The sequence below is a fragment of the Schistocerca piceifrons genome, chromosome 1 (genome assembly GCF_021461385.2).
Source record: "Schistocerca piceifrons isolate TAMUIC-IGC-003096 chromosome 1, iqSchPice1.1, whole genome shotgun sequence".
Classification (NCBI taxonomy): Eukaryota; Metazoa; Arthropoda; class Insecta; order Orthoptera; family Acrididae; genus Schistocerca; species Schistocerca piceifrons.
This window is the reverse complement of record NC_060138.1, coordinates 436,360,109-436,432,197: the sequence shown is the minus strand read 5'-3', so window position 1 is coordinate 436,432,197 and position 72,089 is coordinate 436,360,109.

Below are 72,089 nucleotides of genomic sequence, written 5' to 3'. Positions count from 1 at the left end.
GTCATAGGTTTGTATGCGAGATTTCCACTCTCCTAAATATCCCTAGGTCCGCTGTAGGGCACGAAAGCAAACAGGCCGACCTCGTCTGTTTACTGACAGAGACCACCGAGAGTTGAAGTGGGTCGTAATTAGGCGGGAGGTGAGAAAACTTGGATTACATGGTCGAGCGGCTGCTCATGAGCCACAAATCACGACCGTAAATGCCAAACGACGCCTCGGTAGGTGTAAGGAGCGTAAATATTGGACGACTGATCAGTGGAGCAACTTGTGTGGAGTGACGAATCACGGTACACAATATAACAATCCGATGGCAGGGTGAAGGTATGGCGAATGCCTGGTGAAAGTCATCTGACAACGTTTGTAGTGCCAACAGTAAAATTCGGAGGTGGTGGTGTTATGGTGTGGTCGTTTTTCTTCATGGAGACAGCTTGCACTCCTTGTTGTTTTGCGTGACACTAGGACAGCATAGGCCTACACTGATATTTGAAGCACCTTCTTGCTTCCCACTGTTGAAGAGCAGTTCAGGGATGGCGTTTCCATGTCTCAATACGATCGAGCACCTGTTCATAATGCACGGCCTGTGGCGGATAGGTTACACTACAGTAACACCCCTGTAATGTACTGTCCTACACAGAGTGCTGACATGAGTCCTATAGAGGACTTTGGGATGTTCTGGGAAGCCGACTTCGTGCCAGGCCTCACTGACCGACATTGATACCTCTCCTCACTGCAGCACTCCGTGAAGAATGGGCTGCCATTCCCCAAGAAACCTTTCAGCACCTGATTGAACATATGCCTGCAAGAGTTGAAGCTGTCATCATGGCTAAGGGTGGGCCAGCGCCATATTGAATTCCAGCATTAAAGCTGGAGGGCGCCAAGACCTTGTAAGTCATTTTCAGCCAGGGGTTTGGATACTTTCGATCACACAGTGTATCTGTAAGTGCAAGTAAAACATATCTGGGATAATAAAGTGTAGAGAACCCCAGCATGACACAAAATCTACAACATCAAAATATCTGTCTCCTATAATTTTGTTTGTGGTTAACGTATATATCATATTCTTGGAAAGCACATGGGACAAAAAAATTGATCATTCCTTGGGATGCGTCATGCTAACAACATGGAAGCGTGTCTGCCATTGGGTGGTGTGGTTATTTATTTATTTTCGTACTAAGTCATCAGTCTTGACTGCTTTTACGCGGCCCTCCGCGACTTAATCTTCTGTGCCAAACTCTTCATCCCAGAAGCACTTGCGACCTACGTCCTCAGTTATTTGCTCAATTTGTTTCAGTGTCTTTCTTTCTCTACAGTTTTTGCCCTCTACAGCTCCCATTCCCTCATGTCTATGATAGCCTTCCTTGCCTTTTTTTTTTGTCTCATCAGTCATCTGACTGGTTTGATGCGACCTGCCACAAATTGCTCTGCATTTTTTTCATCACAGAGAAGCAACTGCAGCCTATGTCCACAGTTATTGCTTAGAAGTGTTCTCAACTCTATCTTCCTCGGCAGTCCCCTTTAGTAACCCAGTCGTTAATCCCTGAAGTTTTTACACATGTCTTATCAACTTGCCCCTTCCTTTTGTCAGTGTTTTCCACATATTCCTTTCCTCCTCACTTCGCACCTTATCAGTCCACCTGTCTTTCAACATTCGTCTGCAGCAGCACATCTCGAATGCTTCGATTCTCTTCTGTTCTAGTTTTCCCACAACTCACGCTTCAGTAGCATACAGTGCTGTGCACTAAGGGTAGATTCTCAGAGGTTTATTCCAACAATTAAGATTGGTATACTTTTCTTGGGCAGAAAAGTCCTTTTGGTAATTGATAGTTTGCACTTTTTTTCCTCCTCGACCCGTCCGTCATTGGTTATTTTGTTACCTAGACAGCAGAATTGCTTGACTTCATCTACTTCGTGATCCGTAATTCTGATATTAAGATTCTAGCTATTCTCATTACTTTTGTCTTTCTTCAGTTTACTCTCAAGCAATATTCTCTACCCATTAGACTCTTCATTCCATATAGCAGCTTATGTAATACTTCATCTCTTATCAACCAATCTTATCATTGATATACTTCCACCCTGAATTGTAATAGCACTCTTGAACCTTTCTATTATTCCTGTCGTTGCTTCTTTGATTTATAGATTGAACAGTAGGGGCGAAAGATTGGATCATTGGCTTACACATTATTCATTTGATTCTTGGTCTTCCACTCTCATTCTTCCGTCCTGGCTCTTGACAATTTTGTATGTTACTCTTTTCTCCCTGTAGTTTACCCCTATGTTTCCAGGAATTACGAACATCTTCATTATTTGACATCGTCGAATGCTTTTTCTAGGTCGATAAATCATATGCACGTCTATTGATATTTCTCCTGTCTTGCTTCCGTTATCAATCCCAACGTCAGAACTGCGTCTTGATGCCTTTACCTTTCCTAAAACCAAACTGATCATCGTCCAACAAATCTTCAATTTTCATTTCCATTCTTATGTACGATATTCTTGTCAGCAACTTGGATGCATGAGCTGTTAAGCTGACTGCGCGATAACTCTTGCTCTTGTCAGCTCTTGCAGTTTTCGGAATTGTGTGGTTGATGTTTTTAAGAAAGTTTCGTTGTATATCGCCAGTCTCATACGTTCTACACACGAATGTCTACATTCAATTTGTTCCCATTTTCCCGAATTATTTTAGAATTTCCGATGGAATGTTATCCATCCATTCTGCCTTATTTGATCTTTTGTTCTCCAAAGGTATTTAAAATTCTCTCTCTAATACTGGATGCCCTCCCTCTTCCCTATAGAGTCCTGTTTCTTCTTCTGTCATGTCATCAGGCAAGTTCTCCCCGTCATAGTGAGTTTCAGTGTCCTCTTCCAACCTATCCAGTCTCTCCGCTGCATTTAACAGTGGAATTGTTATTACACTCTTAACGTTACCACCATTGTTTTAATTTCACTCAAGGTTGCTTTGGCTTTCCTATATGCCGAGTCAGTCATTTCGACAATCAATTCTTTCTCGATTCCTTCACATATCTCACGCATCTTTTGCTATAGCGTCCCTGCGGTTCCTTTATTTCATTTCTATGTGACTTATATCTCTGTACTCCTCAGTATCTATAAAAATTTTTGTACTTCCTTCTTTTGTCTATCAGCTGAAGTATTTCTTGTGTTACCCTTTGTTCCTCGCACTTACCTTCCTTGTACCACTAGTATTCATTCCATCTTCTGTTATTTCCATTTTTAGAGATGTCCAGTCCCGTTTAGCTGAACTCCCTATTGAGCTGTTCATTATTACTGTATCTATAATCACAAAAAACTTCGGGCTTGTCTGTTCATTCTTTGATATTTCCGTATCCAGCTTCTTTGTACACTGTTTCTTCTTAAGTATTCTCTTAAACTTCACACTACTCTTCATGTGTACGTCTGCTTCTGGGTACGCTTCAAAATCCAGTGTCTGATTTCAGAACCTCTGCCTGACTATGATGTAATCTAAATGAAATCATCTCGTATCTCCAGGTCTTTTCCGCGTATACCTCCCTCTCTTGTGATATCTGAACAAAGCATTCGCTAATATTAGCTGAAATTTAATGCAAAACTCAGTTACTCTTTCTCCTCTCGCATTCGTATTACTAAACCTACATTCAGCCGTAACGTACTCCTTCCCCTACAACTGTATTCCAGTAACATATTACTATTAGGTTTTCATCTTCCTTTACGTTCTGATTTACACGTTCAGTATCCTCATATGCTTTCTTTATTTCTTGACCATCTGCTTGCGACGTCGGCATGTATACCTGAATTATTGCCGTTGGTGTTGGTTTGCTGTCGATTATGCACAGAACAACCCTGTTCCTGTTCAAAGCAACATACTCTTTTTCCTACCTTCCTATTCATAACGAATTCGAGCCCCGTTATACCATTTTCAGCTGCTGTTGATACTATCTTATACTCGTCTGACCAGAAATCCCTGCCTTCCTTCCATTTCACTTCACTGGCTCCCTTTATAGCTAGACTGAGCTTTTCCATTTGAAATTTTCTAGCTCCCACTACCACGTTAGAACTTCTGACATGTCACGTCCCGACTCGTAGAGCGCTATCCTTTCGTTGGTTAGTCGAACTTCTTCTCAGGGTCACTTCCTCTCAGAGATACGAATGGTGGACTAGACCGAAATCCTTTACCAATGGAGAGATCATCATGACACTATTTCAGTTGCAGGTAAACGTTTCCTGTGGATATATATTGCTTGTCTTTAATGCAGTGGTTTCCATTGCCTTCTGCATCCTCATGCCGTTCATCATTGGTTACTCTCCCGTGTGTTGTGGCAGTTTCCCCCTCAAGGGCTAGAGAGTGCGAATCTCTGTCCGTCTTCCGCCCTATTTGACAAAGCCGAAGGAAGAATGAGGGTAGCAGATAGAAGTCTTCGGCCACCAACGCTGATTACTTTTACTAAGCAATTGTGTGTGTGTGTGTGTGTGTGTGTGTGTGTGTGTGTGAATACCGAAGGAACCAAACTGCTGAGGTCATCGGTTCCTAGACTTACACACTACTTATACTAACTTATGCTAAGATTAACACACACACCCATGCCCGAGGGAGGACTAGAACTTCGGCGGGAGGGGCTGCGCAGTCCGTGACATGACGCCTACTAAGCAGTGGAGGGATTAGATTCCGGGACCTAATCAAAGACGCTACCTCTTGACAAAAAAATGCGCAAAATGTACAACATATAGCCCCTCATATGACACAAAAGCAACAATTAGCATAAGAATTGTGTTTTAGGAAAGACGATGCTTATTATAACAAATGCTCAACATACAACAGTATGAGAATTGTGAGTCCTCCTTGTTGCAAAACACTGTTTGTTATTGGTTTACTTAGTTATTCCCCAATCTAATTTTAGCGACAAAACCTGCCGTCAGCAGTGGGTTCTTTAGATCTATGACATGCAGAAGATAGCATAGTTATACAAACCCTGGATGCTTTCGTACTACCTCATTTATTGTACGTTGTAGAACTATTTTAACAACTGTTGTCGCTGTTTGCAGCATATTTTCTTCGATTTTTCTGTTGCCGTTTTCCCCGCGGTACATCACGTCATCGGCAACTCTGTGAGCGGCAGTAAACAAGTACCGAAAGGTGAACTTACGTATGTCAGCGTTATACATTTGGGATTGCCGTAGTGTTGTGGATACAGTTTTGGTGTGTACTAGGCTGTTGCCTAGCTGTCGTTCTTTGGACGGCGTGCAGCTAATTTTATGCACAGGAAAGGAAAACCTTCCCACTTTGTTTATGATGCAAAACATTACACCATCTTGCTGATCCTGTGTGTCGGGAGAAATATACCGCATGTTGCAGGAAGGCTATGGAAACAGTAGTGGAAGTTCCGACGACTTCCGTTCCTTATGTGTCTGTGTGTGATGAAGTGGTTCTTTTTCGTGTGTGTGCTATTTGTTCTGTGTTCTGGGTCAGTTCTCTCAGAACGGTTAAGAGTGTTTCGTTGCACAGTGTTTTGTTTTCATTTATTACGCTTTTACCTTCCACTGTAGTCTTTTGCATGTAGTAATTTTCTTCTATTGTTAGTTGTCGTTGTACACTGTCAGTTACCGTGTGTAGTTTTCTGGTTTAATAGGTCTTCAGTTTATCTTGTGGAGCATGTTTTTGGAACTGGGATATTTATGCCCTGCCGGGTGGTTGGATGAGCTATGGATAACTGTGCTTCTGGATGTGGGTTCTCTGTAGATGGAGATTTCCTGTTGGTAGTTGTTTCTTGTGATTATAAGATCCAAGAAATTTAGTTTCTTACTTTTTTCTATGTCCATTGTGAAGTGGATTTATGGCTGTACTGCTCTTCATGTTACTGTATAGCTCTTCTATCCTCTTTCGTGTTTCCTGCTCAACATGTCTACCGTCATTCGCCAACAGTACCTGTAATCTAGGGACAATGTAGTTAACTGCACTATCCAGCGTAACAGTAAATATGGTGAGAAATTGTCGTCGGGTGTTGTCCTTCAGCATACCTAATGACGTCGGTCGATCGGAGTAGACTTGCTACTTCACGCAACTCCACAACCATAATCATACAGTTTGAGGTCTTTGGGACCTGGGAGGCCAGGCAAGACGGAGGTGGCTCTTCCATTGATCTTCACAAAAGTATGAGAGCAAGATATCTTTTGCACATGCAGGAATAAGGGGTGGACAGCATCCTCCGTAAAAGTCGTAGCCTCGAGCACGTGTTTATCAGCTAGGCTGGGGCCGATGCCATTCTGTAACGTGTCAACGTACCTACGTCACGCTGACAGTTTGAAAAGCAGCAGCACCCATTTCCATAGCCATCTTCTGTTGGCCATTATTTGCACATGGAATTAGTATGCGACAGCAATCTGCAAAGGACTGTGCCAATAACCCTGTCCTAACGATGATACTATCTGTACATGGACGGACCGAGATCAGCATTTGCTCGGGCGTTCTAGAGTGTCAGTAAATTTGACGAAGAGAGAAAATCAAGAGTGTTTGATTCACTGACTGGAATTTATTTCTCCATCTGCTACAGCTAGGGGAAACAGGAAGATGTAAACTACGACGTGGTACGAGGCTGCCACAGGCCACAGCCAGACTCAGGAGCATGTTGCCCTGAAAGAGGAGAGAACGCAGTCGGGATGAGAGCTAGCGGACAAGATAGCTGACCCCAGCCCACTCCGTGTCCCCCATGTGGCCATTTCCATATCTCTGATTCGCTGACAAACGATATTTCGGATGTGTCTCTCCATCAGCAAAGCTTTGCTAAAGTAACCCCTGTTAACAGTACCTGGTGTGGTAGTGCTATTCATATGGATCAAGTGTGGTTAGATACAGCATCTAGAGACATTTGATGTCGCCCCAGCCCAAGTCCATCCACAGCTCCATTGGGTCATAAATGCAAAGAAAAAATAAAATTTATAATACCGCTGGATCTGTCTGCCGCCTCGCGCAAGTTTCTGACTTAGTTATGAGATGCTAGCCTGCTGGAGTATGGTACAAAGAGTGTCATTAATTTCCCTGCTGGTCTCCTTGCTTGTTACATGTGCTGTCGAGGTTTGTCCTGGAGCTGCCAAATCTACGACGTACATCGTCTCTGAAATCAGTAAGTCTTCGTCCATCGATGTCAAAGATACACTACTGTTGTGAAATTTTCGGAATATAGAAGGTGATACGTCATCACAATGAAATTGACGACACATATAACAATAGATACATTATTAGAATTACAGAACTCTACCTGCGCTTCGACGGTGAAAATTCAGTACGGTGTGTGGCCGCCAGCAGCTGCCAGCATAGACGTCGTAGAATGGAATCAAAGAGGGGCTCGATTTGTTGCTGCCGATGCAGGGCCAGGCTGTTGGTAGACATGGCCATAAAGAATCGACAAGGACTGTAGGATGATCTGAACGAGCAAGCTCTTCAAACCAATCACGCACAATTATGGCCCGGTAACATCGCGCTCTGTCATCCACAAAAATTCCATCATATTTAGGAACATGAACTCCACGAATGGCTGAAGTAGCTAAATATGCAGAGGAACTCGTTCAAAAATGGTAATCGGATGCTTTTTTCGACCGCATGGATCAGGAGTTCTAGTGGTAGAGTGCTTCAGACAGAACTTACAGAATATCGTTAGTAGTTTTCCTGATCATACCGTTGTAATAGGGGGTGACTTTAACTTGGCGGGTATAGATTGGGAGTGTCATGCTATCTAAACTGGTGCCTGAGGCAGTGTTTGTGAGACGTTGTTCTGGATGTCTTGTCCGAAAATTACTTGGAGCAGATAGGGAACCAACTCTTGAGCGTATCGTCTTAGACCTCCTGACAACAAACAGACCTGAACTTAACGAATCACTTAACGTAGAGGAAGATACAACTGATCATAAGGCTGCGATAACATGTATGACAACGAGTCGGACAAGGAATGTTAAGAAAATTAGGAAGATATTGTTGCTTAGCAAGAGTGACAGGATCCAAATTTCAGAGTATCTGAGAAGTCAGTATGAAATATTCGGTGATGAGGACGATCTGGAAAACTAAATGAAAAAATTCAAGGGAATCACGCAGTATGCCCTAGACAAGTATGTTCCGAGTAAGGTCTTAAAGGGTAGGAAAGACACGCCTTGGTTTAATAGTCGTGTTAGAAAACTGCTACACAAACAAACAAAACTTCACTTAACATTCAAGAGACGCATAAACGTAGCTGCCAAACAAAAACTGGACGAAGGTAAAATATGCATAAGAGGAGCAATGAGAGAAGCGTTCAATGACTTGAAACTTCGTCAACCGATCTGAATAAATGCCATAAAAGATTTTGATCGATATAAAATTTGTAAGTATGTCAAAAACATCTATTCATTCACTCAATGAGCGTACTGGCTCCGACACGGAATACTGCAGACAGAAGGCCTAAATACTGAGTTCGGTCATCCGAAATGATTTCAGCGCTTAAGGTCGAAACACTGTCCCTCCTTTCGATCCTCGTAAGAACTTCGAAAAGGCGGTTATTATGATAACCTATCACGGAATACAAAAACAACTACAATCGCTTAGTAGTGGAGAGGCTTCATGACCAGATGAGATACCTATAAGATTATACAAAGGTTATGCGAAAGAACTTGCTCCCCTTCTGTAAGTTATTTACAGTAGATCGTATAATAGATCGCTTGAGCATCAAAATTTACCTAGCGACTGGAAGAAAGCACAGGTCATACCCATTTTAAAAAAGACAATGGGACAGATGCACACAATTTTAGACCTATATCGCTAGCGTCAATGTATTGTGGAATTGTGGAACATGTTTTATGCTCAAGACTTTAAGACTTTCTTGGTGAAAGAAAATCTCCTCTATAAACATCAACGTGGGTCCCGCAAACAGAGATCCTGCGGATCTCAGCTCGCTCTGTTCCTCCATGAGATCCACAGCGTCGTAGAAAATGACGCTCGGGTTGATGCCGTGTTGCTTCAAGAACGCATTTGACACCGTTCTGCACTGTCGGTTAGTGAAAACACTACGAGCATATCGAGTATCGGAGCAGATTTGCGACTGGATTCGAGACTTCCCTGTAGACAGAACTCAACACTTCACTCTTAAAAGAACGAAATCGACAGGTGGGAAGCTCATTTCCAAAGTACCCCAAGGAAATATGATAGGACCGTTACTGTTTACAATATACATAAATTTGTGGTAGAAAGCGTCGGATGGTCTCTAAGGCTGTTCGCAGATGATGCGGTTGCCTGTAACAAAGTAGCAACGTCAGAAGAAAAATTGAAGAATGATGCATGGTCTGGCAGTTGAACAGGAACGTAAATAAATTCGACATTATTGAGCTTACATAGGAAAAGAAATCCACTTTTGTATAGGTAGACTACTGATGACAAACCTCTGGAAACAGTGCCTGATGTAAAAAATGTAACAATAATTATCCAGAGCGAACTTAAGTGGAATGACCACATAAAACAGATAGTTGGAAAAGAAGATACCAGTCTCAGTTTCATAGGAAGATTCTTAGGCAAATGTAACACATCCATAAGGACCAATTCTCGAGTTCTGTTTATCTACATGGGTTCCCTACCATATAGGACTCGTAGAAGAGACAGATAAGATCCGACGAAGAGCGACACGTTTGGTTGGCACGAGAACGTTGTGGAGATGCTGAACAAACTCCATTGTCAGGCGTTACAAAGAGGAGAAAATTCTACAAATTAGAGCCAATACAGAGGCTTACCGACAATCATTGTTCCCACGCGCCATTCGAGGGTTGGAGTATGATGCAGATGTAGATTCCATATAAATACATCAACATTGTAACGGAGCTACGACCTGCTGTGACAGGACCTTGTTAACAGCCTGGGTCTTTGGCTTCATGGGGCCTGCGCCACACTTAAACCTTACCATCAGCCCTTACCATCTGAAATTGGGACTCATCTGACTGGGCCATGGCCTTACGCTCGTCTAGTGTCCAGCCGATGCGGTCACGAACCCAGGAGAGGCGCTGCAGTCGATGTCGTGTTCTTAAGAAAGGCACTAGCGTCGGTGGTCTGTTGCCACATCCTATTAGCGCCAGATTTTGGTGCATCGTCCTTACGGATACGTTTGTCTTACGTCTCATATTGATTTCTGCGGATATTTCACGCATCGTTGCTTATCTGTTAGCACTGACAGTTGTACGCAAACGAAGCTGCCCTCGGTCGTTTAGTGAAGGCCGTCGGCGTCTGCATTGTCCATAATTAAGGTTAATAACTGAAATTTGATGATCTCGGCACACTATTGACACTGCGGAGCTCAGAATATCGAATACGTAACGATTTCCAGAATGAAATACCTCATATGTCTATCTCCTACTACCATTCCACATTCAAAACCAGTCAATTCCCGTAGTGTGGCCATAGTCACGCGGAAAGTTTTTCATTTGAATCACTTGAGTACAAATGACAGCTCAACTAGTGCGCTGCCCTTTCATGTAGGTATAATATCTCCACCTGTATACGTGCGTATCACTAACCCATGACTTTAGTCACATCAGTGTAACAATTAGATTGAGGAGACGTTTTGAATGTTCTGTCATCCTTGGAGCTTATGAGGAAGGAAAGTGCCACTGGACACACACTTTCAATCTAACACGTTTGAGCCATCACCAGGCGACCGCCGCCACTATCGTTGTTTACGGGCTGATAAGGCAACGTGCAGTGCGGGACATGCGTCGGGTCCAGTAGCACAGCGGCGCACAGTAGTGTGCCTGGAACTGGCTGCGCTCGGGCCGCTTATTTACGGACGCATATCTGTCGAAGCCCGCAGGACGCGTTTCGGCGCGGTCCGGCTGACGCACTGTTAATGCACCCATTTGTATCCCTTTTGTCTGAGAGCCGAACGAGCCCGCCTGCGGACAGCCGCTCGATACGCGAAAACCGCGCCGTGACTTATGAAGCGCCCGCTTCCATTTATTCTGACGGCGAAACACGTTACACTCGTTTATCTCCGGCGCCGCCCGCGCGTTCGCAGTCTCTTGCCGCTTGCGTGTGTGTGCGAAAGTGAACGCCAGTGCGTGTGCGCGCCGGCTCTGCTGCCGTATGCTTTTAAATGGTTGCATTAACCGAGTCCGCAAACTGGATATAAAACTCGCCAAGGATTTTCCTCTGCCGACCGAGCGTCGGAATGGCTCTAAAATGTGCAGCTGCGGTACCACTTTAATAATGAAAAACGCGCTCGTAGCAAATTACCGCCGGTAAGTGGTCCGCCGTCCACTCTCTCCGCTATTCATTAAGGCCACATCTTAACAAATCTCGAAGTGAGGTAAACGAAGCCATCTAAATCTTCGGTAAACTTGGTTAAGACTCACTGGGACAAACAACTAGCATTGTGAGAATGAAATTTTCACTCTGCAGCGGAGTTTGCGCCGATATGAAACTTCCTGGCAGATTGATACTACCTACTGGACCGAGACTCGAAATCGGGACGTGTCCCTCTCACGGGCAAGAGCTCTACCAACTGTCCTATACAAGCAGGACTCACCTCCGATCCTCACATTTTTATGTCCACCAGTACCACACCTCCAAAGTTAGAAAATTCGCAGGCGCTCTCCTGCGAAACACGCAAGGTGATCAGGGGGACGTCTACAAGGTTTTCAAGGTAGGAAATGAGGTACTTGCGGACATAAAGGTGTGAGGAGGGGTCGTGTGTAATTATATATGACGGTAGTATTTGTTCCTGAAAGAACAGTTACCGTTGATGACCATGCAGCTTTGCTAGAAATGAAATGATAATTAAATGGACACTCTAGCTGTAAACAGGCGTTGATGTACTTCATTCGGGACATGTTGAAAATGTGTGCCCCAACTAGGACTCGAACCCGGGAACAGATACTACGGTCATATATAGTTAAAATATGACTTCCCGACCATTGTCCTTCCGTGCGAACGCAAACGCTATGCCCGAACTCGAACGGGACTTGGGAGATTAATCTGCCACGAGCAATGAGTATGATGGGCAAACATCTATTAGGCGCACCGCGAATGTAGTGATGGGGACATGTTGGGAATATGGGTCTCACGGGGAGCGTGCAAGGGATTAGTCCCTGCAGGCTCACTATTCTCTGTGCCCTCGGTGGTTTAGATGGATAGAGCGTCTGCCATGTAGGCAGGAGATCCCGGGTTCGAGTCCTCGTCGGGCACACATTTTCAACATGTCCCGAATGAAGTACATCAACGGCTGTTTGCAGCTAGGGTGTCCATTTAATTATCATTTCAGTCGTGAGTAATGCTGTGCAGCTCAGTTGACAGAGAACTTGCCCGCCAAAGGAAAAGGACTCGAGTTGAGTTTTATTGTGTCAGGAACTTCCAATAAATATTTTGGTTCGCTACATTTCCTTCCTCCCACATGACAGTATCTGGCAGCCACACTGAGATTCTGAGTTCATCATGCAGTTCAGACAATACACCTGTTTTCGTTTTTGTTCTTTGATCGTAAGACTTGAATGCAGACCGGTCAGCCACATAATATCGTACTGGAAGGCGACTGACATCCTCAGTAAGGGACACTGCAGCCAACGTTAAATTGTTAAACTTCATCACGTATTATATTGGAAAGTTTGTAAGACACCAATTTACCATTTTCCATAATTAATTTATGTACTCTTTTTAGTCCTACTGACAAGAATTCTAGAATTAACGGTATTATGAGTCATAATATGATATTTTTTTGAAATATATAATTTTTCTGGCACACCTTGGAAGCTAAATAACATAGGAAATTATTGTTAATCTAGTTCCATATGATCTGTATCTTGTTATCGGCATGCTGTGATAATTTTACGTTTCTACCTTGAGTATTTTATGGTTCTACCTTATCATTGCCATGGTGTAATAATTTTATGATTCTACCCTGAGATGTTTTGAGATAATGTGTCAGTTATAGCTGAAAAAACGTAGTTCCGATAAATCGAGCTTTATTGATACTAAGCTGCAAACTTTTTCACCAGTTAACAGTCCTGATTCTTTCACGCACTACAATTGTCCTGGCCTGTGTTGTAAGTCCTTTTCATTTTCACAATCACCCAGTATTTGCCTTCTTCTTTACCTCTACCTTCTTGCTTCTTTTACCATTTACTGAGCAGCAAACTTCGCCGGCACGATAGCTCAACGTGTTTGGTCAGAGGGTTAGCGGCCCTCTGTAATAAAAAACTGAGTTAATGGATCAATAATGAACGTCAACGGGCATCAGGGGCGTCCGCCACGAACAATTGCAACGAACTATAACGAACAAAAAAAAAAAAATATTAATAAACGTGTTCGGTCAGAGATTTGGCTGGCCTCTGCAACAAAAAACCTGAGAGAAGGAATCAACAAATAAACTCCAGCGGATATCTTGTGACGTCCGCTACGGCTAAATACAATGAACAAAATACCAAAAAAAACAGGAAAAGAAAGAGAGAAATAAAAAGAAATAAATATGGTTACGTTCTTGCCTACCATTCAATGGGCCCGAGTTGGACTCCCGGCCGGTTTGGACACTTTCCTCCGCTCGTGAGCTCAGTGTTATATTGTCTTTATCGTCATCATCGTCACGCAAGCCACCCAATGTGGCGTCACCGGAAATAAGACTTGCAACCACGCAGCCGAACTTTCCTGAATGTGGCCTCCCGACCATCAATGCCACACGATCATTTCATTTTCGCCCAATCTTATCCGTAATTTCTCTAGTACCCACCATTAAATTTTATTACAGCATCAGACAATCTAACTCTGTAATTGAGAGTCATGAAGCAGACAAAAATATTTTAGACACAATGCGCCACACAACAGTATGTAGGAAACATTCACCATCTGGCTCTTTCCGTGCAAACATTTCCTTAGTGGTTCTGGATTTGTCAATTTTTTAATATAATGGGTGGTTATACTTCTAGGGCAGCTTCTGAGAGATGTCCACTGTTGTCTGTAATTATCGTACCACAGCGAAACTTTGTAAATTTCTACTGCGTTGACGCTGAACAGCTTTACGCTGGAAAAAAAAATTAAATCCAGTTTTGATCAAAATTTGCAAATCTTGCGCTTTGAAAACAAGAAAGATGTACAGAAACGTTTCTATGTGTAATCGATGAGGAACCGCACGTGGGAAGATAGGGTCAGACGGGTGCGACAAGCACAACGTTGATTTTATTATTAAACACCGCTTATACTATTTGATTAGTAAAAATACCGGAGACGTTGACGAGATGTTGATCCGTAAAACGACGTGATCAACAATGGTTGCTTGCAGCAGTTCCGGTGTAAGCTAAACAAAATCTTCCTGCAGGATGGCCTTTGTATCAAGTAGAGGACGAACGTGTCACTAGAAAATGCATTCTTTAAATATCCGCAAAGCCAAAAGTCACATAGATTCAGATCAGATGGTCTTGCAGGCCACGCATCTTGTAAACTTCTGGAGATAACACGTTCGAGGAAGGTTGCATTAATCACATGTTTCAGTGGGGGTGCAACATGAGGTGTTGCCTCATGCCGGCCGGAGTGGCCGTGCGGTTCTAGGCGCTACAGTCTGGAACCGAGCGACCGCTACGGTCGCAGGTTCAAATCCTGCCTCGGGCATGGATGTGTATGATGTCCTTAGGTTAGTTAGGTTTAATTAGTTCAAAGTTCTAGGCGACTGATGACCTCAGAAGTTAAGTCGCATAGTGCTCAGAGCTATTTGAACCATTTTTTGTTGCCTCATCTTGCATGAAAATAATGTCTTCCACACTTAATCTCGTCCAAAACAGCTATCACATGCTGTTCAATGACGTCAATCCATTCCACACAGTCACATACGAAGAGTGGAATGGCTCTTTGCGAACCGTGCACGGGATCCCGGGTTCGATTCCCGGCGGGGTCAGTGATTTACACCTTCCTCGAGGTTACTGGGTGTTTGTGTTGTCCTCATCATTTCATCATCATTCATGAATATGGTGAGATTGGGTTGCGCAAACGTTGGGAATTTGTACGGGCGCTGATAACCACCCAGTTGAGCGCTCCACAAACGAAACATCATCATCATTATCATCATCTTTGCGCACAACAGGTGGTTTAACATTACCCTACATTCAGCAGTTGTGTGTTTTCATTGCACCCGTTAGCATAAAATGTGCCTCTAGTGCCTCATGTGCCTCGTGTCATCAGCATCGACCTGTACCAGAATCCGAGAGAATATTAAGTGTGTTTCTACGGATCATGAGATTTCAGTTGCAGTAAACAGTGTTTGCAACGCAAAATTACGCCAAAATACGCCTCCATAAAGTGAAGAGAAACATCCGACGCTGCGAACAAAGCCGTTGACGTCGCAAGATACACGTGGATAAAGGAAGAAATGAAGCAATGGTATCGTGTCCGTGACAACGTGTGTACACATCTACAAGTGGTACATATGGCAATCACATCTAAGTCACACCCCTGTCAGTTCGACGTTTTCGATCGAGAAGTTCGTCAAAGTGTAACTGATCTTATTCATGACGTATATGAATAGGAAGGTGAGTTTACTTGTAACCTCAAGCTGTAAACAACATTTTTCGCAAAGCGTTATTAACTTATCGAACTTGGTTCTGTCTCCAAACGAACAGAAAGTGCTTGAGAAAGGTTTTAAATATGCTCTTCCCCACCCACCATCAGAAAAACAACTGGATGTTATGGAAGTTGATATTGAATATGCCCTAACGAAGGACACTACTGCAAAATATATAGTTACCAATGCACTAACGAACGAAAGCACACTCGTGTGTAACATTCCACACTCTTTTGACTTTCACGCCATCAAATCTTTAAAACACAAATTACAACACCAAGGTATTAATGCTACAAAATCTGATAAAGGCAATGGTATTGTGCTTTTGAACAAATGTGATTATGTGGATAAAGTTAATGATTTCCTTAATACCACAGGCTTCCAAGTCCTTCCTAAAGACCCTACTAAATTGTTCAAAGAGGATGTTAAATATGCAATCAGTTCATGCAAAAGCATATTCTCTGAACTTGAAGCAAACAGTTAACTAATATGAACCCAGTGCCTCCCAGAATATATTGGCTTCCTAAACTGCATAAACAAGATGTTCCTATTCGTCCAGTTGTATCATAATTAACTGCTTCATCTAACAAACTAGCCAGTAAACTGGATATCCTAGTTAAGAGCAAGACTAAATTCAAACCAAAGCATGGTATTTATAACTCTGTGGACCGAGTAAACAAGTTAAAAGATATATCTGTAACACACAGTGATAAATTAGTATCCTTTGATGCCAGCAGTTTGTTTTCTAACTTACCAGTAGTAGAATGCATTTATATTCTGACAGAGCTGATGCACAAGTCTAATGTCAATCATGTAGAATTGAATGACTTGAGACTGGCCACACAGACATGCCTCACACAGAACTATTTCCAGTTCCAAGGGACTCTTCATAAACAATTAGATGGCTTAGCTATGGGTTCCCCTCTTAGTCCACTGTTGGCAGAAATATTTATGAACCATTTTGAACAAAATTTTCTAAAAACAGAACCTTTGAGTGCAAACATCAAATACTGGTTTACATATGTAGATGATGTCCTGTGTATGTGGACTGGTACTACAAGACAACTCATCACATTCTTGAAAAAACTAAACAGTCAACATAAAATTATCCAGTTCACTATGGAGATTTGCAAAATGGTTCAAATGGCTCTGAGCACTATGAGACTTAACATCTGTGGTCATCAGTCCCCTAGAACTTAGAACTATTTAAACCTAACTAAGGACATCACACACATCCATGCCCCAGGCAGGATTCGAACCTGCGACCGTAGCACTCGCGCGGTTCCGGACTGAGCGCCTAGAACCGCTAGACCACCGCGGCCGGCGGAGATTTGCAACAAATCCATAAACTTCTTAGATCTTGCCATTGCCATCAGTATACACACAAATTGTTTCAAAATTTACAGAAAAACAACAACTATAGACACAGTAATACGTTGTTGCTCACAACACCCCCTAGATCAGAAACATGCAAATTTCCACTCAGTGGTACACTGTCTCATATCTGTCCCCATGTCCAGAGATGATTTTAAGGCAGAGTTAGATACAATAAAATTTATTGCCACAGCCAATGGGTACAATCCAGTTCTTATCGAACACAACTTGCACAGGAAACAAAAACCGAAAATTATATCCCTCCTCTATGCCCCACCTGCTTCCCCATCCACTGTCTGCAAGAAATGGTGTAGACAACCACTTCTAGGTCAGGTATCACAGATTGTAGCCAAAGCACTGAAATCCTGCAAGTATAGGCTTTCCTACCATGTCAGGAACACGACAGCCCAGTGTGTTTTTAATAGCAAAGACAAGATCCAGTTATTAGCCAACAGTGGAATATACAAAATCATCAGTCCAGATTGTGACAAATTTTACATTGGTCAGTGTGGCAGAGACATACCAACTAGGCTGGCTGAACATGAATGTAGCTGGAGGTTGCAGAATTCAGACTCTGCATTTGCTGAGCATGTACTGAGTGTGGGTCACAACTACCAGTCAGTGTCCCATGTGCTTCACTTAGCAAACGAAGGCCATAAACTCAACCTGCTGGAAGCCCTGGAAATTAACAAACATCTTGCTCACAGTCCAGATCTCAGCCTAAATGACCGGACACAGCTCAACACTTGCCCTCGCCCAAACTTCATATAATCATCTTTGTTGTTCATTACTTCCCACACTCTCTCTTCCTACATATTCCCATTTTCCTCTAATCTTTATGTTGTTTTGTTTTGTTGAAGTTTTGTTTTGTTGAAGCTGTCTTTGTATAGACTGTAGTTTCAATAGTTAAGGCTTTCTTTTAACTGGTACTTGTATTACTGTCTATGTTTAACACCCATTGTAGCTGTCTCATCAAATACTGTTTATATTTTACTTTGCTCATTTATTTAATGAAAACTGTTACACAGTCACTGCTTTGATTATAATGTTAAAATGCAGTACCACCACACTCTCAAACTGTAGATTCCCTCAAACACCTCCATTCTCCTGCATTTATTTATTTCTGCTTATCTTATTCATATTGCTTATGTATTCTGTATTTACATTGATAACTGTCTCTTCTTTTAATTGGTAGTGAATCACACTCCATGTTCCATACCTCATGCTGCAGCCTTGTCTAGTACTAATTTTATTTTATTTTATTAGTTTTATTTATTAATAGAAATTGTTATGTAGGCATGCTATTCCTATTTTGTGCTAAAGATTTTCCTGTCTGTTATTTATGTACTACTCAGTTTTTACTTTTTCAGTGCAAAGATGTTACTTACTGTATGATTCTACTTCAGTCTAGATGTGTTACTTCTCTTCCAATGTTGTTGGCTAACATTCAACTTTTTTGGTGATAATACTCAGTTAGTGTCTGAAGATGGCTTTGTAAGCCAAAAACCGGTTAACAATAAAAGTAATATTGTAGAACAAAACCAAACTGGTGCTTTTCATTTATTAATCTCAGTATCCTCCATATCATACTATACATGTGCCTAAGGTTCCTTATGACTCTCTGCTTATAGAATTTACGTAGCTTTATTCTGTCTCAGTAGTCTCTGCTGAAAATAGAAATCTTCAAATAGTTAGATAAGATGTCAAAATCGTCCAGAGAATAACTACCTAACATCATATGTCAGTGTTCTTCATATTGCACAGCATAATAGTATACCTGCAGGAAAGAAATGCTCCATTAGTTTACCCTCTATCTGATGTTACCTTCTATCAACCAAGTTTTTCTTCTAGTATACATCAGTGGATAATGATAATTTGTTGCTTCCTTAATAGAATGTCGTTTTTCCAGAATCCGTCTACACATACAGAAAAATATTTTATGATCAATGACATAGAAATGATTACCTGTAATAGTAGAGCAAATTATATTAACACAAGTACATGCAGTAAAAGAAATACAAAATTATTTACATCCTCTTCATTCCATAAAATCCCAGAGCTACATTTAGGCTCCAACTGACACATAAAAAGACAAAATTATATGGAATAATACCAAAATTACACATGTAAACAAACTGCATAATCTAAAATGTGATAGAAAATATTCACTTCCTCCTGTCGAGCTGACAATAACATAGACATACATAGGATGGACTAAAATATGACTCAACTTCTACATATGTATAAGTACCCAACTGACCGTAGGAACTCCTCATGTCAGTCGCATCATAGCTTTGCTAACAAATGTTAACTGGATAATACAAATTATGTAAGAAAAATATTCAATAAAGTGCTTAATATTGGAAATGTGGTGTAATCCGTGAGATCGTGTAGTCTGTAATGTTTCAACAACAACAGCATGACGATGAACAACATGACCAATGCAGAACAGGCCAGTGTAAATCTGAAAGAAATTCTGATACTAATTTTTAGATTTGTATGACGGTGTGAATGGTGTAACACTTTTTGACCTACGTTGAAATTTTTGTCTTGGCATTTCATTTTCTGAAGTCATTACCTCTTCTCTGCTGCCTGTTCAGTGTTTGCGAGAGTGATGCAAATAATTTTACGGTATCCTAAACATTATGATTAGAGAAAGAGTACAATTTCTCTAGTTCTGTCTGATGACTGTTTGCTTTTGCGCATCAAAAGTGGAGAAAGTGAAGTAGAGTCCTTTGATAAAGTATTGTGATATCTCAAGAGACGTGAATATTCTTACGCCGTTCAGTGCGTTTTCTATGACAGTAAAGTCTACATAATTTGCCTATTTCTTTCAGCCAGGTTAGAAGATGCATGGTACTGGGAAATAAAGATGGGTTTAACTTTCCTGTTATTCAGAGTACTTACCCAAATAATAGATCGAAATTATGGTCCATTATCAGAGACTGCTTCCTCTTAATAAATTCTGGACAAATGCTGCTGAAACAGTCTTGAGAGTCACTTTATGTAATAGTGCGTATGAAACACAGCACCAAAAATGTATGAAACTCCTTTACTAGCTGGAACAGGTCGGTATAAACCAATAGCTACTAATCGACGGAATTTTACAAAAATGATTGGAAATAGTTGAGCAAAATAGGAAGAAGTTGTTGTTTCAGTCATTTGACAAAGTTAAGAATTAGCCAAAACACGAAAAATTCATTTTTAAATATTGAAGAAGTAAGAAGAATGTCGAAGTATGAGAAAACTCTTTCTTGCTCCATAGCAAGCGTAATTTAGATGCATGTACCGTAAAAGGTCGTTGATTAAATCTTAAAGAATTCAAATAGTGGTGTCAGGTTTCAGTCGTTTAAGTAGAATATTCATAAGTACTAAATAATTGTGCATAACTGTAGGCCTGTTCTTCTGATGGCACTGCTGTTTTTGTTCTGTGGCCATGTCTTGTAAAGCTGAAGAAACGTAATCTTCAAACGTTACTTGTTGTACATACAGTAAACTGAAGTTTGATTGACGAAGATCTGCAATGATCGAGTTTATGTTTATCCAAGAGATTATGAGAAAGCATTTGCTTCAATATTCGCTCTCCCAAAAACCCTACAAAATAAAGCTAAATTCTAGCCACTGCCAATCTCCCCAAGGGACCATGAGGTGGTGATATGTCTAAACTTTAGTGTCTTTTTAAATTAAAAATGTCGAAACTTAGTAAATACCGAAACAACTGCTAATGCCTCAACTTCAATGCGAACAATTACGTTCTGAAGAAGATAAAACACGACTAACTAATACAATATTTTTTTGAACTACTATACAACTTTCTTATATTTCCTGAAATAAATGTCGACTAAGATCTGTCTTGGAACTCTTAGTAGTTATACAGAAGTCTCGAGAAAAGTCAGGATGGGAAAGGAAAGGTGCATCCAGCAAAGCCTGTTTCTGTATAACATATTTCCTCTGTGCCTGCTTGTCCAAAGACAAGTTTGTGTTTTTGTCACTTAATTGACATAATCATTCATTGTCAAGAGCCATGTAATGAATGAAGCGACTACAGAAGTGTGTAAGAGCTAAGAAACTTCTGAGTTGGCATTTTGTTGTTCGAATCGCAATACGACGAATGGCCTGCACTGGATCGTGTTGGATGTCAGAAGATGAAACAGAAGATTTCTTTGATTTGACAGTGATTCTATGATTCAAAACGGTTTCTAACGAAAAGTTCAGAGTGCTGTTGTGTTGATACCAAGTTTTCTCTGCAATAAAGAAGTTGTCGACATTGGTTATAATTCAGTCCTTTAAATCTTCTGGAAGAATGGAATTCAAACATCTGGTAAAAGGTGCTCATGAAGTATTTAAACCCAAAGGTAATTTGCAAAATCGGTAACAGATTTCAGATTATAAAAAGACTGTGTATTTACGACGATTACGATGGAATCCAGTTTGACAAAAGCCGGATTTCAAGTCGGGAGAGGAAAATATGTAAATTTTTTAAGCTGTTCGTCCAACGTTTGAGACTGTTTCCAGTACAATACTCTCGTTAGATTGCATCGAACCAAGAACAAGTCTGAGAGAGCCATCGTGTTTCGGTACAGTGTGTAACAGGCTGTTGAAAGTGCTAGATGCTGTCTCAATGGAGCCTTGCTGGAGCATAGATTTTCTTTCCTGTTTTAACTAAATGAAAGGTATGACGTAGTGCCTGACTACAAATGCACTATGAGGTCTCACATGAATCACCGATTACAGTTACGAGAGAACGTGAGACTGGAACTGCCTTTGAAGTGTGTCTTCTTAACCGAATGCTAATAACAATATGAGAAATGGGTGTCTGTGGTTCTTCATTTTCATGTAACAACGTATCCCCAACTCTTCTAAACAGACAATATTGTCATAAATGTTGTCAGAATGAGTAGTACATTGTGTTGTCTATACGTGAGCATCTTCCGGACTCTAGGCTGCTAGTCATTGTTGTGACCCTCTATCGCTTGTCTGCGACTTGGGCGACGAAACTTCTACTATATGTACTGATCGTGGTGCTTCCGAATGATTGGAAGTATGTTAGCCCGAACTGAAACCACTGTCTGAATCATTCAGTAACACTTTAGCTGATACTTCACATTGACCCTCTCCGGTTGTTATTTCTTCTATTCTATATTTATAATTTTGCTTGTAATTATAGTTTTGTTGTCTCTGATGGTAATAATTTTGGTGGTGTTGCTGCTGCCTGTAAAGGCTGGGTCTACTGTGAAATGCACCTTTCAGGTTCTCTGTCTGTAGTATGAGTGTGCAGACTGCCGTTGCTCTATACGTACACTATGCGAACAAAAGTATCCGGAGGCCACCAAACACATAAGTTTTACGTATTAGGTGCATTGTTCTGCCACCTACTGCCAGGTACTCCATTAGTCATTAGACATCGTTAGAGAGAAGAATGGGGCGCTCAGCGGAGTCACGAACTTCGATCGTGGTTAGGAGATTGGGTGACACGTGTGTCATACGTCTATACGCTAGAATTTCACATTCCTAAACAACCCTAGGTCTACTGTTTCCGATATGATAGTGAAGTCTAAACGTGAAGGGACACGTACAGCACCAAAGCGTACAGACCGACCTCGTGTGTTAGCTGATAGAGACCGCCGACAGTTGAAGAGGGACGTAACGCGTAATAGGCGCACCTATACCGACCATCACACAGGAATTCCAAACTGCTTCAGGTTCCACAGTAAGTACTATCACAGTTAGGCGGGAGGTGAGAAAATTAGATTTCATGGTCCAGCGGCTGCTCATAAGACACCCATCACGTCGCTAAATGCCACACGAAGCCTCGCTTGGTGTAAGGAGCGTAAACATTGGACGATTGGACAGTGGAAAAACTTGTGTGGAGTGACGAATCACTGTACACAATGTGGAGATCAGACGGCAAGGTGTGAGTATGGCGAATGTCCGGTGAACGTCATCTGCCAGCACTTGTAGTGCCAACAGTAAAATTTGGAGGCCGGCCGGAGTGGCCGAGCGGTTCTAGGCGCTACAGTCTGGAACTGAGTGACCGCTACGGTCGCATGTTCGAATCCTGCCTCGGGAATGGGTGTGTGTGATGTCCTTAGGTTAGTTAGGTTTAAGTAGTTCTAAATTGTAGGGGACTGATGACCCTAAAAGTAGAGTCCCATATTGCTCAGAGCCATTTTTTAAAATTCGGAGGCGGGAGTGTTATGGTGTGGTAGTGTTTTTCACGGAGGGGGCTCGTACCCCTTGTTACTTTGCGTGGACCTATCACAGCACGGGCCAATGTTTTAAGCACCTTTTGGGTCCCACTGTTGAAGAGTATTTCGGGGCTGGCGATTGTGTCTTTTAACACGATCGAACATCCGTTCATAATGCACAGCCTGTGGTGGAATGGTTACACGACTGTAACATCCCTGTAGTGGAATGACCTGCACAGAGTCCTGACCTGAATCCTATTGAACACATTTGCGATGTTTTGGAACCCCGAATTCGTGCCAGGCCTCACCGACAGACATCGAACCCTCTCGTTAGTTGAGATGGTTCAAATGGCTCTGAGCACTATGGAACTTGACGCCTTAGGTCATCAGTCCCCTAGAACTTAGAACTACTTAAACCTAACTAACTTAAGGACATCACACTCATCCATGCCCGAGGCAGTATTCCAACCTGCGACCGTAGCAGTCCCCCCGGTTCCGGACTGCAGCGCCTAGAACCGCACGGCCACCGCGGCCGGCCCTCTCGTTACTGCAGGACTCCGCAAAGAAAGGGCCGCCATTCCCTAAGGAACCTTCCAGCACCTGATTGAACGTATGCCTACGAGAGTGTAAGATGTCATCAAGGCTAAGGGTTGGCCAACACGATATTGAATTCCAGCTTTACCGATGAAGGGCGCCACGAACTTTTAAGCCGCTTTCTGCCAGGTGTCCGGATACTTTTGCTCCCATAGTGTAATTATTGGCAAAATTATTAGGCTGGGTGTATGAGTGTGATCAAAACTGTTGATGAGAAAGATTCCTCATGTTACTTCCTGTATTGTATGACTGCTAGTTGTTATGGTAAGCGTTCGGGTTTTCTTGGTAATTGTTCTGTACTGATCGGCTAAAATTCTCGTTTCACTGAAAATAATTTTGATTCTCTCTGTTATTCTCGCCCCAGTTGGAGACAACCGGGCCAGCCGGGGTGCCTGAGTGTTTCTAGACGCTACGGTCTGGTCGCAGTTTCGAATCCTGCCTCGAGCGTGGATGTGTGTGATGTTCTTGGGTTAGTTAGGTTTAAGTAGTTCTTAGTTCTAGGGGACTGATGACCTCAGAAGTTACGTCCCATAGTGCTCAGAGCCATTTTTGAGACAACCGGTCACGAAATGATCGTGACCATCCTGTGTTACGTCCGTTATGACAACTGCAGTTCTTGCATGAAAATTTGCTGTTTCTGTAAGAATTCCTCAGAGTGGAGAAGTTGTAAAAGATAGCAGAAAGCCTTTATGTTTTCCTTCTGGTGGAATGGTACCAATGATATGCGTAATGATCTGAGAAGTTTTGAAATGCATAGCATTGTTAATGGAGATGGACTGTATGCTTCTGTTAGATACTGATTTAATCGTGCAATGCGTACAAAAAATTGAGTTGAAATAGGAAACTATGGATTTTGAAAACTTGGGCTGACAAGTTTGTCCTTGACCCTCCGCTGTATTTCTTCAGAATATTTGGCGGCAAGAAATGCGTTCTGAAATTATTCTAATGAGGAACATTGTCGTGCTATAGAGTGCATATAAGAAAAAAGAACTATAAACAAATTCCAGTTTATGAGTGACCGTGCAAGTAGGTTGTAACGAAAAACAGAACTGTCGAACCAAATCTAAAAGATGGAAATCGGTAGCACCATTGGTTAAGACTAAATTTTCTCACTAAAAAAAAATGTTTGAAATGTAAACTGCAGTGTCTCCGAGAATCACCAAAATGGTGCCTGAGAAAAGTGTCTTTTTCGTGTAACTCTGTCTAAATGTTATTCTAGAACAAATTTTTGTTTCCGTCCATAATAACTATCACTGAAGTCACGGGAAAGATATTTACGTGTCAAATTCTTTTCAGTCTGAGCAAGATGAGTGCGTAACCGGTTTACTTCGGTGTTTGTCTTGTTTGTTAGTTACCATTTGTTCTTCCTTGCAGCGTTCTAGAAATCGGAATGCTTCCGTATTAGTAAAATGTATTGGCTACTTACCATCCACGTACGTTTAACTCGATTTGCGTAACTTTCCTTAAAAGATAATGTACTTGTGCTTTCAGAATATCAATTGTTCTTTCGTACTGAGGTGTAATTACTCATAAAATTGTATACGCACACATTTCAGTGCGAAACTCAGCTTGCCATTTTCTCACATGATATCTTGTGAATCATGAATGAAGAGTAGAAGCCAGGTTCCACATTTCTAGATTTCCGTAAAGTGTCTGACAAGCTACCTCACTGCAGGCTGTAACGAAGCCGACGAGAAACACAGACCACGGCACGTACGTCTCGAAGGTAGTAGGCTTGAGATCGCTCGTTCGCTCGACTCAGGAGACAAAATATATTTCTGCATCTGTTAACTCGCAACTGCGCGTGTATGTACAAACGAGAATTTCATCTTCTACTGGAGTCCTCTATAATGGAGTCTTACTGCTATTAGTCGCACAATGATAGAAAGTCCATAGGCCTTCTAGTTCAAAAATGGTTCAAATGGCTCTGAGCACTATGGGACTTAACTTCTGAGGTCATCAGTCCCGTAGAACTTACTACTTAAACCTAACTAACCTAGGGACATCATACACATCCATGCCCGAGGCAATATTCGAACCTGCGACCGTGGCGGTCGCGCGGTTCCAAACTGTAGCGCCTAGAACCGCTCGGCCACTCCGTAGTAATTTAGTTATTACTAGTAATTTAGTAATTAGTAATTCTAGTAATTTAGTTACTGCCATACTGTGGTACAATAAAATGAAAATCATGCCAACACGATTATCGGTTGTATAAGGGACCACATCTTCTATGAAATGAGGCTTGTTACGCAGAAGGGGCTAAATGCTATGAACAAGCCGCTACACCAATTATGTCGAGAATTTATTTTAAATTTCGTTGTTCGACTAGTAATCAGTGAGACGCATAATTGCAGATGGCAGTAGAAGATTCAATCATGGTTAGTGTGTACTCACGCAGTTGTGAGTTAAACAGGTTTAGAAACGCATTTTGTCATCTGAGTTGAGCGAGCGAGCGAGCTCAGGCATACCTACATGACGTACGCGCCGCGTGTCTTCCTCGTGGGCCTCGCGACTGTTAACGGTCAGAGCTTATGTATGAGGTTCCCAGATATGAGATTGGCTCTAAGACTTCTTAAGTAATCCTGCCCAATACGTTGTCCTCGATGACGAGCGTCCTTCAGAGATAAGAGTATCGCCGGGAGGGCGGGAATGATCTGTGATTTGACGGCATGGGTAGCCGTCTGCGGCTGTTATTCCCTCAATTATAATCAGGTCCAAATTTCATTTTAAGATTGGGGCTGCGCTTTTCCATTTTTGATTTCCAGAAGTCATAGGTGCTTCAAGCTGAACTTGCTGATAACGCTCTGGTGTACGGCCCTGTTTCTCCGTTGAGTGACTGTAGGAGAATGCAAGATGACTCATACAAACATTTTAGTTAGTGTGTACTATATGTAGAAAAACGTTATTTAATGCAGATGAGTACGATAAATAACCCTACACTGTTCGAATATAGCATTAATAGTGTGTTGTTTTATACAGTCAATGTCGATAACCCATCTGGGAGTAAAGTTGAATTGCGATACGAAATGAATCGAGTTCGTAAAGACAATAGTACAGAATGCTGTTGATCTCCAGTTTATTGGGTTAATTTTAGGAATGTGTAGTTCATCTATAAAGGACACCGTGTATTGAACAGTACAGGAACCATTCCTATGCCCTGCACACAGCAGCTGTTACTGTTATATATGTATTCAAATGGATTTTTACCGCTGTGGCTGTCCCACTCACCAAGTTATCTGTACTGTTCGAGTCTTTGTGAACCCCAGCGCATCATGTGAAAGGAAGGTGTGTTGCAAAATTTTTTACCGCAGGTTTGATCAACAAGCGAGAACTACAGATATGCTTCGTGAACTTAAATATTTGCGAGGGCAGCACGGAAGGGAATAACTGGACTGGGTAAAAGGTACATTCCGAAATCCTCCGGCTTCCAGAGTGTGTATGTAGATATAGATGCAGCTGTAGATGCAGAGAAACATAGTTTACCAAGAATGTTTGGATAGTATTACAATGAGCTCTACTGATTTTCAACGTGAGTTTGCTTCGTTACTAGCAATACGTAAGTTGGTATCACACAAGTAACGTCACATTAGCTAATATATAATAAAATCCGTTGGCCCCTCATCAAAATGGCGAATTTTATTTCATCGACCACATAAGTTCTGGGGTATAAAAGTGATCATTTTATCGGTGACCTCCCACAAAATGTAACAGTATCCGATAAAAATTACACAGCTGCTCCAGGTTATGACGAAACGCGTTAGTTTATGCATGGTTATAAAAGAAATTGTACTTTATCAGGCTTGTGAACTTACCCACAATGATGTGTCGGCAATGAGTAAAATGTGGAATTTGTAGCACGAGTCGTTGGAAACCCCTCATATTCAATGGAGTATGCATCAATCGTCCATGCCTAGGATGGACAAAACAGACGTGTAAGCCGGACCCAGGCTGAGCACATAATTTTTCCTCAAGAAATTACAAATTTATTTTAAATATGCCAACATTCAGAATGGTAGTTAAAACCTCAATCTTCTCTATAATAATGAATACTAAGTTTCAATAACATAAAAAATTTTTGAAGAAGAGAGACATCAAGGTAAATACAAACCAATGTAAAACGGAGAAACAGTAATTCATATGACTGCTGTTTGTCACAATATGTACGCCCAAGCCATCCTTAACCCGTAGGTAAAAACTCAGTAGACAACAAGTTAAAGTCACGTCCACAATGCCCTTAAATAAATCTCACACAAATATAACAGTAAAAATAAGTAAACGTTCCCAAATTAAATTACACAACAATCAAAACCAACACTCAATCCTACGAGGAAGAGGATAAATTCATAACTTTAAGTCCGATAACCTTGGAATGAGTTACAAGAAATGTGCAAACAAGTTAGGCCAAACCGACTGTCAAGAGCAGATGGAATTTAAACGTTCAGAAACCTAACTCCAGTAAATGTTCGTAAACTCAAGTACAGTGCAGAATATAGATTCTTAGCTTCGTTACGTTCTATTACAAGATAGGTCAGGCTCGCAACGGCAGGTACTTAAAACCACCCTTCAAATACAATAACCGGAAAACTAAGCTTGTTTAGCAGCTGCAGCTGGAGTCAGAACTCAAGGAAGGGCTAACGGTCACCGGAGACGCCATCTGGGTACACGCACAGGCCGAAATAAGAGCATGAACAATTACCACGTCATGGCTCAGAAGCCAAGCTCTCAATAAATAGCACACACATTACGGCACCAAAATGAAGAGCTCGGGCAATAAGGTGTTCATGTCTTTCAAGACTTAAAGTAACGCAACATTCGCTATCTTATCTATAAATTTTAAGCCTAATGGCCGTGCTAAGCGGGTAGGCTTGTATGTACGTATTATACTGTAGTTTCAAAAGATCTTCAGATGCCTGCTGATAAACCTGCATTTGTTATCACAAGTATATTATCCTTGTATTAGTAGTTTTTGTACTGTAATTGAAATTTCTTCCTGCAATTAAAAATTTTGTACACTAATAGAAATCTCTGCTTATAATTAAATGCTGCGGCCTTATTCACTTCACTTAGAGTTTTCTATACTAAAACTACTAATAGAAATGGTTAGGGCTTATTCACTTAACTCCCATTTAAATGAATACGGCCTTAACCTCTTAATTACAAGAAGAAACTGCTAATAAGAGGCTAAAACACTTGTAATAATCAATAGCAGATTTATCAACAGCCATCGATAGCTCTTTTGGAACTACATAATAATATATACAAGCTTACCCACCTGGCACGGACATTAGGCTTAAAATTTACAGATAGGATTGAGGCTGCAGACCCTAAAGATTTCAACCCATCTTAAACAAAATAAAACATTCGTTTAAAACGTCAAAAGCTGATTCAACTTTGCCCGAAACTTACCACAGATAAGGATTGACATAAAGCTTGAGACCAACAAAAGGAAATACAGTGCACATTACGTACTGCCGCCAGACTCCGAACGCAACAGTTGAAAGACAAATTTACTACTTCAGTCAGCAGTCCATCTAGGCAAACATTTATGTAGGGACCCGAGATTAACTCGGGTGTTCTAACAGACGATCTGCCGTACAACACTTCCTATACACATCACACACACACACCCACACACACACACAAACACACACACACACACACACACAAATATGAGGAAACCACTTAGCACATCAGCCAATTTACACTCGCGGCTTCAAATATGTTAAAAGTAACTGCAAGAAATCTCCTCTTGTAAACTACACAGGAGAGATTCACTGAGGGAATAAACACAATACGCTCAGTAACTTCTTGAGAACTCCGTTTGCCATTTTTTCCCCCTTTATTGAGTTTCAATTCCGCCCGAAGGGGGCGGGCCGGCAGCAGCTTAGTACGCTGCTCTACAGCCTACAGACATTTTTAAAAACGGAAGAAGAAAAGAAACAAGAAAAACAGCCGATAAAACGGTGACTTAAAGTGTGAAATGGCGGAAAAATGCGGAAAGTTAAAACAGAAAGCAAAAGGGGTTGGCAATGTTAAGAAAAGACACAAGAATCAGACAAGTAACATAGTACACACAGTATTAAAAAACATGGCGACAGTCTGGTTTCTGTTCGCAAGAGATAAAAAATGACACCCAGCGACAGTATGATGGCCGTTCGCAACACTTCCCAAAAGACACAACACGGAACACTCACTGTAAAACACTCACTGTAAAACACTGCACGAAAAGGGCGGCACAAAGATGACACTCCCATGCCAAAGGCAGATGGGGGGGGGGGACCTGGAGGGGGGCGGGAAACAAGGAGGGAGGAAGGATAAAGCGAAAAGGGAGGGCACCAAGCAGGGAGAGGACTCAAAGGGGGGAGAGGGGCAGGGCAGACGCGAGAGGGAAGGAGAAGAGGCAGAGGAGGGAAATGCAAAAGGACTCGGGGGAGAGAAGGGGGCAGAGAGATGGGAAGTGGGGAAAAAAGAGGATGGAATGGGGGGGGGAGAGGGAGCCCGGGAAAAGGACAGAGGAAAGGAGGGGGAGTGAGGATCAGAGTTGATAGGAGGGATAAATGGAGGGAGAGAGGTCATCATCCGAGAGGGGGAGTTGATGGAAGCCACCTTGGGCAAGGAGATGAAGGGTGTAGAGATGGAGGGTAGGGGTGACACAACAGTGAAGATGTGGCAGGGGGTGGGGATAGGAGAGGAGAGGAGCAACTAGGGGGTGAGGGGGATCAAGGCGGCGGGAGGTGTAGAGGATGCAGATATGTTCGAGGAATAGGAGCAGATGGGGGAAAGGAATGAGATCATAGCGGATCCGCGTGGGGGACAGGAGGCGTACACGAAAGGCGAGGCGGAGTGCATGACGCTCAAGGATCTGGAGGGACTTATAGATTTTGGAGGGGGGGGGGGGGGCAGATATCGAGGCGGAACTTCCGTTTGCCATTATTCAAAGCACTTTTTCTACTGTCGACATTCAAACTGTACACGGCGAGAACATTCCAGAAGCAAATATCTGGTGGACCATGTCAACAGACCGAGCCCTCCGTCTGGGCCCGCTGCCACCTCGTATCGACACCAACTCTTCGGCAACTGCGGCACGATTTTTACCTTTCCCTCACTCGTAAAAAGCGATAAACCGTGGTAATTAGTGCCGCACTAGCGCCTCCTATCAGAACGCCAGTCAACAAGAGATCCAGAGATAGCGCTATGCAGCCACGACTCACTTTTGACTTACACTTTTCTGTATATGTACAAAATGTTTCGCCTGGACTATGTTTTGAGTGCTATCGAAGGTCACGAAACCATATGCGTATTAACCAACCTCCCATGGTCGAACATCTCGATCTACCAATTGGAAAACTCTGGCAAAGGGAAACTCTGGTTAAAAACTGTATTTTTAGCACCAAGAGAAATAATCGTTCACTGTTATGTCAGAATATTATTACCTTTAGAGTCCGTATACATAACAGCCTCGCTGCTCGCTGCTTGCATGACGTTGCTCGTCGGTAGCATTTACACTGCAGGTGCTCGGTCACTGCTTCGGAGGCTTACCTGATGTGGTGTGAAGTGGTCACTCTGCTGGCTGCATCGACTGACGTCAGTAACAGAGGTTCGTTCCCAATAAATGAACAGAACATTTGGTGCATGCTATGCAGTCAGAATGTCTACGGTGTAAATACCTTCGGGAGTTCTAACAGGATTTAAAAATTAATCTGGAGCACTTTTTCAAACAGTCAGAAATTTTGAAATAAATTTTTCAGTTTATGTTAAATATTATTGAATCAGAAATATATAAAATACGAGGAGGAGGTCCAACATTAGTGAAATTTCTGGGGAAGAGCAATCGCTATGCGTACACAATCTGTAGTAATACTTCCGCAGCTTTTGTAAACACGTAGATCAGGTATTACATTTGCTGCATGTCAGTCTTCGTACTAATATCTAATGGATTAAAACTTTTACGTTAGGTGAAATCAATAAACTAATTTACAAAAATATTACAAGGATTTTGTACAGATAGTTTAGCATCCAAAAACGGTTGAAGTTAATGGGTGTTTAAAATCTTCACATACAGATCTCACTTTTGAAATGATCTCCGCAGCTCAAAACAACTGCCTGTAATTGCAGAATGAGATTTTCTGTGTGCCGGCACACTGTTTTAATGTCCCAGGAAGTTTCATATTAATGGCTGCAGACTAAAAATCTCATTCTGGAAACATCCCCTAGGCTGTGGCTAAGCCATGTCGCCGCAATATTCTTTCTTCCAGGAGTGCTATTTCTACAAGTTTCTCAGAAGAGCTTGTGTGAAGTCTGGAAGGTAGGAGACGAGGTATTGGAAGAATTGAATTGTGACGGCACACACTTTTAATCACCCAGAAAGTTTCATATCAGCGCATATTCTGCTGCAGAGTGATAATCTCATTCTGGAAATACAGGCAGTTGTTGTAAGCTTCGGATATCATTTCAAAAGTGAGATCTATATGTGAAGATTTTAAAGAGCCATTTACTTCAACCGTTTTTGGATGATAAATTATCTGTACAAAACAGCTGTAATACTTTTGTGAATTAGTTCATAGGTTTCAACCTAACTTAAAAGTTTTATTCCATCAGATATTAGTACGAGAACTGACATGCGGCATATATAATACCTGAAGCACGTGTTTACTAAAACTGAGAAAATATTACTACATATTGTGTACGCATAGCGATCGCTGTTCCCCAGAAATTTCACTATTGTTTGACCTCCTCTTCATATTTTATATATTTCTGATTCAACAGTAGTTAATATAAACTGCCGGCAAACTGTTTTAACCTGTCAGGAAGTTTCATATCAGCACACACTTCGCTGCAGAGTGAAAATCTCATTCTGGAAACAGGAAGTTTCATATCAGCGTACACTCCGCTGCACAGCGAAAATCTCATTCTGAAAACATTCCCTATGCTGTGGCTAAGCCATGCCTCCACTATATCCTTTCTTGCAGGAGTGCTAGTACTGAAAGGTTCTCAGAAGAGCTTCTGTGAGGCTTGGAAGGTAGGAGACAAGTTACTGGCAGTACTGAAGCTGTGGGGACGGCTCGTGAGTCGTGCTTGGGGTAGCTCAGTAGGTAGAGCAGTTGCCCGCGAAAGACATTGGTCTCGAGTTCGATTCTCGGTCCGGCACACCTTTAATCTGCCAGGAAGTTTCGTGCCTGTATTTGGTTTCATTGGCTAGAAAGTAAAAATACGCAGTAAGTCTACAAAGAACATTGTTGACAAAACATACGTGCCACCGAAATTATGGTATTGCTCAAGTGTGTGCGATCCTTACTAAATAACAATAGCAGCAGATATTGTACCATGCAAAGAACGACCATAGGTTTGTTTAACCAATGGCAGAGCGTCACGGAGGTGATGCAAAATCTGAACTGGTAGACGCTTGAGGGCAGACGCAAACTACCTCTTGGAAGCCTACTTACACCGTTTTAGGAACAACCTTCAACAGAGGAGTCTAGCAAAATATAATACGTTTCGCTTCCTCATGAACTGAGGGGGCAAAATTACGCTAAGTCCAGTGTGCAAAAAGGCATTTATGCAGTAATTTTGTCGGGTTATTCTAATGCGAATGGAGCGGGACGAAATGGTAGTACGTGGTAAAATACGAATTACCCTACGCAACGCACTTGCTAGTGTTTTTCAGTATATGGTGTTCGACAATCTCCGTAAATGGCGCTGCTATAGTGGCCTTGAAGCAGCCATTCACAGGTTTCTGGGAGCCGACGATGGCCGTCGCCCAAAGCACAAACAGTTTTGATGCCATTGGCTGGCGCGAATCTGCGCGATCAACACGCCGAGCGCGGATGCTGCAGGCTAAATCCGCCTGTTAACCTCGTACGTTTATGCTGCAGCTTCGCTATTCGCTAATCGTTGGCAGGTTCCGGCAATGATGGGACAAACTTACTGTCTTCACAAAAAATGGTTCAAATGGCTCTGAGCACTATGGGACTTAACTTCTGAGGTCATCAGTCCGCTATAACTTAGAACTACTTAAACCTAACTAACCTAAGGACATCACACACATCCATGCCCGAGGCAGGATTCGAACCTGCGACCGTAGCGGTCACGCGGTTTCAGACTGTAGCGCCTAGAACCATTTGGCCACCCCGGCCGGCGTCTTCACAAAGGTGAAGTTATACAGCAGGTGGACAAAAGTGCGGGAACAGCAAAATCACAGCACATTGCAATGCCCAATACGGTGTAAGGAACTTTTAGCAATAAGAACACGTACTGCTCTTTTCAGTGACTATAAAAAGAGGTCCCATATGGTTTCAAGGGAATCTTATACCATTCCTTCAGTAAAATAGTTGGTAGTATAAGTAACGATGACGGAAGTGGACAGCGATCACGCACCCTTCTCTCGAAAGTAGCCTACAAAATCTCTGGTGAGAGTCGGCATCCTTGTGCTCACGAAAATACGGTCTTGGAACGTAAACTTGGCCAAAAGTTGGAAGATACGTAAAACAAGCCTCAAATGACCAGTATTACTTCATGGTCCACGTCTTATGGCTCCACCGCCATGTATTTCTGTTCGGGGCTTTTGCATCAGTAATGCGTGATTTCGGAATTCCAGCTCGTCGTGCAATTCTCAGCTTATGGTGCTTCCTACTTATTAGTTTGGTACTATCTGGCTTCATTGTCTTACAGCCGTAGTTCTCTTATTACTCGTCACAATCCTATTTAACGATAGCCTACCACGATCACTCAGTACATACTTTCGTCTCGTCCTCGTTGTCACTAGGCGGATGACGTTTTTCCGCTTTCCCTGCATCCGATATATATCTTCCATACGGTGGCTCGTGACACACCAGACACTTCAGCTACGTTAGTGGCGGAAGCTCCCACCACTGCCAACACCAACAATTTGCACATGTTTGAATTCCCTTATTTCCGACATATTGCACTGAAAGCTGCACACATTACTATTTTGTGCACGACTGAGACTTTCTTCCAACTGTAATATTAAAAACCTAGGAAAAATTAAAACTCTTCTTGTACTGGGCATGCTGGTGTAAGTGACTTGTTATTATTTGTAAATGCATTTGCTTTCTCGTAGCAAACGCTATTGTTGGTAAACGACGTTTACCGAGATAGCATTGGTCACACCTTGTGAAAAAAATCTCTTTTGTGAAACTGACATAATAATAATAGTGCATTTGTGATGAATAATGACGTCACACACAAAGATTTATACTGATAATACGTACAAGTGACCCAAACAAATTATTTGGAAGTTCGCCCAGAAAGATTTTTCCAGCTACTATGGCAGAGTGTCTTCCATTCGAAATTTAACTCACAACGTAATTAATAATCGCCCTTTCCGTTAAGTAAGTTGTTAATATTGACCGCAGTGTGTATGAAAGTCAGACGACAGAAAGACCGACTATGATATTGAAGTGATGACTATGTTGTAGGCCTACCTGTAACACGATGGTGCGTGGCCCTGTAACAATGACTAATCGGTTTGTGCTCAGACTGAACTTGGCAATATAGTGATGCTTATAAATGAGCACTGTACTTCGTATCATGTAACTGAATACAAATATATGCTGTGGAAACTTACGGCTGCGATAATGGCGGACGACCCATTGCATTGTCGTATTAATACGCCTAACAACGAATATTTACTGAAAAACATCAAACATTATTAGACGAGGTCAAGGAGTAAATCCAATAATACGAATGAATGAAGTAAATATACATAATATTGTGATTCCATTGATCTAAACACTGTAAGACACAACTATTTATTGCATCCGTTTACTAAGAAGTCTAAGACGGAAGAGAGAACAAGAGAGCAATCAAACGCACTAAAATTTGTTCTAAAATCAAACCCGGAGCGAAAATAAGTGATAAAATACGTCTGAGAACGAGAGGCTGCGATGATAATAATAAACGATGGGATTAAAACCTCTCAGAATAATGCCAAGAGAGAATAATTGTTAAATGAGGACTGCGTGTCATGAATTTCAGTACATTTTGTGTTAGTTTTGTATCGTTAGTACCGAATAATTGTTTATCACCTACTAATGAAGTATTTTAGTAGTTAATGGTCCTCAATGGAATAAGGGTTTAATTGTCGCCGTCAGTGCACTTTCCCATGAGACTGAGGAACTCTGAAGAGTGCACCATCCTTCTGAGTGTCTCTTACAAGAGTATGATGAAAGTTTCCCTGCCTAAGAGCAAAAATACCAAAAGTTTTCAAAGTAGCATTTCGTAAATCAGTTCTAAGTCCCAAATATTTTCCGAAGCGGATTCCAGCGCGTTTAACAAAAATCCGCACTGCAGACTGTTAAGGAAGATCTGAACATATATAATGGGTTTCCATATACGTTAGTGACTCAAAGAGTTATTCAGTTATAAGACCTAGTACGCTCTCCTAGGTAGCATATGTTCATCAGAGTGCTCCAAGTAAATTCAATTTGATCTTGTTGTCTACATACATAAATGATCCGACGGATAGGTTGAGCAGCAGTCGGTGACTGCAGATAACGATGTAGCACACTGGCAAGTGTCACAACCGACTTAATGTGGGAGGTTACAAACGGCTTCGTCAAAGTATCGTGATGGATAGTACCTTGCTGTAATAGCGAAAAAATGTTGCTTGATGAAGATAAGTACGAAAAACCGTCCTGTAACGTTCTAATAGCGTATTAGTGGTATCCTGCTTGACACAGTCGGTGTATTAAATATTCATTCATGTTGTTGCAAATCGACATGAAATGGAACGAGCGTGAAAGATCGTCGAAAGTGTAGCTAATCTAGAAACAATACTGTGTATAAAACTTCCTGGCAGATTAAAACTGTGTGCCCGACCGAGACTCGAACTCGGGACCTTTGCCTTTCGCGGGCAAGTGCTCTACCATCTGAGCTACCGAAGTACGACTCACGGCTGGTACTCACAGCTTTACTTATGCCAGTATCTCGTCTCCTACCTTCCAAACTCTACAGAAGCTCTCCTGCGAAACTTGCAGAACTAGCACTCCTGAAAGAAAGGATATAGCGGAGACATGGCTTAGCCACAGCCTGGGGGATGTTTCCAGAATGAGATTTTCACTCTGCAGCGGAGTGTGCGCTGATATGAAACTTCCGGGCGTGAGTCGTGCTTCGGTAGCTCAGATGGTAGAGCACTTTCCTGCGAAAGGGAAAAGTCCCGAGTTCGAGTCTCGGTCGGGCACACAGTTTTAATCTGCCAGGAAGTTTCATATCAGCGCACACTCCGCTGCAGAGTGAAAATCTCATTCTGGAATACTGTGTATAGAATAGTTAAGCGAACCATATAGGAAAACCTTTTTTTTTTTTTATCCGTACTGCGCAAGCCACTTGACGGCGTGTGGCGGAGGGTACCTTGAGTACCTCTATCGGTTCTCCCATCTATTCCACTCTCGTATTGTTAGTGGAAAGAAGGATTGTCGGTATGCTTCTGTGTGGGCTCTAATCTCTCTGATTTTATCCTCATGGTCTCTTCGCGAGATATACGTAGGAGGGAGCAATATACTGCTTGACTCTTCGGTCAAGGTATGTTCTCGAAACTACAACAAAAGCCCGTACCGAGCTACTGCGCGTCTCTCCTGCAGAGTCTTCCACTGGAGTTTATCTATAATCTCCATTTACTAAATGAGCCTGTAACGAAGCGCGCTGCTCTCCGCTGGATCATCTCTATCTCTTCTATCAACCCTATCTGGTACGGATCCCACACTAATGAGCAGTATTCAAGCAGTGGGCGAACAAGCGTACTGTAACCTACTTCCTTTGTTTTCGGATTGCATTTCCTTAGGATTCTTCCAATGAATCTCACTCTGGCATCTGCTTTACCAACGATTAACTTTATATGATCATTCCATTTTAGATCACTCTTAATGCGTACTCCCAGATAATTTATGGAATTAGCTGCTTCCAGTTGCTGAGCTGCTATTTTGTAGCTAAATGATAAGGGATCTATCTTTCTATGTATTCGCAGCAAATTACACTTGTCTACATTGAGATTCAATTGCCATTCCCTGCATCATGCGTCAATTCGCTGCAGATCCTCTTGCATTTCAGTTCAATTTTCCATTGTTACAATTTTTCGATATACCACAGCATCATCCGCAAAAAGCCTCAGTGAACTACCGATGTCATCCACAAGGTCATTTATGTATATTGTGAATAGTAACCGACCTACGACACTACCTTGCGGCACACCCGAAATCACTCTTATTTCGGAAGACTTCTCTCCATTCAGAATGACATGCTGAGTTCTGTTATCTAGGAACTCTTCAATCCAATCACACAATTTTTCTATAGTACATATACTCTTACTTTGTTCATTAAACGACTGTGGGGAACTGTATCGAACGCCTTGCGGAAGTCAAGAAACACGGCATCTACCTGGGAACCCGTGTCTATGGTCCTCTGAGTCTCGTGGACGAATAGCGCGAGCTGGGTTTCACACGACCGTCTTTTTCGAAACCCATGCTGATTCCTACAGAGTAGATATTTCTAGTCTCCAGAAAAGTCATTATACTCGAACATAATACGTGTTCCAAAATTCTACAACTGATCGACGTTAGAGATATAGGTCTATAGTTCTGCACATCTGTTCGACGTCCCTTCTTGATAACGGGGATGACCTGTGCCCTTTTCCAATCCTTTGGAACGCTACGCTCTTCTAGAGACCTACGGTACACGGCTGCAAGAAGGGCAAGTTCTTTCGCGTTCTCTGTGTAAAATCGAACTGGTATCCTATCAAGTCCAGCGGCCTTTCCTCTTATGAGTGATTTTAATGGTTTCTCTATCCCTCTGTCGTCTAATTCGATATCTACCATTTTGTTTTCTGTGCGACAATCTAGAGAAGGAACTACAGTGCAGTCTTCCTCTGTGAAACAGCTTTGGAAAAAGACATGTAATATTTCGGCCTTTAGTCTATCATCCTCTATTTCACTACCATTTTGGTCACAGAGTGTCTGGACATTTTGTTTTGATCCACCTACCGCTTTGACATAAGACCAAAATTTCTTAGGATTTTCTGCCAAGTCAGTACATAGAACCTTACTTTCGAATTCATTGAACGCCTCTCACATAGCCCTCCTCACAGTACATTTCGCTTCGCGTAATTTTTGTTTGTCTGCAAGGCTTTGGCTATGTTTATGTTTGCTGTGAAGTTCCCTTTGCTTCCGCAGCAGTTTTCTAACTCGGTTGTTGTACCTAGGTGGCTCTTTTCCATCTCTTACGATCTTGCTTGGCACATACTCATCTAACGCATATTGTACGATGGTTTTGAACTTTGTCCACTGATCCTCAATACTATCTGTACTTAAGACAAAACTTTTGTGTTGAGCCATCAGGTACTCTGTAATCCGCTTTTTGTCACTTTTGCTAAACAGAAAAATCTTCCTACCTTTCTTAACATCTGTATTTACGGCTGAAATCATCGATGCAGTAACCACTTTATGATCGCTGATTCCATGTTCTGCGTTAACTGTTTCAAATAGTTCGGGTCTGTTCGTCACCAGGTCTAATATGTTATCGCCACGAGTCGGTTCTCTGTTTAACTGCGTAAGATAGTTTTCAGATAAAGCACATAAAAAAATTTCACTGGATTCTTTGTCCCTGCCACCCGTTATGAACGTTTGAGTCTCCTAGTCTATATCCGGCAAATTAAAATCTCCACCCAGAACTATAACATGGTGGGGAAATCTATTCGAAATATTTTCCAAATGATCCTTCAGGTGCTCAGCCACAACAGCTGCTGAGCCAGGGGGCCTATAGAGGCATCCAATTACCATGTCTGAGCCTGCTTTAACCGTAACATTCACCCAAATTATTACACATTTCGGATCTCCGTCAATTTCCTTGGATACTATTGCACTTCTTATCGCTATAAACACGCCTCCCCCTTCACTGTCCAGCCTGTCTCTGCAGTATACATTCCAGTCTGAGTTTAGGATTCCATTACTGTTTACGTCTGGTTTCGTCCAACTTTCTGTCCCTACTACTATATGGGCATTGTGACCGTTTATTGATGAGAGCAGTTCTGGGACCTTTCTATAGACGCTCCTGCAGTTTACTATTAGTACATTAATATTGTTATTCCCTGTTGCATTTTGCCTACTCCTACCTTGCCGCGTCTCAGGAGGCGTCATGTCGAGCCGAGACAGGGAATTCTCTAACCTAAAAAACACACATGTGCACTCCACACATACTCCGCTACCCTTGTAGCCGCTTCCGGCGTGTAGTGCACGCCTGACCTATTCAGAGGGACCCTACATTTCTCCACCCGATAGCGGAGGCCGAGAAATTTGCACCCCAGGTCTCCGCAGAATCGTCTGAGCCTCTGGTTTAAGCCTTTTACTCGGCTCCAAACCAGAGGACCGCTATCGGTTCTGGGAACGATACTGCAAATAGCTAAGATTCCACCCCGCCAGCGAGGCTTTCCGCCTTCACCAGTTCCGCCAACCGCCTGTACGAACTGAAGATGACCTCTGAAACCAGACGGCAGGAGTCATTGGTGCCGACATGAACAACAATTTGCAGTGGGGTGCACCCAGTGTTCTCTATCGCCGCCGGCAGGGCCTCCTCCACATCTCGGATGAGACCCCCCCGGCAAGCAGACAGAGTGAACACTGGCCTTCTTCCCCGACCTTTCCGCTATTTCCCTAAGGGGCTCTATCACCCGCCTAACCTTGGAGCTCCCAATAACTAATAAACCCCTCCCCCCCGTGTGCCTGCTCGGACCTTGCTGAAGGAGCAGAGCGGGCGATGCCACACGGCCAGCGTCCACATAGACCCTCCGCCTCGTGCGCCGCGAACGCCGCTGAACCCGCCACTCCCCTTGCGGAGAGGGTGCTCCAACCGCGCCCGGTACCCGCGAAGATGTCTCGATAGCAGGGACAGTGGGTGAAGCATGTAACACCTGGGGTGTACCATGCGACGCACCAGACTCCCCACTGCCGCTACACTCCGAGGCAGCAGCCTGAAGAGGGCTGACCGCGGCCATCAACACGTTCAGCTGTTCGGGAACGGTGGCCAGCTACTCCTGCGTCCGTACACAGCATTCAAGCATTTCAGAGGTGTGCATCAAGATTCATTAAGTTGTATAAATGTGCAACATCTGATGAAGTGGTTGATTATTTCTAGGATTAGCTTTACAAATCCTTCGCTCTTTTTCTTCACCAAAACATCTTTATAGTAAGGTGAAGTAACCCACTGACAGTCGAATTACTCTGCTTTGCTATCCGTGTTAAGTCGCCTTCATGTTTTACAGTGCATACCTTCTTACCTAGCTCTCTTGAAAGCTTGACGTTAAAAACTTCTAAACTTGTGTTTGCGTGAGTATGGTTGGTATCTGAGAAACTGGTAAAACTTATTTTGATATTGAAATAAGTGAATCTCAGCGACGGGCAACAGAAGGCTGTTAACATTTAATTTTGAACGGAAATATGTGGAGCTTACGATACACGAAGCGAAATCCAGGCCAGCCAGTACATTGAACAATTCACCTGCGATAGAGAAATCTGTTTTCATTGAAATTTGTACATGTTATAGTATGGTTGGTATCTGAGAAACTGGTAAAACTTATTTTGATATTGAAATATGTGAATTTCAGCGACGGGCAACAGAAGGCTGTTAACATTTAATTTTGAACGGAAATATGTGGAGCTTACGATACACGAAGCGAAATCCAGGCCAGCCAGTACATTGAACAATTCACCTGCGATAGAGAAATCTGTTTTCATTGAAATTTGTACATGTTATTTGACTGCAACACTGACTCAGAGTGAAATGTTTGCCCTGAACATTATTAATCTTTATCTTTCCTTTGCAATCAGTGACTACCTGAACAGTTAATGTAATTCATAGCAAATGAACATATAATGTTTCGTATCTCACCTTCAATAAAATGATTGAAAATTTACAAGATAGTACTATTCTGCAATATTTTGCTGATATGAAACCTCTGAAACGATATGGTGTTGACATAAATGTATACTCCGACAATCACTGTGTATTATACAGGACCCGAATTTTTATGATGATTAAATTTGCTGGCAAACCTGTGCGCCCGGAACGCTCGTCTGTCTTGCAACCTGTTTCAATTAGTATTATCCTGCTGACTGTCCAAAACCAAATTTTATTTGTTGTACTGGCGTGTGCAATGAATGACGGTATCCTATCAATTATCGGAAACTGATACTGCAGCACACATTCATAAAAGCAGAGAATGAAATATGAGGAACTAAACGACTGATAGATGTGAACAAAGACTCCAAGTATATCTATGCTTCATTAGCAACAATACACCCTTTGATAAAGTTCCCACAACCGGACAAGTTGGCAAAAATTTTTCTTAATAATTTTCTGTTGTATAACTACTTTCCTTGTGCGGGCTTTCAAAATAATAAATGAATGGATGTGAGGTGGTGGCCCTCAACTACGTACCCTCAGACTCAAAGTTGAAATGGTAAAAGGTTTGGCTGTTTTCATGGGGTTGGGATACGTAGTTGCCGCATTACAAGCCAAATACTGCTGAGGCTACAGTATACAATATGAATATGCACATGAATCGAATGGTCAATGGTTCCTATCACTCGGCAATTGCGAATGTAACATAGAAATTTATAAATGAAAGATTGCAATTAAATAAAATCTGCAGGTACTATCTTAACGACAATAAATGATGAATACAATAGAAGAAGTACTTTTGAGAATGTGGTACATTTCCGAAAAACACATATTGCTGTCGATAGTCCAGCAATTAAATAAAATATAAGTTGAATAACAGGGAAACCTCAGATTACTACTGCACGTAATTAGCTATGAACGACAACATAGCTCGCGAGATATTCACTTTTAAACGCACAGTAGGTCTTCACTGCAGAAGCCACGGAAATCTCACAAGTGCACAAGTCGGCACTCCGAAGTATTTCTATCTGATGTGACCACGCGCAAACCGCTTCATACTCTCGAAGTCTCTGCCGCGACCATGCGTCCGTTGCACCGTACTGTCCCGGACTTCCCCCGTGTCCTGTGCAACCGTCCCTCGCGCCGCACTGTTTCGAACTGCCTCGTATCCTCTCCCTTACCTCCTCACTTCCATACAGTCTCTCCAAGTGTCCTTTTTGGAACGATCGCTGTGATTGGCTAGAGCGCTCCCGCCTTGTCTTCAAGCCAATGCATACGCACAAAGATATTGAAACACATTTGAACGACTGGATTTACATTTAAATATTTTGAAATTAAAAAAAAAATATTCCTGTGGCTGGACCATAAACATGCTCTAACACACATTATTACATACATAAATTGAAATAAACATATATCAAAGGAATAGCACAAAAGGTAGGCCACTGGCCTAATGTCCCTGTGCTTTCTAAAACACAGAAAATATTTAACCAATTTCTTCATGAATAGTATATATGAGATATAAACAAAGACATGTATGAATAAATATATATATAAGCATGCTTCCACCGTTTCTTCGGGTAACTGTGGAGTGGTTGTGATCTGATGCGATCGATTGTATTCAGCCAATTTGACCTCCAATAACACATGTACTATTCAAGTTACATGCCTGTAATTTATACCGATTTAGGTTTACGCTAATAGGTTTCTAAAGACACACCGATCGACAAAATCGGATGAAGTGTTTTTATTTTGGATTCTCGTTGCTGGGTGTTACTTGCATATTTTATCGTCAGATACTAAACGTTAAACTAACAAAGATATAGAAAAGCTGATTTCATCGTCAGAATCGTCGTGCAAATAATGGTAATGTACATGTTTGTGTTTGGGGTATCACGATTCATCTTGCTACTATTAATTTCTATTCGATCTGTAAAATGTCAGTCATTAAGGTTTCACGGTCCGCCATCTTTGGCATTCCCGACATGTCTCCTCCATCGACACAGCATCGCATGGAATTCCCAGCCACGCGGCCAATGCACCACGCACTAGGGCTACCACCCCTGATCCTCAGCTAACGTTCGGCACCACGTGGTTGCTACCTGGCCCGCCGAGAGCCCCCCCCCCCCCCCCCCCCAGGCCCCGCCAGCATCAAACTTAGAATATTTTCAGGGCCCCACAACTCGCTGTTACCTCACGTTTGACACTTACTTCAATTATAAGAGAAATTCATGCGCTTCACTATAAAAATTCTTACAAAAAAACTTTAACCATGCACAATGTTCCAACAATAAGAAACTATACATTTACGAATATTTAGAATAGTAACTAGATTACCTTAGAAACTTTCCTTCTAACAGTCTTGCATTCATATCATCTCAGTTCCAGAAAATTTTACCTCAAAGTATATTAACATAAAATCCTTTTCAAATAATGTTGCCTCCACTATACGACAGGCCTGCTTCCCTTCTTCTCAAAGCAAGTACACAGCCATACTGTGTAACACAGTCTGATCGCTACTCGGATTTACAAAGGATATAGTTATACCGATACTACCGAAGTTCAGTACATTTATCAAACTCACAATTTCATTCATATTTATTGGGAAAACTATCTGCCAAATAAAAGAGTTTCCTTTCACTCTGACAACACTTCCTTTCATTGGCTGACTTCGTGGACCAATATTTAATTCACAATGCCATATCAACATAAAATCAGTTGAATTCATTTTACAATGGTTAAATTTATGCTGAAGAACTCGATTGTTAATTTTTTCTTCTGGCAGAGGAAATGCTGCACCAATCTTTCAAAATGTATTCTCACCCTTTACACCTCAAATACTACATACAACACTCTGCCTTCGGACGTGCCTCTAGCGCTAATTTCCCCAAGAGACCCATAGCACGTTCCGGATCAGCAACCCACACATTGATTGTTAAACATGGAAAAGAAAAACCTCTAATAAGCGTTTAGTAATCTTGGAGAAATTTCTTTCTTTTGTTATTGGAGGCAAAAGGTTTTATGAGAGTATTATATTCCCCAGTTTATTGATTTTAAAAACCATTACAACACAACAATAGTGTTTTAAGAAATATACAAATAAAAGAACTTCGCAAATACATTTCGAACAACACTTCCAGATACAGTGCCATACTTCTTCATCTTTACTTTACGACAGAATAACATTCAGTACTGTTCATATTAATAATTTTAATCTCTCAGCTTCATTTCATAGAAATTCTGTTGGCTGTAGTGTAATTACAAGCTAATGTGATAAAAGGGTTCATATCCATTGCACCTTATCCATCGCATCGAAAACTACCTATTAACGGTAGGAGCGGCCACTAAAATTGTTATTTTAGTTGTTTTTACAACTTTAAACAGTGAGCCAGTAGCCGTACAAGACTATGATTTGTGTAATACAGCTAACTGGTCGCAATAAGATTTAGCCTAATATGTCTCATGCCACCTCAATTGGTTCCTTCCTCTTACAGCCCTTAGTGGCGGACTGTGTGTTGTGCCATATAGCGATAATTGTTACTGACAAGTGCCATTGTTGTGTCGGTTCCAAGACCTACAACTTTTATTTAGTTTTCAATATCATTTTAAGCAAATGAGGAGTGCATTTTACTCTTAAATCAGTCCACCTCTTACAACATGTAAGTGTTTTGAAATTTCTGCTGAAGACACTGACAGTAGGCTTCGAAACTAGGTCAAGTTAAATGTCTTTCCCATCAGTTGGCTCTATTGTACAAATTATAGGTATTATTTCTTATTTTTATTCATTAATGCAGGTTGAACGGACTCTTCAGGTATTAAAATCACTCTTGTTACAAGAGGAGGAGGTATACTTGGAAAAGGCCAGGAGATACGAGAACATTTCAATTAGATTACATCATGGTCAGACAGAGATTCCGAAATCAGATACTGGATTGTAAGGCGTACCCAGGAGCAGATACAGACTCAGATCACAATATAGTAGTGATGAAGAGAGGGCTGAAGTTCAAGACATTAGTCAGGAAGAATCAATACGCAAAGAAGTAGGATACGGAAGTACTAAGGAATGACCAGATACGTTTGAAGTTCTCTAACGCTATAGATACAGCAATAAGGAATAGCGCAGTAGGCAGTACAGTTGAAGAGGAATGGACATCTCTAAAAAGGGTCATCACAGAAGTTGGGAAGGAAAACTTAGGTACTAAGAAGGTAGCTGCGAAGAAACCATAGGTAACAGAAGAAATACTTCAGTTGATTGATGAAAGGAGGAAGTACAAACATGTTCCGGAAAATTCAGGAATACAGGAATACAAGTCGCTGAGGAATGAAATAAATAGGAAGTACAGGGAAGCTAAGACGAAATGGCTGCAGGAAAAATGTGAAGACATCGAAAAAGGTATGATTGTCGGAAGGACAGACTCAGCATACAGGAGAGTCAAAACAACCTTTGGTGACATTAAAAGCAACGGTGGTAACATTAAGAGTGCAACGGGAATTCCACTGTTAAATGCAGAAGAGAGAGCAGATAGGTGGAAAGAATACATTGAAAGCGTCTATGAGGGTGATGATTTGTCTGATGTGATAGAAGAAGAAACAGGAGTCGATTTAGAAGAGATAGGGGATGCAGTATTACAATCGGAATGTAATAGAGCTTTGGAGGACTTACGGTCAGCCGGCCGCGGTGGTCTCGCGGTTCTAGGCGCGCAGTCCGGAACCGCGCGACTGCTACGGTCGCAGGTTCGAATCCTGCCTCGGGCATGGATGTGTGTGATGTCCTTAGGTTAGTTAGGTTTAAGTAGTTCTAAGTTCTAGGGGACTGATGACCACAGCTGTTAAGTCCCATAGTGCTCAGAGCCATTTTTTTGAACTTACAGTCAAATAAGGCAGAAGCGATAGATAACATTCCGTCAGGATTTCTAAAATCAATGCGGGAAGTGGCAACAAAGCGACTATTCACGTTGGTGTGTAGAATATATGAGTCTGGCGACATACCATCTGACTTTCGGGAAAGCTTCACCCACACAATTCCGAATTATCGCACAATCAGCTTAACAGCTCATGCATCGAAGCTGCTTACAAGAATAATATACAGAAGATTGGAAAAGAAAATTGAGAATGCGCTAGGTGACGATCAGTTTGGCTTTAGGAAAAGTAAAGGGACGAGAGAGACAATTCTGACGTTACGGCTAATAATAGAAGTAAGGCTAATGAAAAATCAGGACACTTACATAGGATTTGTCGACCTGGAAAAAGCGTTCGACAATATAAAATGGTGCAAGCTGTTCGAGATTCTGAAAAAAGTAGGGGTAAGCTATAGGGAGAGACGAGTCATATACAATATGTACAACAACCAAGAGGGAATAATAAGAGTGGACGATCAGAAACGAAGTGCTCGTATTAAGAAGTGTGTAAGACAAGGCTGTAGCCTTTCGCCCCTGCTCTTCAATCTGTACATCGAGGAAGTAATGATGGAAATAAAAGAAAGGTTCAGGAGCGGAATTAAAACACAAGGTGAAAGGATATCAATGATACGATTCGCTGATGACATTGCTATCCTGAGTGAAAGTGAAGAAGAATTAAATGATGTGCTGAACGGAATGAACAGTCTAATGAGTACTCAGTATGGTTTGAGAGTAAATCGGAGAAAGACGAAGGTAATGAGAAGTAGTAGAAATGAGAACAGCGAGAAACTTAACATAGGATTGATGGTCACGAAGTCAATGAAGTTAAGGAATTCTGCTACCTAGGCAGTAAAATAACCAATGACGGACGGAGCAAGGAGGACATCAAAAGCAGACTCGATATAGCAAAAAATAGCATTTCTGGCCTAGAGAAGTCTTCTAATATCTAATACCAGCCTTAATTTGAGGAAGAAATTTCTGAGGATGTACGTCTGGAGTACAGCATTGTATGGTAGTGAAACATGGACTGTGGGAAAACCGGAACAGAAGAGAATCAAAGCATTTGAGACGTGGTGCTATAGACGAATGTTGAAAATTAGGTGGACTGATAAGGTAAGGAATGAGGAGGTTCTACGAAGCATCGGGAAGGAAAGGAATATGTGGAAAACACTGATAAGGAGAAGGGACAGGATGATAGGACATCTGCTAAGACATGAGGGAATGACTTCCATGGTACTAGAGTGAGCTGTAGAGGGCAAAAACTGTAGAGGAAGACATAGACTGGAATACGTCAAGCAAATAATTGAGGACGTAGGTTGCAAGTGCTACTCTGAGATTAAGAGGTTAGCACAGGAAAGGAATTCGTGGCGGGCCGCATCAAACCAGTCAGTAGACTGATGACCAAAAAAAAAAAAAAAATGGGAATAATGAGAATAACATGCTCTCACGAGTACAGTAATAACGGTAAAGTACCCTCAAGCAGAGTGGTTAGGGGTCGTAATTCGAAGCCTGGCGATGGAGTTCCCTACGCTGTGAACAGATTTGAACTGGTATGGTGAAATAAATAGTGAGACCTTTCTTTACCGTGTCTACAGCACGTATTGCTGCCACCGCATCATGCACTGCTGGATATATCACGACGCTCCCAACTGCGCTACAGCTTCGATACAACAACCAGCACTCCATATATGGGATACACCCTCGAAAGACTGTAGGTACCAACGTCAATATTTGATATTTTGCTGAGAGATCCTCAATTTGCCGGCACCTAGAAACAGCTTATATTTGTACCATATACAATGTTTTACGCAGTACAGCATGGCGGCACTTATGTTCTTGTGACTGAAAAGGAAAGGTAAAAAGAATTGGGAGGAGGTAGACACGAACCAAAATTTTACATGCCGCATTCTTTATTTCACGCTCCACAGTGTAGTAGAACTTGGAATTCCACACTGTGAAGTAGGCAGTGCCTCGTCCAAGTGCGTTTTCAAGTCCAGTGAGACGACGACTTACGAATAGCGAAATGGGATTCCGTACTGACTTCAAATGGAAAGTCTGTGTACTTCCCTGGTCGCAAGGAGTGTCACATTTAGCGCGGTCGTCATTGGTTTAGATTTTCTGTCGCATGAAGCTTTGCCTGGGTTGTACTCTGGTACCGCGCGCCACAGAATTTGAATCCCCGCCAGACGTCATGGACGTCGAAGACCCCTAGAGGTCTCTGCACCATCGCACCGAAAGCTGTGGCGGCGCGCGCCTCCTGGCCCGCATTTAGCGTGTTGGCGCCACAGTGGAATATCTGGTTGCAGCGGCAATTAGCGTCGTCCCCGATAGAGTACTTAAGCGCTCAGCCAGGCAGTCCAACATTGCGTGCGTCTCTGGAAATATCGCCTCGCCTTAGTCAGTGTATTTACTTTCCTGTTTTGTTTATGAGTGGACTTGGTTGTCTAGTCAGGTTTTCTTGTCTCGGTTGTCTCATTCTTGTTGTTGTCGTAAGGTCCTTCGTTGGTCGTGTCCGTCCTCTCTGTTGTGTTTTTGTTCGCGGGCCGCTCCGCGGATCCCGCCGCGTTTTCCGTCACTTCAACATTGCGTGCGTCTCTGGAAATATCACCGAGCGAGGTGGCGCAGTGGTTAGACACTGGACTCGCATTCGGGAGGACGACGGTTCAATCCCGCGTCCGGCCATCCTGATTTAGGTTTTCCGTGATTTCCCTAAATCGCTCCAGGCAAATGTCGGGATGGTTCCTTTCAAAGGGCACGGCCGACTTCCTTCCCCGTCCTTCCCTAATCCGATGAGACCGATGACCTCGCTGTCTGGTCTCCTTCCCCGAAAACAACCAACCAACCAACCATCTGGAAATATCGCCTCGCCTTAGTCAGTGTATTTACTTTCCTGTTTTGTTTATGAGTGGACTTGGTTGTCTAGTCAGGTTTTCTTGTCTCGGTTGTCTCATTCTTGTTGTTGTCGTAAGGTCCTTCGTTGGTCGTGTCCGTCCTCTCTGTTGTGTTTTTGTTCGCGGGCCGCTCCGCGGATCCCGCCGCGTTTTCCGTCACTTCAACCCCGCGACTGTTCCGATAGCCGTTACAACATGTACCATCTCGGAGGTTGTCCACACATCACAGCCCACTAGCTGGCAATCAGCTGGCTAGGCTCAGAATATACTCAACTTTTTTGATATTTTAAAATATCCGTGTTCTGTGATTTTACATCTATGTGATGCATACTTTACAGTGTGGCATTTACAAATGTGTAACTAACTGTATTAATATCTGTTGTGTACGACCTCATACACATCGGTAAGGAGAGATGGGCTGCCGTTTCAGTTAAGGTCATCATGAGCGAACAAGTAAAATCAGCAACCAAAAGATGTACTTAACTTGTATTTCTCCAAGTGTATGAGGACTTGTTAGGCTACAAATACTGCACCAAGAATCAGAGACCAGCTATCGGTGTCAATACGGATGGAGGTCTCTGTACCAGGCACGATCGACGGAGCTTCGCAGCAACACCTAACATAGAGGCTCTGATCACTTTTGGGCTGTGTCGTTGTCGCTGGATGTCCTATACCGCAGCGGCGGTTAGCGTTCGTGGTACGGAGCTGCTGGAGGGATGGCTCAGTGGGCACACAACGTTGAGTCTGCTAGATCTTGCACGACCGCCGTAGTCGTCAGACGGAAACTTGCAATTCCGGTGCCCACATTCACACCTGTATGGTTGTGGGGGTATTGATATGTGATACCACAATATCATTTAGTAACAAAACTTAACAATAGTTATACGCAATATTTCTACATTTTAAACCGTTAATTTAAATACTCCATACGATTCTATAGATACGTCACAGGCTAAGTAAATAAACAAAACTTAAAATGTCTAAAAATGCTTCAACTCAGAGAGAGAATACCGCACTTAATGTTGAATGCGGTCCATTTGATTTATTGACTTGTTACTCTGAGGAAGGAGCCTGAGCGAAGTGCCTGGATTTATGCAGAGAAGTTGGCAGAGCGCTGGTTATCCGCGTCACGGCGGCTGATAACACAGGTAGGGGCGGCTCAGCGCCAACTTAGTGCCGCACCAACTCCCGCCACAGCCGCTGGAGCAAGGCGAGGCAAGACAAAGCCCGCAATATATTGCAGTGCATAATCCCGACCGACGCATAAAAGCCCCCTGTTTGCTCTCGCCTCGTAACTGAATATCGATATTAGTAATCCTCCCCCCACATCCACTTGCTGCAAGTAGTTTGGGCTGGCTCCGAGCTGCTGCAGCGACTCCGCATTTGGGAACAGCGCGCAGCAAGATGCTCATCTGCCTCTAATCAAGTCGCTTAGTGCCGTGGAGTTAAGACGGTACGATTGAGATGAATGTGTACCTAGCCTTCTTCGAGATGTTCCTCTCACTGCAATACCGTAGAACAGTTATCACTTATCATAGTACAAAAACGTTTCTACGTTGCAAAGTTAATTTACACTCACACTTCTATTCTAAGTGGATTCGTTCTCCGATAGTGAACACTCTCCTAATCATCTCTCTACTGAAGTGCATACTGAGATTCTGATGTCTGGCTGTACTCCACAAATTCCGCAAAGCTCGCTGTCTTCTAGGATACAGCACTGAGACATTTTTTATTCGCTGGGTCATCACTCTTCTAATTGATCTTACGCCTCCCACCACGGCATCCTTTTCGGTACCAATTTGTCACAAAGTAGCATCTACATCAAACATCTTTAATTATTTGGTGAATGACTTCCGCTACAGCCGGCCGTAGTGGCCGTGCGGTTCTAGGCGCTACAATTTGGAACCGAGCGTCCGCTACGGTCGCAGGTTCGAATCCTGCCTCGGGCATGGACGTGTGTGATGTCCTTAGGTTAGTTAGGTTTAATTAGTTCTACGTTCTAGGCGACTGATGACCTCAGAAGTTAAGTCGCATAGTGCTCAGAGCCAGCCACTTCCGATACAGTTCTTATACACTATGGTTAACTCTAGTACCACTTCTCATGCAACTAGGTAAATACCACCAGCTTACTAACTGATACTATTCTTGCAGATTCTGCAAAAGGATCGAACAATCACTCGATTACGATATTTCAGCGAGCCATCTTGCTGCCATTTAGAGCTGAAAATTGTGTTTGTTATACCTCGACGAAACTTAATCCTTCCATGTACGCTGCGAAATAATAGCTGCGCGTGATCCGAAATCGTCGCTGCTATCCTTTAATGCAAAGTGAAGGTGCAGCGGACGTGATACAGGATTTGGGGTCGACATCATTAAAATAAAGGTGTTTTTCGTTGCGGCGAAATCGTCTCACGAAATTTTACTCACCAACTTTTTTCTCCGAATGCGAAAACCTTTTTTCGATGCCGACCTACGTAGGGAGAAACGAAGATCATAATAAAATCAGAGAAATCAGAGGTCCCAGGGAAAGGTGTTCGTTATTTCAGCGCGCTGTTCGAGAGTGGAATAACAGAAAATTATTATGAAGGTGATTCGAAGACCCCTCTGCAAATCACACTTAAGGGCCTGGCAGAGTATCCATGTATATATAGATGTAGATATTAGTGAAAATTGCTATCAACGATAAATCACTATCGAGTATGTGGAATAAAACCATCTCCAGGGAAAGTCTAGACCAGATGTTTTTTACACATATCTGTGAATGTATGTATGTGTGTTTCATATCTCTTCCTCAACCATTGGACCGATTTCAGCCAAACTAAACACTTCACTTACTGAGTATAGAGAATCGCGTTGGTGTAACAACCACGTATCAAAGGGGTGGGGATGGGGCGATAAACATGTGCAACTGAGCCCTTAATGAGTTGCAATAAACTTTACACATTATTTCAAACTATTACGAAACTTCGCAAAAATAGACATAATGTCTGATAGGATAGCCGCATTCAGTGATTTTACAATGTTACTTATAAACCGTCTTGATTGCAAAATGTTTATTCATATGACAGGTTTCGATTTCTCTAGAACCATCTTCAGATCTGTAACGATAATGGTGCTAATTTACTATTTCACGAATGCAAACCTTTTTCATTTTATCTAATCAACATCAAATGTACCAGAACGTTGAAAGGTGGCTACACTGAGCCACCGCACCAAAGAGTATTATTAAGCCGCCTACACAGTGCTTGTCGAGAGCTCGTGGTAGTCAGTGATTGTCGAGGACTCGGGATAGTCTGTGCTGAGATGTTGTAGTGAGGAGTGTTTGTTGAGATGTGCTAGTAGGCAGTGCTTGCTGAGATGTGATATTGGAGAGTTCTGGTTGAGATGTGATAGTAGAGAGTCGGTGTGAGATATATTGTAAGGATTAGAGTGATTTTCATCAATATAAATGAGGTAACAAGCTCCGTTTCTTTTTTTCTCATTATTTTAGTGTCCTAAATAATGCGTCATTACAGGTTCAGTCAACAAAGAATCTGGCGTGTGTTCTTGTATTAGAGTTTAATTCTGCTTTCCTTACGCAATTATAGTATTTCTAATTTTCTTTTATCACGTCAGTATAATTGGTATTTAAAAATTCTTGTCTTGTTGAAGAAGAACCGTGCCAGATGTGCGTTGAGTCATACTTCCACATACAGAACAGTTATACTTGTGCTTTGGTTTCGTAGGTTTTATAGTTGCTGGGGACTTAATTAATTGTGTTAACGAAAATTTTCTTTCATTCTTGTTGTTGTTCTTTGCAGTCAGATTGCGTACAAAGGCTAGTCAGGGCCAACCGATTACGAGACACAGTGTAATCGGACATACAGCTACTAAAAACTAAAAAATATTTTCAATCATAATTAATTAAGCCCCCATGCAACGTACCTGATATTTCGGTTACAGGAGTAACTCGTACAAATACAGCAACTTTTGCATGCTGCGCACATAAAATTGGTTGGCACAATGCACGTCATTTATATTAATTGTAAAACTATTACCGACAGGTGGCATCTGGTACATTTGTTACATTACACATGCACATACTGTGATTAGTAGATTTTTGTAATTAACTTTTATCTCCAAAAATACTTAATTAAAATCTGTAGATGCCAAGGTTAAAATCTGTACTTATCAAAATTAAAAAACACAGTAAAATTATCATATTTGTAAGATCTAAAAACATGTTGCGATTTCTATATCTATGGCGCTGGTGTAGACTAGTTTTCCTATATGGCAGGGGCAAACAGGAATCCTGCACGTGTGCTGTGCACTTGCTCGTGTGCAGTTAATAGGTGTTCTGCGTGCACACGGGGGCAAGCTGGGTACTCGCTTCTCTCCCCTCCCCACCATACCGTCTATCCGCTCCTTCCTCTGTAATTCGTTTTTTTCCTAGCTTGCTTTATTGAATGAAGGCATAAGGTCAGTAGGAGTGCTTGAATGAAATCATGCCTTGAAAGAGTACCTATTACCTACGATAAATTTTATTTAATTATCACAGGTTGCGTTTACAATACGTTTAATGTCTGGAACAAAATTTCTACATACAGACAAACTCAAACAGTTAGGTAAAATTTCATCACTGATGTTTTCTCTTAACCGAGACTTATTACTTTTCTTAACAGGAAAAAATCTCTCACAAACGTATGTCGAGCCAAACGTTGACATTATCTTCGCGACTTCAGGATGGAGACGAGGAAACTCTTGCTGAGGAAGGTCTTGATAAGAGTCTATTACACGTCTTGCCAAAAGGAACTTGTCTATCAGACGAGAATTACACTGTAGATCTATTAATTCCATTTGCAAATTGGGATGAATATCACCTACAGAAACAGCAAATTGTCTCGAGAACCATTCAAAAGCTCGGGATAAAAATATCCCCTAACCGCTTGAGGAATTCCTCTCTTATTGCACTAAGTATGGAGACATATTCTTTGCAATTCTGTTCCCGCATAGTAGACAGAGTAGGGAAATGCACTGTGTTTCCTGACGAGAGCTGTCGTTCCCATAGCCCTAGCTTGCTAGTGAAAGCTTGCACCTTTACAGCCATTTCACAAATTAGCTCATTTCCTACTTGCAAACCTGTGTTCAATGCATTCATGTGTCCGGTAATGTCCACTAAAAATGCAAGGTCGGTAACCCACTCTGGATCTTCTAACTTGGGATCGTACCTTCCTTTGTCCTTTAAAAACTGATTTATTGGTATTCTCAGCTCAAAAAATCTTTTGAGTACATTACCGAGACTAAGACAGCGCCCTTCACTGTGGTATTGTATGTCACCGTACTCTTCTCCAATTTCAGCTAAATATGTCTGAAACTATGTGTAATCCCGTGGGATCTCAAATAATTAACTGCCCGAATAACCACTTGCATGACGTCCCCCAGTTTTCCTGCTTTTGCACGGTGTACTTCTTGGTGCAAAATGCAGAGGATGCTGTACAATGATTCTTCTGTATGCTGAGGCTTTTTCCTTAGTAATCCAACAAATGTCATTTGTTTCCCTTTCATTGCAGGTGCTCCGTGTGTTGTCACTGACGCCAAACGGTCCCAGTTTAAGCCAGCTGAATCGACAGCTTCTTCAACGGTTTTTAGGATGTGCGCGCCGGTAGTCGTGCTTTTTAATGATATCATATCCAAAAAAATCCTCTGTTATGTGCACGCCGCGGACATAAATCACTAATTTCCCAGTGTCTGAAGTATATGTTGACTCACCAAGTGCGATAGAAATTGCAATAAACTCCTGCACTGCACTCCTTAATTGACGGTAAACGTCATCAGCCATGGCACTTAAACGACGACTTACAGTCCGCCGAGAAAAAGTGATGGTTCAGAATGGTTCAAATGGCTCTGAGCACTATGGGACTTAACTTCTGAGGCCATCAGTCCCCTAGAACTTAGAACTACTTAAACCTAACTAACCTAAGGACATCACACACATCCATGCCAGAGGCAGGATTCGAACCTGCGACCGTAGCGGTCGCGCGGTTCCAGACTGTAGCGCCTAGAAACGCTCGGCCACACAGGCCGGCTGATAGCTCGAAACTGATTTGTATTCAGTGGGCAAAGTAAATAAGCACCGTCACTGTTGCACTCCTTTATAAACTCACCTTTAGCAAATGGTTTTCCAGCTCTCGCTATATTAAGCGCAATCTTATAACTGGACGTACCGCTGGGCTATCATTGTTGTCGTCCTGAAAAATTGAAAACAGTGCTCCATAAAATGTTAAATCAATTAGTTGAGAGACATGACGAAAGAAAGTCGCAGATCTTTCGCGACAACAGCAACTTACGTTAGATTTATCTAGTATCGTCAGATGGCTCATCTTAAGGTCAGTCAATTTCTCCATCCGCTCAGAATCCGACAATAAATTGTACTCGTCCTTGTGAAATTTATTATAATGGCGTTCAATACTAAACTTCCGCTGACCAGCGAAAATACTGCTTCATATTAAACATTTCGAATTTTCACTTTTTTGCACAAAGAAAAAATGATTCTCCCATTCCTATTTAAAAGATAATAAATTTCCACTGCTCCATTTACTTGATTCGCTCTGCATTTTCCGGTTCTTGAAATACAACGTTCACTACGTAGTGGTCGCTTCGCATCAACGTGCGCAGGTTAGACGCAACCCGCCGGCTGTCGCCACTGCCCCAGTGGACGCCTGCACGCGAGCAGCACACGTGCAGCGCTGTGCACTCATGAGCCGCGTGCAACGTTTGCCCGCCCCTGCTCCATGGTCTGCTTCTGTGGTTCCCGCCATTTCGGTGTTGTGCCGCGAACCGCTCAGTTGTCTGACGTCCATCGCCGTGGGCAAGAGGGTCGCGCAGGAGGGTCCCGTCAACGACGCCAAGCGCTGCACACATCTTCCAGCTTCTCCATCGTTACAGATCTAAAGATGGTTCTAGAGGAACCGAAACCGGTCACATGAATAAACATTTCGCAATCAAGACGGTTCATAAGTAACATTATTACGAAACTTTTTCTCGGTGCAAACCCCCAACAAATCATGAGAGGAATAAACGGTTATCACTCACTACATTTCTGCAGTTCCTGTAGTAAAACTGCAGCATGACACATGACGTTTTAATATAACTAGTTATTTCTTTACTACTAACTGTATTTGCGCCACATTTTGAAGACAATATTCAATATAACACTGAATGTGGCACCAAATTTATATCATTTTACGGGACATAAGCCAGGAGGTACGCCGGCCGGTGTGGCCGTGCGGTTCTAGGTGCTTCAGTCTGGAACCGCGCGATCGCTACGGTCGCAGGTTCGAATGGTGCCTCGGGCATGGATCTTTGTAACGTCCTTAGGTTGGTTAGGTTTAAGTAGTTCTGAGTTCTAGGGGACTGATGACCTCAGATGTTTAGTCCTATAGTGCTCAGAGCCAGCAGGTATGACATCATAAACGCTGAGATCCGTGAAAACTGCCACATCCTGCATGACTTAATGGAGTCTTAACTTCTTACTTCTTTCCTAATAACTCGAGAGACCTGCCGAGTGCTATTGGCAAACGGATTGCACTCAGCCCTTATGAGGTCAACTAAGGAGTTACTTCATTGAGAGGTAGCGGCACCAGCCATGAAAACTGACAACAGCTGGGGGAACGGTGTGCTGAGCACAAGCCCACCAGTATCCTCATCCGGTGATGCCTGTAGACTGAGGATGACACGACGGCCAGTCGGTGCCGTTGGGCCTTCAAGTATTGTTCGTACTCTGTTTGTTTCTTTTGCTTTTTTTTTCTTTCCTACTAAGCCTATTGTAACATATTTCTCTGTCAGTACCCCTACATACATATACCACTGCATGTCAATACAAAATTATATCAATGTACACATATTCACGAGATATAACCTCATAAACATTAGGCTGCGTGAAAGTAAAACTGGAGGGTGAAACTGCCTAGAGATATTGGTGAAATATATGTACAAATATGTGTCAAATATGCCAGATATATATGACACGGGCGTACACAGGCAAAATCACGGGTAAAATACTCCTCCTAAGCCCCTGGATCGATTTCAACCATATTTACTACACACTGAAAGTGGCTGGCAGCCTATGTTGAGTCGCAACATAATCGATTATAAAAAGTTTATTTAAATTCAAACAAATCACTTTGTGTAAATAAGCAAAAAATTTCACTCCAAATAAACTCTGAGACAAGCTTAAAACACGATACGTAACAACAACACATACAACCATAATTTATTAATATGACTTTAAAAATGCTACTGGTGGAAGAACTTACTAAAACTCCTAACACAGCAATTTATTGACATCATTATTAAGCAACGCTGCGACCGAGATTTACTATTACAACTCAAGAGAAGCAGCTGTTGGAATCACAATTTTGAGCAGACATTGCCAACGTAATTTACAAACAAATTCTAAAAATCGAGGCACAGGCAGATTTATTCTTGCAGTTTCATAGAAAGGACACTCGCTAGTTTTAATAAATTACTTATACCAAGTATTAAGCATTACAAGAATTACCATCGCAACTGAAGAGCAGTTGTAGGCACAGTCAGTTTCAGAAAACATTGCATAGCTGAATTTTCTACAGGACCCACGAAAAGCAACTACTGCCAAAATTTAGTAGTAAGGACAAATGAGCACGAAGTTAAACGATAACGGCAGACTTTTTCATTCTGGAAACATCCCCCAGACTGTGGCCAAGCCATGTCTCCGCAATATCCTTTCTTCCAGGAGTGCTACTTCTGACAGGTTCGCAGAAAAGCTTCTGTGAAATTTGAAAGGTGGGAAACGAGGTACTGGCAGAATTGAAGCTGTGATGGCGGGTCGTGAGTCGTGCTTGGGTAGCTTAGTTAGTAGTCTGCCTTCGGCGGTGCTGCGGCACGGACGTCTGTTTACGTCCCTGCCGTGGAAGTTCAGGCCCGCGCGGTTGTTTACTTATTCGGCGTACTCACACGTTTCGAAGACTCGATATGGACCAGCCGCTGTGGCCGAGCGGTTCTAGGCGCTTCTGTCCAGGACCTCGCTGCTGCTACGGTCGCAGGTTCGAATCCTGCATCGGGCATGGATGTGTGTGATGTCCTTAGGTTAGTTAGGGGTTTTAGTGGTCCATAGTCTAGGGGACTGATGAATCAGATCCAGAATGAGATTGTCACTCTGCAGCGGAGTGTGCGCTGATATGAAACCTCCTGTCAGATTAAAACTGTGTGCTGGACCGAGACTCGAACTCGGGACCTTTGTCTTTCGCGGGCAAGTGCTCTATCAAGCACTTGACGGCGAAAGGCAAAGGTCCCGAGTTCGAGTCTCGGTCCGGCACAGTTTTAATCTGCTGATGAGTCAAATGTTAAGTCCCATACTGCTTAGAGCGATTTGAACCATTTTCAACTCGATATCGAATGGCACATATATACCGAAAGTCGACTCTCAAGATTAGTTTGTCGAATGGATATGCGGGACCGCAAGCCTATGAAATTGAAAGGTTCCTACGAGACGAACTTGGCTACAACGAACTAATTGGAATACATCTCTCCATAGTGAGCAGAGTCGTTTACGTCTAACTGATTAACGATGCAGTGTGTGACAGAATCATTCGAGATACTAAACATGGACTCAAATTTCATCACTCTTTAGGAGATGTTGGAGAAGTAACTACCGATCACGCGGGACTTGGCTTACGAAGCATACGTAGTTTCGAACTTCCCTTCGAGGTTCCGTCTGACTTTGTGATTGGCGCCTTATGCTCCTGTGGAAGAATGCGTAACCACGTAGAGGAAAACTTCACGAACTATCCCGCTCTCGATGGGGTGCGTCAAATCAGAGTAGAACTGACACAGCATATCCTCATACTTGTTCATCGGTGGATGCAGAGCACGAGTCATCTACGATGGACAACCCAAAATGTGCTCTCGACGCGGGAATAAGAGCCATGTCCGTTAAGAATGTATGCAGCGGAGGATTGTGCAAATTCCAAATTCAGTTCCAAATGGCAAACCCGTGCCTACGTCCACGTTGACACCGATGACACTAACGTATGCGAACGCGTTTCGAACAGATCCCATCCCGAAGAATGACCTGCTCCAACATCCTGACAGTTTACGGCAACCGACTGCAGCAGAGATCGCCACCTGTGACGAAACGACGCACACTTCTACCATACCGGCGCCGACGACGTAGTTAACCGACCGGAAAGGATCGGTAGGAGGTATGGAAATTGATCCTACGGTTGTGCCGACTGCTGCTTTCGTCCCTGACAACCGGGTGTCACTTCCACACTCAGACACGGAGGCGCACACGCTCAAATAACGATCGCCGAAGCTCCACAAGAAACGGTAGCTAGCGCCGTCGGATACCTGCTTAATGCATTCCACGTCAGACGGACTTGCTTGTAACGACGATACAGTGCATCCAGATGCGCAACACGCGCTTCTACCTCCCACGTGCGTATCACCCGAGGCAAGGGTTGAATACAGACCCACCGGATGGAGAGCCGCTGGAAGAAATCCCTCCACCCACGGCAGCAACACCTCCGCCTTCGGTCAGCCCTGCTGAACGTTGGACCTCCGGCATAGGAACTGGGCTGACGAATCCGATACTGATCCACAGACAACGACACAGCCACAATGGCGAATGCAGCGTCTACCGGATGTTAACCACGCAGAAGCCGTTGACTGCTGCACAGACAATATGTCGCCGAGCAACAGCACACAAGTTAACGTAAGCGTTCATGCACGCTTTACACATTGAGGAACAGCGGCAGGCGTATGGAACAGCCCGCTTCTCTCTTTCTTTTTTTTTTTACTTGTGCCGTTTCTCCCGCGGATACGCAGCGTCAGCATGGTTAATCGGATGTGGCAATGTTGAAACGTCCCATTTTGAAAAATTGTACACGACTGTGCTTAAACTGACACACAATATTTCTTTAGCGCAACGCAATCTGACTTTCAGAAATCCCTACAAAAGGATGGCCCTGACTAACATTAACCTATACCTTTCACAAATCACTTACCTCACAAAAATCTTCGTTACTCGAACTACTGCAATACAGCGAACGCCACTACTGCCAGCTAAATAAAAGATTGGAACTACGGAAGGCACTAACTACGGATAGGCATAGTTAGCAAATGAAAGATTTTAATAGAGAACAAACAATGTATTTACCTTAATAGTGTTCAAAGGTCATAATATATATAGCAGTTCATGACATTCAGTCGTACAAATTTCAAAACTCCGCCATTTCTCTCCCCACATCCACCACTGCTGGCGGCTCACCTCCAACTCCGCAACGCTACGCGCTGTTCACATCCAGCTGCCCAACACTACAATGGCAGACAACAATGCAAACCAGGCACAGACTGCGCACAGCACAGCCAGTGATTTTCATACAGAGCGCTACGTGGCGTTACCAATAAAAAAAAATTAAACAGCCTACTTACATAGGCCCCATGCTCCCCACAAAAAAATTTACAAATTGTTTTGGGCAGTGGCCAATAACGATTTGATAAAAATTTCATAATTACAATAACAAAGATATCAAATGCACACACTTATTGATACAATGTTGGTCAAAAGCTAAAACTTTCTCACAGTCCATATAGACAGCCCTGATCGTTCAAATGGTTCAAATGGCTCTGAGAACTATGGGACTCAATGAACTGCTGAGGTCATTAGTCCCCTAGAACTTAGAACTAGTTAAACCTAACTAACCTAAGGACATCTCAAACATCCATGCCCGAGACAGCGCCTTTAACCGCACGGCCACTTCGGCCGGCCGCCCTGATCGTTCATCACAGTAAAATAGCAGTGTTTTTCTCAAAGTCTGAGCAGTAGAAGAAAATGCACAAGGAAGTAGCGGATTTCCATGCAGTCTTGAAGAAGTAGTGTTGTCCTTCCAACGAAAAGACAGTGCTGACTCTTGACATGCAGACAGGTGATGGGCCACAACAGAGCAAACCCACAACAGAGTCATTCGAAGTTTAGAAGACTATTGGTAGGTAGGTCATCACAGAGCAGACCCACTGTAGCTGGTAGAGATTATGGTACTGGTGGGCCACCAGAGGTGCAGACCCACCGTAGTCCTGGTAGAGATTGTGGTAGTGGTGGGCCACCAGAGGCGCAGACCCACTGCAATCCTTGTAGAGATGGCCAGCAGCCATCTGTTGTGACTGTGCAGGTGCACAATCACCACTGAAGAGTCTTGCGGATAATATAGCAAGTCCATAACCACCACTTGTGCACTCACAAAGTTTTTTGGAATTGTCCTTAGAACCAGCAATGCTGTTATCCAGTCCCTTGCTGAATTAGTAACACACGTGCAAACACTATCAGTCCCTACTTCTCACAATGTTAGTAGAAGGGTAGGCGGAATGCCCTTCCCGCCGTCACCCCGACTCCCCAGGAACGAATTAGTGTACCCCAATTATCTGCGACTAGTGTAATCCATGGAATAGTGCGAAAGTGTTCAGATGTCTGCGAGCCGTGTAACTGAGGCGGGACGTGGGGACCAGCCCAGTATTCACCTAGGGGGATGTGGAAAACCGCCTAAAAACCTCATCCAGGCTGGCCGGCACACCGGCCCTCGTCGTTAGTCCGCTGGGCGGATTCGATCCAGGGCCGGCGCGCCTGACGAAGTCCAGGAAGCAGCACGTTAGCACGCTCGCCTAACCTGCCTCTATTAATATTAATACTATTAGAAATCCAGTCAAACTGCAATTATTACAAGGCATGCTGCATGCCTCAGATGTCGACATCGTCCTTTTGCATGAAATATGTGTTGAGAGCTTCCCTGGCCTCTATGAATACGATATATACACTACATCCACTACAGACAGCGGCAGCGGAGCAGCGATATTTCTACGTGGCGGCACAGTAGCTGAGGACGTGGTGTACCTGCCATCAGCGCGAGGACTGGCGCTCACGGTGCTAGGAGTGCGGATCGTTCACATCTACTCGCCATCAGGGTCTGACAGACGGCGCGCAGAGGATATTGCACAACTATTCTTAGGCCGGTATGAACATGTCTTATTTGGAGGTGACCTCAACTGGATGCTCGCACTAAAAGATCAACACCCACACAATAATTAATGCCTGGAGCTGCAGCCACTGCTACAGGACATGAATCTCATCGATAAATGGGAGACGATACAAGTCGCGTTGTGGCCGAGCGGTTCTAGGCGCTTAAGTCCGGAACCCCGCTGCTGCTACGGTCGCAGGTTCGAATCCTGCCTCGGGCATGGATGTGTGTGATGTCCTTGGGTTAGTTAGGTTTAAATAGTTTCTAAGTCTAGGGGACTGATGTCCTCGGATGTTAAGTCCCATAGTGCTCAGAGCCATCTGAACCATTTTTTTTATGCATGACGACAACGCGGATATACCTATGTCGCAAGTCACTCTGCTACTCACCTCAATCGAATTTACGCAACACATTGTCTCGAATCTGCGACACGTCGCCTCGTCAGATCACATAGCAATGTATATGCACGTTCTCCCAAAGTCGTCAACGCGTGTGGAGGAGTCACAGTGCTTGGAAACTGGATATAACACACCTGAGGGAACCTGAGTGCAGACGCTTAATCGAAGACACTTGGCACATATGTGGACGATGCCTCTTGACATATCCGACAACGTTGCAGTGGTGGCTGTAATGCGTTAAGCCTGCATTGCGCCGAGCGTTAACTGCACATGGAGGAGAACAGATGATGTGGAGGCGACACACGACGGAATTTTATTTCACGATGCTCCGCGAACTTTCTGTACAAGGGCCTTCACAGGATCGGAGTGCTCCTATAAAACGAGCGCAGGCTCAAATAATTTCCATAACACGCCAGTGTCTGGAGGGTGTTCCAATCCGTCCAAGGGCCTTTGAACGAGTCCGTGGGGAATTACCGTTGATGTATCACGTTATCAGAGAGATAAAAAAAAAAAACATAGCCGCAGAACCTTAATACAGACGGTCATACTGCCGGATGGTCACCATATGACAACGCAAAAGGACATTGCCAAAGCCTTTGTGGAACAGTACGGTCATCTCTATGAAGAACCGGAACATGATCAGCCAGCCTTTCATGAGGTCCGACGAACGCTATCCACATGTCTCGACGAGACGGCCAACCAGGAGTTAACTGGGGACGTCTCAGCTGACGAAGTTATGGAAGCACTTGATAAGGGTGCGTCGCACAAATCGTCAGGGCCCGACGGGTTTGCGTTAAGTTTCATCGTACATTTAAAGATCTCATGGATGCGTGATGGACTGCCATGTACGGCAAATTGATGTCTCCCAAAGTGCCTCCTCCACCCTACTTCGTGGAAGGAATGATCATCCCTATCCACAAACCTTCCGGCGGCACATGGGTACAGGCCTACCGGCCACTGACCCTTCTTAATTGCGACTACAAGGTCTACACCAGGATACTTGCAGCACGTTTTAAACGTGTACTACCCCAAGTTATATCACTCGACCAAACCCAGGTAGGAGGGGATAGCAATATACAAACGGCACTCAGACAGTAGCAGAATGTTATCGCACTAGCAACAACATATGGTCTGCGGGGTGCACTGGTATCAATAGCCTTTGATCGCGCCTTTGACAGGGTGAGCAATGCCTATCTCACGGAAGTGATGACGCAAATGAAGTTTCCTGAAACTTTTGTCACCGTCGTTATAAGACTACTCCACGGCGCCCCATCCAGAGTGCTCATCAGTGGACGAATGGTGGGGCCCATCACCATCTCACGATCGGTCAGACAAGGGTGCCCGCTGTCGACGATATTGTATGCCATCTCTATCGAGCCGCTGCTCTGCGGCCTCCGGAATCGACTCCAAGGAATGAGATTCCGGAAACAGCGATCGTGTGAGACCCAGCTCGCTTTATTTGTTCATGAGACCCAAAAAATATTAGGTACAGGCTCCCAGGTATACGCCATTTTCCTTGACTTCCGGAAGGCGTTCGATACAGTTCCGCACTGTCACCTGATAAACAAAGTAAGAGCCTATGGAATATCAGACCAGCTGCGTGGCTAGATTGAAGACTTTTTAGGAAACAGAACACAGAATGTTGTTCTCAATGGAGAGACGTCTACAGACATTAAAGTAACCTCTGGCCTGCCACAGGGGACCATTGCTTCTCACACACACACACACACATATATATATATATATATATATATATATATATATATATATATATATATATATATATATATATACATGACCTAGTACATAATGTGGGAAGTTCCATGCGGCTTTTCGCGGATGATGCTGTAGTATACAGAGAAGTTGCACCATTAGAAAATTGCAGCGAAATGCAGAAAGATCTGCAGCGGATAGGCACTCGGTGCAGGGAGTGGCAACTGACCCTTAACATAGACAAATGTAATGTATTGCGAATGCATAGGAAGAAAGATCCTTTATTGTATGATTATATGATAGCGGAACAAACACTTGTAGCAGTTACTTCTGTAAAATATCTGGGAGTATGCATACGGAACGATTTGATGTGGAATGATCATATAAAATTAATTGTTGGTAAGGCGGGTGCCAGGTTGAGATTCATTGGGAGAGTCCTTAGAAAATGTAGTCCATCGACAGAGGAGGTGGCTTACAAAACACTCTTTCGACCTATACTTCAGTATTGCTCATCAGTGTGGGATCCGTACCAAGTCGGGTTGACAAAGAAGAAGGAGAAGATCCAAAGACGAGCGGCGCGTTTCGTCACAGGGTTATCTGGTAAGCGTGATAGCGTTACCAGAGATGTTTAGCAAACTCAAGTGGCAGACTCTGCAAGAGAGGCGCTCTGCATCGCGGTGTAGTTTGCTGTTCAGGTTTCAGAGGGTGCATTTCTGGATGAGGTATCGAATATATTGCGTCCCCCTACTTATACCTCCCGAGCAGATCACGAATGTAAAATTAGTGTGATTTGAGCGCGAACGGAGGCTTTCCGGCAGTCATTCTTCCCGCGAACCATACGCGACTGGGACAGGAAAGGGAGGCAATGACAGTGGCACGTAAAGTGCCCTCCGCCACACACCGTTAGGTGGCTTGCGAAGTATAAATGTAGATGTAGAAGTTTATAAGCAGAACATATGCGGATGACCTAATGTTTTTAGCACGGCCGAGCGACGAGGCAATAGCGGCTTTGCATTGGATTAATTTGTATGGTAAAGGCAGGGGAAGTCGTATGAAAATGGCAAAGTCGGGAGCGATGAACATCAGGAGAGGACTCCCAACGAGAAGTGTAGCACCATTACAGTCGATCAACAAGATGAAATGCCTAGGAATTATCTTCACTACAGACGTTCGACGTACGGCGATACTGAGCTACAGACATCTTCTGCAAACAATTCGTGCGAGTGTCCGAAGTCACAGGTTAAGGGCTGTGGACATGATACAACGTGTCATCTTTGCCATCACTGCTTGCATCTCCCACCTGGCACAAGTTCTTCCTATGCCGGCTATGTTGGCGCGCCGAATCCTGGCGGTGTTAGGATATTTTGTGAGCACAGGTCTGCTTTTTAAGGTCGGATACGAAACCCTCACCCTTCCTAGTAGTCATGGAGGTCTTAGACTAGTCCACGTACGTGACCGAGCAGTGGTTATTTTCGTAAGGGCGATGATAAAGATGTGGACACGACACCGGACAAGTCTGACGGGCACTTTGATAGACAAACTAGCTCCACCTTCTCGTTTGGCACCGGTAGCGGTGGCTCACATCTTACCATCGCTTGCCCATATGCGAACCTTTTTTGTGGAACACAGTTATGTACATACGAACCTACCGACTACCTGGACAGCAATGGCACGTGATATATATCACGTCTTGACTGGACGACGGCCAAATAATGCCGAAGAGCGCCGATAACCAACAGTTACGTGGTCAGTGGTGTGGCTTCCAGTGCACCACCCGCACCTTGATACGGGAATGCGCGCACTATGGTATCAGGTGGTAAATGGGAAATACGTGACTCGTTTCAGGTTGCATACAATTCATATGGCTGATGCGCCACTGTTTCCACAGTGAAATGTTATAGACACAGAGGAACATCGTCTGATACGCGGCCTTCGGCGGACGTGTGGTGTTTGGTCCAATAAATGATCGCCTTCCTCCTTCCGGTGGTGCCACAAGCAATAGAACCACGGATACTACTTCTCCCAGATATGACCTATTATCCCTGAACTAAGACAAACTCAGTGACTTGGATTTGAGGTTTGACTGTGCTTTACCTTTTTTAAGACGGCAGTAAGAATGTACTCGACTTTTGGGCTTTACTACAAGAACATCAGTAACAGCTTATGAGACATCCAAGATATCCAACATATCACGCATATTTTTTAGGGCGTGTCTTGCTTGATCCCGCATCCAGTTGGGGGTTCCCGGGTTGGGGAGTGTAATTATTGCCTGTAAGTGTTCAGAACAAGAATGGACCAGGACAGTGGAGAGGATCCACCACCATACGTGAAGACGTACCCGGCACTTACGCGAAGTACAACGGGATTGCCGGTCGGAGTGGCCAAGCGGTTCTAGGCGCTACAGTCTGGAGCCGCGCGACCGCTGCGGTCGCAGGTTCGAATCTTGCCTCGGGAATGGATGTGTGTGCTTTCCTTAGGTTAGTTAGGTTTAAGAAGTTCTACGTTCTAGGTGACTGATGACCTCAGCAGTTAAGTCCCATAGTGCTCAGAGCCATTTGAACCATTTTAACCACAACGGGATTAGCGAGGAACGCGCCGACGAAGAGGGACATGGTTCGTAATTGTTTTGTACTGACAGAAGCGGTTTATGTTTTATTTATTGTTACACCATTATGCAAAAACAATTCTAGTTATTTACGTTTTCCAGAAATTAATTATTTATAAAGGACACCGTCTTATAAAAAAAAAGTGGTCCCGTGTTTACATACCATGCAGCAGGCCCGGAATCGAATAAAAAAATGGTTCAAATGGTTCTGAGCTCAATGGGACTTAAAATCTGAGGTCATCTATCTCCTAGAACTTAAAACTACTTAAACCTAACTAACCTAAGGACATCAGACACATCCATGCCCGAGGCAGGATAAGAACCTGCGACCGTAGCGGTAACGCGGTTCCAGACTGAAGCACTTAGAACCAGTCGGCCACACCGGTGGGTCGGCCACCCGGATTCGATTACGGAAAGAAAAACCTTGGTAGAGCACTTGCCCGCGAAAGGCAAAGGTCCCGAGTCCGAATCTCCTTCCAGCACACAGTCTTAATCTGCCAGGAAGTTTCATATCAGCGCACACACCGCTGCAAAGTGAAAATTTCATTCAGATAACTGCCAACAAGATTTACTATTATAATTTAAGAAAACGTTGAAATGGTTCAAATGGCTCTGAGCACTATGGGACTTAGCCGGCCGCGGTGGCCGTGCGGTTCTAGGCGCTGCAGTCCGGAACCGCGGGACTGCTACGGTCGCAGGTTCGAATCCTGCCTCGGGCATGGATGCGTGTGATGTCCTTAGGTTAGTTAGGTTTAAGTACTTCTAAGTTCTAGGGGACTGATGACCTAAGATGTTAAGTCCTATAGTGCTCAGATCCATTTGAACCACTATGGGACTTAACTTCTAGGTCACCATTCGCATAGAACTTAGAACTACTTAAACCTAACTAACCTAAGGACATCACACACATCCGTGCCGGAGGCAGGATTCGAACCTGCGATCGTAGCGCTCGCGTAGTTCCAGACCGAATAAGAAAACGTGTTGGCAGAATTTAACTGAATGAGTACAAAGTTAAACAGCAACTGCCAACATGGTATACAAATAATTTTTATTCCAATGTTTGATCAAAATATAAATTCTTTCGACGATGACCAGTTTCAGTCAGTAATGACCATCCTCAGATCTTTTCTACACCTTGTCTTAAAGTGATAAGGCCGTAATGGCATCGTCACAACATTAAATATACTCAGGACAGCATTGTCACATAGATCTAAAATAAGGTGTAGAATAGGCCACATCATCCTCACAGTCATTTTTGGAAAAATGACTGTGTTGACGATGTGGCCTATTTTCGAAGAAAGTTGATCGTTCCCATAAATCTTGCAATTTATTTCTTGGGTACCGTAAACTGATACATAGAGCCGTTGTAATCTTGGTCTATTTTCACTGGCGCAGACTTCGTGACTAGGAACGAGATCTTCTTCTTTGCGGATTAACCTTTGACGGTCTAATGGTTAATTATGCCTCACTCAGGCGACACTATAACTGTCCTACATAGTTTAGGTGGTCTTCAAACGTTTTGCTATAAATAAGAATATCATTTGTATAATTACATATATTATAGAACTTTAAATTACCCAAAATAGAATTTTAAAGTCAGGACAAGCTTGCGGTCACCATGGCCAATTCAAAAGGGACTCGGTTTTAAAAAACTGTGGCTCCAAGAACCACGTGAAAACTAATGCAAATCAGGAAGTGGGACTGACTCAGACCATTTCCTGATTCGTCTGATGATAATCGACTACCAGACGGTGTCTCTGAGCCCTGATGATATCATTCTTCCTATAACTAAAACTAAATCTCGTTATATCTGCCACTAATTCGTACTAATCAAAAAAGCTTTGTGGTTTATTTGCAAAGACCACTGATGCTACAGTATTGGTCATAATATCTGCCTCAGGCATATGAGACACAAAGCATTCTAACCTCATCATTCTACTGGGCGAAACTGTCCCCAAGTCCACAGACACGGTAAACATGATGATTAACAAATTCATTTCGAAGAGACTGGATAAGTTACTCTCTCATTTTGACGAAACCTACTCAACGAAATTACTTTTATGATGGCATGAGCAATTATTCTACTCAGTCTGCCTTAACACAAAGGATACATGAACTGGAATATCACAATATCGATAAAACGCGACACGATGGACTGATGCTGCAATTGGATCTTTAACTATAACAAATCAAGAATGTGCTAATTAGCGTCCACAGGAAAATGGCAAGCCCTTGAATTACTTATAGTGGAAATTTGGGCAGTTTATTAAAAATATTCCAAATATGCAACCCAACCCCCATCTCTACACCGACTACTTTGGAAATACCACTTTGCCTGGGATGATAACCCTCTTCCCTAATACCGTTACTTTGCCAGTTAAAGAAACTTACCTCGCGTTGCAGTTTAAGCACTATAACATACAACACGTGATCTATTCATTTATGTTTAGGACCACAGTTAAGGATGCTGAGGTCCTGAATACGGTTAAGTGAGACAACCTTAAAACACAACATACAAAAACAACACGTACCACCAGAATAAATTAATACATCTTTAAAAGGCTACTGGTGTCACGAACTGTAGAAACCCCAACACAGCAATTTAATGACGTCAGAATTAAGCAACCCTGCTAATATACTATAGTCACTTATGAAAAGGAACTGCTAGCAGAATTTAGTAGAATGATCAACCAAGCACAAAGTCAAACAACAACTGCCAACAAGATTTTCTATAACAGCTTAAGAAAAGCAACTGTTTCATAAAATTTAATAGTGTCATCAAATGAATACAAAGTTAAAGAGTACTTTCAGTTAAAGAACCATTTAAAAAACACCGTCAATTAAAAAAAAGAAACATTAGTTTAGCACTGAGATTTTAAGTGAAAGTTAAATTTAACTCAGCGTGGCTAGTTCACCGGAGTGGAGGAGCAAACCTGTTTCCTAGTAGCTGTAAAGAAAGAAGAAAACGGTACGCAGCTGCCATAAGCAACTTATTATTATACAATCACTCAAATTTTAGCGTAACTAATAGTACCATAACATAAAATAAAAAAAAATTCTATCTGCAGTGCAGCACCATCAGATAATAAGAGAGGGGGAACCAAAACAGAAATTTGGCTTAGCGCTGCTAAATTAATCAGCCCTCCAGCTTAACTAATTTTTCAGTTTAGCTCCATTAGACGGCGTAGGTGTAGCATAAAGATTTTTCGTAGTAAGTTAATAATCTGCTTCAGAAGAGCCGTTACTTATAATTTGATAGACTCAGTTCTGGGGCCCACAAATACACAAAATACAGAGCCACCAAGCTCCTTTCCCATATGCCAGCCGCGGTGGCCGAGCGATTCTAGGCGCTTCAGTCTAGAACCGTGTGACTGCTACGGTGGCATTTTCGAGTCCTGCCTCGGGCATGGATGTGTGTGATGTCCTTATGGTAGGTAGATTTAAGTAGTTCTAGGGCACTGATAACCTCAGGCGTTAAGTCCCATAGTGCTCAGAGCCATTTCGACCATTTTTTCCCTTCCCATAACATAAATGATACAGTTGAACAATGTTAAAAATAACGAACTGTTCATATACAGAAGAGACCTCATTGAGATTAAGGACCCGTCGGTTTGCGTTAGGCCGTTCAAATTGCACCGTTGGCCGCGGGGCATGATGGGAATTAGTACGCGGTATGTGGTTTGGTTTAGGGACGAAGCGCACTTTCCTTTGGATGGATTCCTCAATAAGCAAAATTGATGCATTTGGAAGGCTAAGAATCTGCATTTCGCGATGGAGAAGTCTCTTCATCCTCAACGGATGACTTTGTGGTGTACAATGTCCAGTCACGGAATAATCGGAGCGATATTCCGTGAAGGCACGGTGGCTAGCGAATGGCACTTGAAGGTTTTGGAAGCTGTTTCTTTCCCCATTATCCAAAAGGACCTAGATTTTGGCAGGATGTGGTTTATACAAGACGGAGCTCGACCACACCGAAGCAGGAGAATGTTTCTTTAAAGTCAGTACCGCCATTAGACTGTTTTTTATTTGCATTGTTACATTTTCACGATCATGATTTCGGCCTTAACTGCCGTTATCAAGTGTTTTATGTTATACAGTGCCTATGATGACCCTTAGACAATGAGTCTAATAGAGTATTTTAAATACGACAGTATGTCATCTTAGGCACTGTGTAACATAAAACACGTGATAATGGCATTTTAGGCCGAAGTCATGATCGAGTAAATGTAACACTGCAAATAAAACACAGTCTAATGGCAGTACTGACTTTAAAGGAATATATTATGACTGTGGCCCAACAATATGAAAAAATTATTAGGAGAATGTTTGATGTCTTGGAGAAGCAATTTGGGGACCGCATTCTGGCTCCGGGGTACCCACAAAACACTGATATCGGCCCCGAGTGGCCGCCTTATTTTCCGGATCTGGACACATGCTACTCCTTTTTGTGAGGCTATATTAAAGACAAGGTGTTCAGCAATAGCTCCTAAACCATTGCTGTGCTTAAAACAGCCATTCAGGAAGTCATCGGCAGCATCGACGTTCCGACACTTCAGCGGGTCACGCAGAATTTCGCTGTTCGTCTGCGCCACATCATCGCCAATGGTGGCAGGCATATCGAACATATAATAAACCTAAGTCCGAATATCTGTAGTGACGTTTCCATATTGAATCAAGTGTGTTCCCGCCGTAGTTTGTAACTTATTTGCGTTTCTTTCATATACACTCCTGGAAATGGAAAAAAGAACACATTGACACCGGTGTGTCAGACCCACCATACTTGCTCCGGACACTGCGAGAGGGCTGTACAAGCAATGATCACACGCACGGCACAGCGGACACACCAGGACCCGCGGTGTTGGCCGTCGAATGGCGCTAGCTGCGCAGCATTTGTGCACCGCCGCCGTCAGTGTCAGCCAGTTTGCCGTGACATACGGAGCTCCACCGCAGTCTTTAACAC